Raw genomic sequence first — 72,089 nt, forward strand, 5'->3', positions numbered from 1 at the left:
AATCCAACCAGTCCATTCTAAAGGAGATCAATCCTGGGTGTTCATTGGAAGGACTGATGCTAAAGCTGAAACTTCAATACTTTGGCCACCTCATGTGACGAGTTGACTCACTGGAAAAGAGTCTGATGCTAGGAGGGATTGGGGGTAGGAGGAGACGGGGACGACAGAAAATGAGATGGCTGGATGGCATCACCAACTCGATGAACATGAGTTTGAGTGAACTCCAAGAGTTGGTGATGGACAGGGAGGCCTGGTGTGCTGTGATTCATGGGGTCGCAAAGAGTCGGACACAACTAAGCGACTGAACTGAACTGAACTTATGGCAAAACCAATACAATAATGTAAAGTTAAAAAAAAAAAAAAAAGCTAGAAAACAGTGCCAGAGAGTCCAAAGATGGTTATAATAAAATACTACTCTATGTATGTAAAAAAAATAAAATAAAATACATGGAGAGACAAGGGAGTAGAAACACCTTTTATTTTTCTTAAAGAAAGTCCAAACCTCATGGAATTTGGAGCAGAACCATGCAAATTCCTAGCTCCTCTGCGAGGTTAGTTCTTGGAACTTTGTGAAGTGGTGCCAAAGTGCCAAGGTCTGAGTTAACTAGAAACTAATGGTATTTTCTTTTTTCCTTTCTTCCAATCAACTATACAGTTTACCCATATTTCTAGTTTGCATTTTTAAAACAGGTAGGTTAGAGAGATAGAGAAAGAACGATAAGCTGAGTAATGTATGAACTTGATTGGGCAAGATAACAATAATCAATGTGAGAGCAAAATTTGTCACACAAAGTCACAATGACAATAACTAACCAGCACAAGAGCTTCCCTAATGGCTCAGATGGCAAAGAATCCACCTTCAGTGCATAAGTCACTCCCCTGGGCTGAGGCCAACAGGTTACAATATATGTGCATGAATATATGTGGTCAAATTATACCATCAGGAATGTGTTGGTATTCACTTCCCAATTCTGCTTTCACCTGCTTTGCCATCATTCTCTCAGGCTTATCCCATGTGGTGACAAAAAAGGCCACCAGAAGCAATACGCTTTCAGTTTAACAGGGAACAGATCAATGGGAAGAGATTGCTTCTTTTCCTTTAACTTCAGCAGAATTCCTATGCTTGCCTCTGACTCACTCAGCTTGATAAGTATGTTCTCACGCCAAAACTGATCAATGAAATGAAACTTGAGAAATGAAGTTATCATATGGCCAAATTGGGGTTGCATCAATGTGTTAGCCTCACGTAAGCCAGGTGAGTTCCAAGTTAGGAATTACAATTCATGAATACTGGACAGGGATAATCAACAGGAAGGAAACAGAGACACATTAAAGCAGAGTAAGGGAGCCATTTTTATTTTAGGCCCAAAGTAGTAAGAAATAAACAGTTTCTGAACCCAGAAGAGATCTGTATGAAGTGGGCTGCCTGCCTAACACAGTAGCCTTTAATAGAGGAACACAGCTAATTCATGGTGACCTGATAGAACCGGAAACGCTGAAACAAATACTTCAGCTCACACTCTCCTTACGCTTTTTTTTTCTGGGAATCTTGGATACCTCCTAGCTCTATTGCAAGTCAGAAGACCAGGATACTGATTGTAGGTTATATTTATTTTGTGCATAAAGTAAATCTCCCAGAGATTCTTATCCCTAAGAATTTTGTCCTCAAACATTCAAACTTCTTTGTTTCTGCTAAGTACATGCCTACAAACACACACTTATATATGTACCCCGTGTATATGTATGTCTGATAAATAAAAATGTGCATAGAGTACATATGTAAAATCATATATACAAATACATATGTATGTGTCTTACAAACTGAAGTCATTTCATATATATTGCTCTCTAGCTTGCTATTAGCATAATAAATTATGGGTTTTTTCCAGCCCAGATATTTATGTTTCTGTAACTTAAAAATTATATACATATAATGCATTGTATTATAATTACATATAAAAACTTAATAACCTCATCATAATTTATTAAGCCATTTTCTTACTGAGAAATTTTTATTTTCTTTCCGAGTTTCTGTCCCATACATAGCTATAATATATACCCATGTGCATATCTTTAGGAACACAGGGGCCAGTGGAGTCATGGCTATACAGATTTATACAGATTTTTATGATGATATCTTTCCTAATTATCTGCTGATATTCAATTTTGTACATTTAAACATGAAAGATAGTGCACTCCCTACTTCCTTGCAAAATCTAAATGTTACCCATCTGTTTTATTTTCCTTGATCACTGTTGATAAGTCACTACAAACTTGAGAGCTTAAAGAAATTTCTCACAATTCTGATGGACGGAAGCCTGAACTCAAAATGTTAGCTATGTTCGTTCTTTCCAGAAGTTCTGGAGAAGAATCTTCACGCTTCTCTCCCACCTCCTGGTGGCTGTGGACAACTCATGGCATTCCTTGGCTTGTAGCTATATCACTCTGGAATTTCCGTGTGCCTTCATATGATTTTCCTTCTATATCCCTGTGTCTTCTTTTTGTCTAATTTCTAAGGACTCTTGTCATTTGATTTAGTGTGGGTTCTAAATCAGTATGATCACATCTCAACATCTTCAGCTGAATTATACCTGCTGTGTGTAGACACTCCCTCCCCCAGGGGATCTTCTCGACCCAGGTATCAAAGCCATGTGTGCATATGTGTGTGCAGAGATGATTCTCTTTAAAAATATTTAATTGGTGATTCATGTGGTTCAAAATTCAGAAACGTAATAGGGCATATTTTGCAAATTTTAACTTTCACTTTTTAAACTAGCCACTCTGTACCTTTTCTCAATTGCAATCATTAATACATACAATTTTGTTTTTTCACACTAATGATAGAAAATGCAGGCATACAGTTCTTGCCGTTGCTTTTTAAAAATATACATGTACCAAATTATTTGTTTGACAAATATATTTCGAGCTACTATTAATGCCACATTCTATTCAAAGTTCTGAGGTTACAGTCATGAACAAGCCAAGCCCCCGTTCTGTTGAAGTGCCAGATTCTTTACTATCTGAGCCACCAGAGAAAACCCAATTATACCTGCAAAGACCCTATTTCCAAATAAGGTCATACTCACAGGGTTACTGGGGTTAAAATTTGGGCACATCTTATTGGAAACACAATATAACTTCCTACACAGTCTTTCATGTTTTCTTTGCTAACCTTTCCTTTCACGCAACACACATAAATTCAGACAAATGTGGTTGCGGGGGAAACATGATGTCAAGAAAATTAGTGATAACCCACAGCTTCCAGATCAATTGTATATGACAGAAATATATATATGTATATATCTATTTTGCTGACAAAGACAATAATAATAATACCTAATATAGCTAATAGTCATTTCATTAATTAATAACCAATGAAGTAACAGACCATTGTCTGTTACTAACCATTGTACAAGGGTTTTTAGATTGAATCCTCATAGTATTCCCAAGAAAGAGAGATTAATGTCCTTTCCACAGGTGAAAAATTAAAGTTTACAAGGAGTAAGGAATTGCCCATGGCCTTCTAGGTAATATTAATAAATGTCTGTCCCAGAATCAGAACCAAAGTCTACCTCTGACTTCTGAGATCATATGGCCAAACACAAGGCTATAATGTTTTATCTTCATTAGCTAAATAATCTAAAACAGTGCCAAATTAGAGTGGTGTAGTAGTGACAGCCAGCATTCCTGTTTAATCTTAAATTTAGTGGAATGTATCAATATACTTTTGAAGGCATTTGTTGTTGTCAAACATATTATTTTTCAACTTTTTAACAATGTTTTATTCTATTTCTAGTGATTTAATTATTTAAAAATGATAATAAATGTGGAATGGAGTTAATTTGCTTACCAACTGGTACAATCATACCTCAAAACACTCGAGTATACTAAGTAGTCTCCAGGGGTTTATTACCTTGCATTCCTGAAATAAACTCTACTTTTGCATGGTACAATGTATTAGTAATTCCCTCAAAGCTATCTGCTTATTTACATCATAGTTTTCTTTATTTATATTTGAAGTATTACTCTTCCATAGTTTAATTTTTCAGTGCCATTTTTAACACATTTTAATATGAAATTATGCAAGCTTAGCAAGATATCCATATTGTCTGTGTTCTGAAATAATTTTATAACAAATTTATTCCCAAAACATTTGATAAAATGTACCTATAAATTCACCTTAGTTGGTAGATATTATAGGGCTAGACCTTAAAACTTTTCATAATTTTTCTTTAAATTTTTATTTTTTCTTGTTACCTAACAATTTATTTTGTAAATTTATAGTATCATAAAATATTCTTCTCTTCATTATATTATTTGTATATCCATCTTATGTATAAATTTTTATGATATTTATCTTATTAGAATTTTTATTTTTCTTTGGTTATTTATATAGTTGGAAGTATTTGTTTTTTCAAAATAATAATTATCACCTTGATTTGATCAGCTTTTAATTTGAATTCTTTTTGTTCACAAAATTTTCTACTTAAATTTCCCTATTAATTCTTCTTCTCATTTTTAAAATTTCTTAAGTTTAATATTAACCCATTCTTTTAGCTTTCTTTTTTTATTAATTAAATTCATATTCAAAGCTTTAATTTTTCTTCTGTGTATCATTTCAGATGCATTCCCAGTGCTTTCAATGAAGTGGTCTAATTTTGGTTAATGTGTAAATTATTTGGAATTATAGTTTTATTTCACATATATTTTATTCACTTAAATTAACTTTTATTATAGACAATTTTAAATGTGGTCAATTTTTTTTTTACAAGACTTTGTGCTTTTTGGCATCTAGCCAAAAAATGTGGCCTCTAAATTTTCCACACTTGGAAGTTTATTTAGATTTATTTTATGGATAGTTTTATGCTATTTATTTATTATTTACCTATTTATTCTTGGTCACAGGAGAAAAGCATGCATTTTATAGAGTATAAAATCCCATGAATAGGAATTAAGTCACCCTTGGCGATTTTATAATGTAACCTTTAGATCCTTATGGCTTTAAAAATCTCCCTGATCTGTCAAATTTTGACTCAATATGAGTTTTATTTTACTCATTCCTTTTGCCTTGGTATTACATGTTAAATGGTTCACACATTGCTTATATTCTTGAATTATCCCCTTTTCATGAAAAAGGGGGATAGTCCTGGGCTGTTTAAGACTTTACTCTTTAAATTTAATATAATTTAATGTTGCTATTACTTCTGGCATTTAATTTTTGTGCTTCCATTTTCCTAACATTTCATCTTTTAGGTTTGAGTATGTGTGTACTTATATATATACACACATACTGTATATATATTGATTTTTTTTTACTTGCAAGTACTATATGGTGTCTTATTTTATATGTGTCTGTATAGCTAGATTTTTATCCTAGTCAAGTGAATTTATGATTTTAGTATTACATCCTCAGTTCTGGAATTTTTCCCTTATAATTTAATTCTAACCAAAGCATGAAGCATAAGGAGTCCTTCTAGATATCATATAAAAACTCTTTTTAAAGATATTTTAAAGTATTTTTCATTATTTTTATATTTTGATTACTTTTGGCAAGCTTGCATCAAATATAAACTAAGGCAGTAAAGACACCTCTATGATCTTTTTCTTATGTCATCACAGTTTATCTCCACAGAGATATTTGTTTTCTGGTAGGGAAAATAAACAGTATAGTATTTGGATATCTTCCTATAAAGACCACTTAAATATATCACCTTCAAAAATGCACTAGAATTACAAATGTTAAAAAAGACTTTTCATGTGGAAAAAGAAATCCTACACCATTTTCATTCTTTCCCATCAGTTTTATTTTCTGGAGATGTGAAATGTCCTTCAGGAAAGTTTTCATTTTCTCTAGTTTTGTTGAGATCAGATAGAGAGAGGAAAGCAAAAATGATTTGAATGGGGGAAAAACAAAACACAAAAGTGTCCATATAGCAAGTAAAGAAAACTGTTCAGGGCTCAGAGGAAGCCTTGGCAACATAAATGGTAACTCTGTAGTTTTACTGATGTAGAAATGAAGTCTGTGAGAGGTTCAACAGCTTGCCTGAAGTTATATTGTTTCAGTAAGATTTCTAAGGCCATAAATCAAGAATTTCCTTTTAAGAGAGAAAAGCACTACATAGAAAAAAAGATTCACAGGTTTCTAATCAGTCGGGCTGGTTTTATAAACATAGAAGACAGACATAAGGGGTATCAATATCACACTTCATTTATTAGCAGTGAAAATTTGGTAAATGTACCTAGCTTCTAAGCCTGAAGTTTCTTCTCTACAACTTGAGTAGAATATGCTCTGTTTCCAGGTACAAATATTGATGTTAGGAGCAGATTAGGTTGCATGTACAAAGTGTCTAGCTCTGTGTACTTCACTTAATCATTCCCCAAGAGAGTGAAAAAGTTGGCTTAAAACTCAACATTCAGAAAACTAAGATTATGGCATCCAGTGCCATCACTTCATGGCAAATAGATGGAGAGACAATGGAAACAGGACCGACTTTATAATCTTGGGCTCCAAAATCACTGCAAATGGTGACTGCAACCATGAAATTAAAAGACACTTATTCCTTGGAAGAAAAGATGTGACCAACCTAGAGAGCGTGTTACAAAGAAGAGACATTACTTTGCCAACAAAGGTCCATCTAATCAAAGCTATGGTTTTTCCAGTAGTCACATATGGATGCGAGAGTAGGACTATAAAGAAAACTGAGCACCGAAGAATTGATGCTTTTGAACTATGCAGTTGAAGAAAGCTCTTGAGAATCCCTTGGACTGCAAAAAGATCCAACCAGTCCATCCTAAAGGAAATCAGGCCTGAATATTCATTGGAAGGACTGATGCTGAAGCTGAAACTCCAACACTTTGGCCACCCGATGCGAACTGACTCACTTGAAAGGACCCTGATGCTGGGAAAGATTGAGGTGGGAGGAGAAGGGACGACAGAGGATGAGATGATTGGATGGCGTCACCAACTTGATGGACATAAGTTTGAATAAACTCCGGGAATTGGTGATGGACAGGGAATCCCGGAGTGCTGCAGTCCATGGGGTCGCAAAGAGTTGGACGCGACTGAGACTGAACTGAACAAATATTATCTTCCTTCCCTCTCCTTCTCAGTGATTAAAATGTGTCCACCCTGTTCTTCTAGGGGTAAGATTAATCATAGGAACGATACTTCTGTTCCACTGGTGGAATCCGAAGCACTGCTAGTTGAGAGAGCGGAAACTCCACCCAGCCGATACCATGTGTCCTCGACATACAAACAGGTTCTGCTCCGAGAGCACATTCCTAAGTCCATTTCTTTCATTAAGCCCAACAAAGTTAACCTACTAACAAAATCTGCCATTTGGTGCTGTACTGTAATAGGTTTATAATACTGTACTTTTCATACAAATAATATATAAAAGCAAACAGAAAAAAGAAAACATTTAATCTATAGTACCTTGAAAGTACAGTAGTACCAGTTACATCACCACTGCTTTTATGCTTGTTTCTGGACATCCTAGGCTTGAAATAGAGATGCTGTACTCTATACAGTACAGTGTACAAAAGCACAACCATTTATAAAGGATGCATGCAGCTGACACTCTGGACACCTGAATTAACTTACGTGATTAGACATGTGAACTCATGCTCATATCTTTGAAAGTCTGCACCTTGAAGAGTCGTATGTAGGGGACTTACTGGATAGTCTGGAGAGTGGACTGACCACAATAAAGAGAGCAAAAGAAAGTTAGGAAACTCTATAATCTTTCTTAACTAATATCTAGAAAATGATCTGTTCTCTTCCTCAGGCATATAGCTCGAACATGACTTTTCGTTTTTCATAATTCCCAGAAAAGCCTAGTGAGTCCAGTGGGAACCATCAAGTGGAATTAAATTGTTTTGTTTCCCAGGATTAGAAAAAAATGAAGGAAAAAGTACATAGAAACATCTATTTCATGTAATTCTGCCATTACACTATTTTCAAACAATCACTTAAGCTCTCATTAGTATAGCCTGGGAATAGATTTCTTTCATTCTGACATTGCCTGAGCCTAACCCTCAGGTTAGACACCATTGATTTTAACTTCCATTGCTCTGTAAAACACATCTGGGTCCTTAATTAATAATTCGCTATGTTGGAGACAAATTTGCTATTGCATGAACATGCCTGATTGAAAACACAGACATAATGCTCATAAAATGTTGAAAAAAAAAAGTAATTGCAAGTGCAATTATAAATTACTCTTGGCTAAAAGCAAAAAGCAATTATTTATCTTTGGAGATGGAATTAGCCTTTTTTGTTGTTGTTGTTATCTGATCAATGCTTATTCATCTTCCCAGCCTTACTCTGTAGTTGGTTAGGGAGGTTAAAAGGAGACCCTACTTTGTTCACACAATCTGTTCCACATTTCTACCTTTCTTTTCTGTTTGAAATTCTTCTAAGTATGACTATTGTTTAACACACTAAGGTTTGAATCTATCCAGCAAACCAGTTCAACATGTGTAATTAGTGACTATACTTAAATCTCTGTCACAGATGAGAACTGATTTTATTAACTTTCCTGTTTCATTAAATGGCTGCAGAATATGAAGCATTTGCTTTAAGTGTTTTAAAATGTATTCTGAAAGTTCAGCCAGGTGTAGAAGCAACGGCCTTAGCACACGTGCAGCTGACATCCCGTCTTTTGTGTTTTACAGTCATGTTTGAGGTTCTACTTCTGTGGCATAGACACACGTTTCTTTTGTGGAAGCTGTTTAGTTTTCTGTAATTCACTGGGATACTAGCAGCATAGATACAACAGTGCCAATTCAGAAAGCATTTCATTTCAAATGCAAGGTTAGGTTGTATTCATTTTCTGCCCTGATTCAGGTAGTTTAGTAAATCAGGATCCTCTCCTCTCATTACCCGGAGTAGTCCAACTATCTAGGCCCAGAAATGGGAAATAAAACTTTGCCTCTTTGTGCCCTTTTTGTATATATCTCTCTGTCCTTTCAGGCCATCTGCAACCCAGAAGCTGAGCTTTAGTCAAAGATGGCTTCTGATGAACCATGTGACCCAACACAAGTCACTGAGCTTCCTGGGCTTCAACTCCTCATCTTTGAAAGGAAGAGGTGAACGAGGCCTAACAGAGGGTGTCCACTCTGAACCTCCAAGTACCTGCGCTGTCTGCTAGTCTCACTGCCTTGTAATGAAAGAAGCTTTTCTCTGTCTCCCTCAGTACACTGAGGATTGGGGGTTAACAGGTACATATTCTGCCAGGTATTGTTTTATCCTGTAAACATCTAGCTCACATTTCTTTCTACTCCATCATTTTCCTGCCCAAGGGCCCCTCACTGATACATACTAGGAAATATTGAGTTGACCAAAAAGTTTGTTCAGACTTTTTTCCATAATGTCCTATGGAAAAACCCAAACGAACTTCTTGGCCAACCAAATATAATGTATACATACTAAATGCTTTTTAAATGATTGCCTTAGATGATTCTTCCTTCCAGAGACAGTCCCTACCCTTGAGGTGTCCCTGTGAGGGAGATTCCCCCCCCCCATGTCAGAAAACCAAGGGAGGCACTAGGGCAATAGGACAAAGTAGAGAGGAAGGCTGGATTTTTTTTTGTTTATTTTGTATGTTCACGTTACAAATGTCTTCACTGCTCCCTTCACTCTTTTCCCACTTGTGACCACATCACATGTCCTCACAAGCTGTGCATCTTATGCCTGTGACAGATCAATACAGAGCTGTTTATTTCTTCCCAAGAGAAAGCTTATCCTTTCTCATATGGTAAGACACAGAGGACAGTCAATCTTGTTACAGGCCTCTCTTCACCCATAGGCCAGTTTCCACGCCTCAGTTTGTTTTCATTCTAATAAGCATTTCATCATTTCATGAACGCAAAAAGTACATATTAAACGGAGAAGGCAATGGCAAGCCACTCCAGTACTCTTGCCTAGAAAATCCCACGGATGGAGGAGCCTGGTAGGCTGCAGTCCGTGGTGTCGCTAAGAGTCGGACACGACTGAGTGACTTCACTTTCACTTTTCACTTTCACACATTGGAGAAGGAAATGGCAACCCACTCTGGTATTCTTGCCTGGAGAATCCCAGGGACAGGGGAGCCTGGTGGGCTGCCAACTATGGGGTCGCACAGAGTTGGACACGACTGAAGCGACTTAGCAGCAGCAGCAGTGCCAAACTCCTCAGATTCCCTCATTAGGTTTCAAAAAATGTGTGTGAGAGAGTTTGATCCTTGTCCTGTCCCACTTGTTCTCTCACTCTCATATCTGCATGGACATGAGTGGAAAAACTCCAAGAGATGGTGAAGGACAGGGAAGCCTGCTGTGCTGCGGTCCATGGGGCCACAAAGAGTCAGACATGACTGAGTGACTAATTAACAACAACAACAACATATCTGCTGCCACAGAGGCTCTTCCCGCTGTCTGGGTAGCGTCAGGAAGATGCCTCTGTACAGATCATGCACTGCCCCTGCTGTACCTCCATGTAGGTGAAGCTACTCTGTATATAGACTCCATGGCATTGGGAGGGGAGCTAAGGAATAGGCAGAAGACAGTGGGAGTGTGAAGGACTCAATAAATTGCACCTTTTTTCTTTTTCTTGTGTCAATTGCAAAATCGAGAAATAGATAAAGAAGTTATATATCAGAATCTTGGGTTTGCACCTAGTAGGCTTGCTGATAACAATGAACCCTTGAACTGAAGTCATCAGGGCTTCCCAGTTGGCTTTGGTGGTAAATAACCCACTTGCCAGTGCAGAAGACTTAGAGATGAGGGTTTGATATGTGGGTTGGGAAGATCCCCTGGAGGAGGGCATGGCAACACACTTTAATACTCTTACCTAGAGAATCTCATGGACAGAGGGGCCTGGAGGGGCCTTGAAGGCTACAATTCATACGGACACAAAGAGTCAGACATGACTGAAAAGGCCTAACACACACACAAAAACTGAAGTTCTGCCTGGCTTTAGCTTCCTGGCTAGATTCCATCAGCCTCTTCTCACTGGGGCCTGATCCTGTGCAACCTAATGTGGATGAACAGAGAAAGAGTGCTCCCTGGAGCAGGCAGTAGTATTCATGCTTGCTGGTTGTTGGAACCCTGTGGCAGGAAGCAGAATCTACTCCAAGAGCCTCAAACATACTTTAATGAAGGGACTATTTGTATCAGTGAGGTCAGCATTTAGGAAATAAAGGATGGAAAAGCACCAGCAACAGGAGGAAACTGTTACCACCACTGAAGCTTAAAGAACAGAGGAGTAGATCATTTAGACATTAGGAACCCAGTGAAAACTAGGCCCTTGGAGAAAGAACAACTGATAACTATCGCTGTAGAAAAACAAGGCTACATTCAGAGAAATGGGACTAACGCAGGTAGAAACTTGGAACAAGGAAAGAAATACTCTGACCTTTCTCTCTTCTTGCCCTCCAATTTCCTGCTGGTGGTTTTCATTGGCCAAACTTAACAAGAAGCCAGAGAGGGATGCAAATAATAGGAGTCACCCTCCACCACAGCACTACTCACCTTGGTGCACAGCAGCCAGAAGAGGGAGGAGAAAGGATCTACAGGGAAAAGTAATGGCTAATCAGAACCTTGATCAGCAGCGAATAATGCAGCCTTCCCCAGGAACGAATAAGTAGAAGGAGAAAGACTAGACGTGGGGGTGCTTATGTTTGCATGCAGGCTCAATCGCTTGGTTCTTTGTGACTCTTCGCAACTCCATGGACTGTAGCTGGCCAGGCTCCACTGTCCATGGGATTGTTCAGGCAAGAATATAGTAGTGGGTTGCAACTTCCTCATTCAGGGGATCTTCCCAACCCAGGGCTGTAACCCACATCTCTCCTGTCTTCTGCATTGCAGGCTGATTCTTTACCACTGCACCAGCTGGGACAGGTATTCAAATGGATTTTTGTTTGTTTGTTTTTTCATTTACAAAAACAAGAATGCAAGCAACTGTGAGTCACAGGTGAATCTTATCTCCTGTGCTTCAATCTTCTCCAGGCAACCCAAGTGAAAGTGTTAGTCACTCCATCGTGTAGACTGTTTGGGACCCCATGGACTGTAGTTCATCAGGCTTCTCTGTCCATAGAATTTCCCTGGCAAGAATACTGGACTGGGTTACCTTTCCCTTCTCCAGGGGATTTTCCCAATCCAGGGATTGTATCTGGGTCTCCCACACTGCACGCAGTTTCTTAACCATCTGAGCCACCAGGGAAGCCCAGGGATTGAACCTGCATCTCTTTTATCTCCTGCATTGGCAAGCAGGTTCTTCGCGCTAGCACCACCTAAGAAGCCCAGCCAACCCAACTCACACAGTTAATCATACCTCCTACTAGGGCTTCACCCATCAAAGCTGTTCTGTAGAGCTTTTTCTGTGTCTCTAGATCAGGTTCTTGAACTACTCGTCGTCTCCTCAAATCATTTCACGTATCCCTAACTTCTGAATGTCACCAGTAGCCTTACATTTTCTTGCTGGCTCAGATAAGACTGTTTCCTCCAGAACTGTTTCTTTTAAGCTGACTTCAAAATTTACTGCTTCTATGATTAAGTAGCATAATGCAGTGGGAAGTAGAAAGGAAAAAGAAGTTGGATGTAGATGCACTCTGTAAATGTGCCTATAGGGTCTACTAGAAAAGAAAATGGCCACCCACTCCAATATTCTTGTCTGGGAAATTCCATGGACAGAGGAGCCTTGTCCGCTACAGTCCTAGGGGTCTCAAAGAGTTGACCCAACTTAGCCACTAAACAACAAGAACCCAGTAGAGTCTACAGTCATCTAATCCTTCTGAAACATTGATCTATCGTTCTTCTTATGGTTGTTACATGGACTAAATGAGATAATTATGCAATAATGTATTATATTCCTAACATGGAACTTGTCACAGAGTAAGCCCTCAATAATTAGTAGTTACTGTTTCTCACCAAATTTTGCATGTGGTGTGCCCTTTCTCCTACAGCCAAACTTCTTCTCTCCATTGTCAAATCATCATTTGAGGAGTAAATGCAGGTTTAGAGGTTCACTGCATTAACTGTGGGTCAGTTAAATGCTTTATATTTTAAAATCACTATTAATTTTTATTGAATGCATTTTCACACATAACATTGTATAAGTTTAAGGTATGCAATGTATTACTTTGACACATATTTATATTGTAATGCCATTGCCCTTTGGGGGACATTTATCACGCTACATTATTTTAGTATAATATTAGTGCCTATGTTCACTACATTGTACATTAGATTTCTATGGCTTATTTACTATTTGTTACAAGTTTGTACTGTTAAACCCCATCCATCCTGTCCTCTCCCCCCATCCTATTTTAACCACCATCTTACTTAGTTTTTCCCACAGGTTTGACTTTTTTAGATCCCACATATAAGTGATATCATGCTCTGCTGTTGTTTTTTTTTTTATAGAGATGGAAGTACAGAAGCATGATGCTAGTATTTGGATCTTTACATAGGAAACCAGCTTAAAGTTTAAACCAAACTCACTTTCCTTGCTTCTCCATTAACCTTTGACAAATTGCAAACCCCACAGTTTCTATGGGCACGAATGTGGCCAGCCAGGCCATTACCCAGTCTTGTTAAAATATGGCCTTAGAGGCAGCTTCCTGTGTGCACTCACCCCAGCCAGAAATTCTTTTGATAGAATTTATCATGCATTATTTATGTTATGCTGAACCTCTAATGCAAATTTATGGAATGGAATGGAGACATCCTGTACATCACAGTGTTCCCCTATCATTCTGTGTCTGCCACAAGAGGCTTACAAAACTCCTTCTGTGGACTAATCCTACATACACAATTATAGCTCAGCTGTAATTCCTGGGAACATTTCAGTCCTTGGTTTCTCTTTCATCGTGCAGATTTTATTTCTTCTTTCACTGCCCATCTAATCACAGCACACTTATAAAAGCATGACTCCCTTGAAGCAGGAAGAGTATTGTGCATTGTTGTTGCTGTTCAGTCACTCAGTCGTGTCAAACTCTTTGCGACCCCATGGATTGCAGCATGCCAGGCTTCCCTGTCCTTCACCATCTCCCAGAGTTTGCCCAAACTCATGTCCACTGAGTTGGTGATGCCATCCAACCCTCCCAACCTCTGTCCTCCCCTTCTCCTGCCTTCAGTCTTTCCCAGTATCAGGGTCTTTTCCAATGAGTATTGTGCATTACTCAGTTCAGTTCAGTTGCTCAGTCGTGTCCGACTCTTTGCGACCCCATGAATCGCAGCACACCAGGCCTCACTGTCCATCACCAGCTCCCGGAATTCACCCAAACTCATGTCCATCGAGTCGGTGATGCCATCCAGCCATCTCATTCTCTGGCGTCCCCTTCTCCTCCCACCCCCAATCCCTCCCAGCATCAGAGTTTTTTCCAGTGAGTCAACTCGTCGCATGAGGTGGCCAAAGTATTGGAGTTTCAGCTTTAGCATCAGTCCTTCCAATGTGCATTACTAGTTTCATTTAGTGAAGGTTATTTTTAGGGGGTTGGGATGGGGTTTCAGTGAATTTTGCCTATATGCTATAGAGATCTGTACATTTTCTTGAACTTTATGTAGGTTGAGAATCTTTTCATTCTAACCACTATCACTCTATGACAAGAAGGAAGAACTAGGGAAAGAGATGACTGAAAGCATAGTCAATCCAGTTGTGTTACTATTTTGATTCAGCAATACCAAGCTCATTCAATCCAGTTTTAGGCTTATTTCAATATACATTTATAATTAAGAAAAGAATTTAGATAGGAGATAATGCTAGTACCACATTATCAGTTAATCTTTCTCCTACATACTATTTATCATTTGATCATCAGCCTTGCTTTTATTGAAACCAACAAATGGTGTAACATTTGTCAGAAAATGGGATATTTTATCCATTAAAGACATAAGTAGGAAAAGAGTCAAAGGAACCCATGAGGAGCAGTTTGTCAGTTCTGTACCAAGGTATATAAATCAGTTTGTACAATGAAGCAATCTGTTCTTTCTACACAGTGCTTGTGAATTATTAATGACCCTTTCGACATTTCATTTCTTGTAGCAGTCAAGTAGGTCTTCCTTGTCACATGCTTTTGTTCGCTATAAAATGAAATGCATTTCTCCTACTGAGGACACATAAGAGAAAATAAGAAGTTAAAATGTTTTTATTTTTTAATTTATTTTATTGGAGGCAAATTACCTTACATTAATATATTGGTTGGTTTTACCATACACTGACAGGAATCCGCCCCGGGTGTACATGTGTTCTCTTTCTTGAACCCCCCTCCCACCTCCCTCCTCCCCATATCCTCCCTCCAGGTCATCCCCGTGCACCAGCCCCAAGCATCCTGTATCATGCATCGAACCTGGACTGGTCACTTATGATAATATACATGCTACAATGCCGTTCTCCCCAATCATCCCACCTTCACCCTCTCCCACAGAGTCCGAAAGACTGTTCTATATGCCTATGTCTCTTTAAAGTATATAGCAAGGTACCATATATTTCAAGCAAAAGTCAGACAGCAAATCTTACCTATAGTAATCATCTGTGGGCACAATTGGAAAGATTCTTCACAGTAAAACTCAACAGTGTATGAAAGATAAAAGTCTAATTTTCTGACATTTGTTTCCTTTTTCCTACACATTTCAGCGATTTTTTTCTTCTCTCCACATTTTTTAATGTAACTTTATTGTTCTTTGTTTCTTCAAGATTTCTTAACTATCAGTGGTCATAAAGGTAAATTGCATTGTTGGGGAAATTAAGCAAGGTGCCTCCTACCTCTCTCAGCCTTATTTCTGATGCTTGGGTAGCTTTTCTTCTGTGTATACAAACTGTCAGTTCTCTTGTGTCCTGTGCCTGCTCCTGTCTGCTTGGAAAATACATAAGAAAATAGATGGTGTTGATTTATTCTAATAATTTATTCAAAGTCCTTAAACATTGAAGTACAAACTGGAGACTTACAGAAGACTGAAGCTATTGATGCCTAGTGTCGAAACTATGCTCACAAAGAGATAGGAAAAAAATGGTTACATTCCAGACTTAAAAATTCTTCCCATTTCCTCTTCATCTACTCCAAAAGCAGTCTTCAAGCTAATTCATCAAAATATAATGATACAAATCACATTCAGAACAAGTTGAATTTTAGCCAGAATGCTTTTACTATATTTTGTAAAAAGTCTTTGAAGTGACCTGTCAGTCCAACTCATTTTTAACACAGGTTTATTGGGCACATGTTAAATGCTGGGTCTTATTTTAACCACTAAGGATGGTAAAGGTGGTTAAATGGTGGCCCTGTCCTAGAAGATAACACTGAGGAGATGGTGATGATAGAGAGTGACTGACCTTTGAACTAAATTGCTGAGACAGAGGAGGACCTCACTGGTGAAGGCTGGGGATATGGTGCTTTGGGGGAGAATATCAACGAAAAGACCTGTGCAAAACATGTGAAGCAGAAAACAGTATGATAGTTTCCAGGAACTGAATCAACTAATTCAGTGCAGAAGAAGTGTAAAGTTCAGAACAGAAAGGACTGGAGAAGTGACCAGGGTTCACAGCGTGCTTGGATGGACTGAACTAGGTGAAAGGGTAGTGGGAAGGCAAGAACAAGACTAAAGATAATAAAACAGAATAAGATGCAAATTTGCCGAAGGTGGGGCGGGGTGAGGGGTGAGCAGTCAATGTTCATGCTTTGTTTTCATGATAGCAACATACTGTTCCTTTTCCTTTGTCAACTCAATCTTTGTCAGCTAATTTATCCCAAGACCATGTATCTTTTGTGATTCCATAGAATGTTTTAACAGTCAATGCTCAATAGCTTGTCCTGCATGACAATCAACAACAAATATTTGTTACTCACAGTATACATTTGGCTGTTCATTTGAGTCTCAGCTTCAAGCTGGCAGTTTAGTTTGGGTCTGCTCACACATCTTGATTCTTGGATCCAGGCTGAAGTTGCAGCTTTGATCTGAAACAAACAAGCAGGCTTCTGTGGCAGAGGGAAGAGTGAGGACATCAAGCTTCTGTTCAGAGGTAGCATTTGCCAAATATGCTCAGATTGCATTGAATATAATAATGACAATAAACCCAACAATGGGGAAGGGATAGAAAATCACTTTATGATGAAGAGGAAAGGACCACATTTACTTTATTGCTACCATCACTGAACACTTATGCACCTACTGTCACTGTGCAGTGTGATTTACTGGTTTTGTACTTAATAATGATAATTCTTATAGAAAATTATTTAATACTAGTTTACAAGTGGAAAAACTGAGGGCTTAGAAAAACCCGAGACCACTTAGCTAGTAATTGGGAAATTTACTTCTTTATTTACTCACTCTTCATTTGTAATGTGTTCTGAACTATTCCAGATCCTAGGATACCATCATCGGAGAAGGCAATGGCAAGCCACTCCAGTGTTCTTGCCTGGAGAATCCCAGGGACGGGGGAGCCTGGTGGGCTTCCGTCTATGGGGTCACACAGAGTCAGACACGACTGAAGTGACTTAGCAGCAGTAGCAGCAGCAGCAGGATACCATCATGAAAAATACAGCTTTATTCTCATGCAGATTTGCATTAGTAGAAAAGAAGCCATAAATTCATTTTTAAAAATCAGATTGCTATAGTTACTGTACAGAGAATTAGAGTAATATTCTAGACAATGGTCATGAAAAAGAAAGTTTAAGAATTAATTACACCCCATCTGTTTGGTGCCACAGTCCACATAGTTTTAAATGTGATGCTGCCAGTTCTGCCTTGTAACATCTTCAAAGTGACTTTTCAGAATTGTTATTTTTATCAATTAGTATTATTTAATATTTCATGTTTTGCTTCTACATTTGGATTATAATAAAAATACAAAAAGATATTATTTAATTTAACTATTTGTTCAGTTCAGTTCAGTCGCTCAGTCGTGTCCGACTCTTTGTGACTCTATGGACTGCAGCATGCCAGGCCTCCCTGTCCATCACCAACTGCCAGAATCTACCCAAACCCATGTCCATTGAGTAGGTGATGCCATCCAACCATGTCATCCTCTGTCGTCCCCTTCTCCTCCTGCCCTCAATCTTTCCCAGCAGCAGGGTCTTTTCAAATGAGTCAGCTCTTCACATCAGGTGGTCAAAGTATTGGAGTTTCAGCTTCAGCATCAGTCCTTCCAATGAACACCCAGGACTGATCTGCTTTAGGATGGACTGGTTGGATTTCTTTGCAGTCCAAAGGACTCTCAAGAGTCTTCTCCAATACCACAGTTCAAAAGCATCAGTTCTTCTGTGCTCAGCTTTCTTTATAGTCCAAGTCTCACACCCATACTTGACTACTAGGAAAACCATAGCCTTGACTATTTTGTTTAATATATTGCATTCCCCTGATTTGTTATTAATAAAAGGTAATTTCCTGGATAATCCTAAAATAAGCCCATTATCTCATAAGTAATTAAGATATTAAAATGAGACAGTGTGTTTTTAACTCGCTTTCATTTGCTGGCAACAGTTAATGTATTAACTGTGATGATGATGCAAAAAAGCTGTCAAAATTTAGCTTGTGCCTCCCTATGTCTAGAATTCTGATCTCACTTCTTTGAGGAGAGAACATCTTTGAAAGTGAGAAGATATTGTATGTGTTTTTAATTCATTTCACAATTTTTGCACTTGTATTAAAAGATGCAAATGATCCAGTGTCTAATCTATGCATTGAAAAGCTTTTCAAATGCAGAGGAGGAGTACCAACACCTTTTTCCATATTCTAGGTATCTCTGCATAAGCCTGAGAAGGAAAATACTAAACTGCTTTGGCCACCTGATGCAAAGAGCCAACTCATTGGAAAAGACACTGATGCTGGGGAAGATTGAAGGCAAAAGGAGAATGGGGTGGCAGAGAATGAGATGGTTAGATAGTATCACCGACTCAATGGACATGCATTTGAGCAAACTCCAGGAGATAGTGGTGGACAGAGGAGCCTGGCATGCTACAGTCCATGGGGTCACAAACAGTCAGACATGACTTAGTGACTGAACAACAACAACAATCTAACTGCAGTTTCATTTTTTGAGTTAAAAGGCATAGCTTCTGATCATGAATCCCATTTCTGATGCTGCTTATTTATTTGACAGAGGATAAATTACTTCATCTCCCTGGGTCTTTGTTTCTATCTATAAAATAGCACAATAGACAAGGCATTCAAAACTTAAAGGGCTGCTGAGTTAAAAGGGTTTGAAACAGGATTATATATATTGCGCTTGTGAAAAAGTTTGGGTTTTTCTGTAGCATCTTACATCTTATGTATGCTCATTAAATAATTATAGTAATAGCAGCAGCAGCAGTAGCAAGAGTGTTAACAGCAGTAATCCAGGTTCATATAATAAAAATATTATTGCTGAGGCTCTGAGCAAAGTGCCCATCTGAAGAATGAAAATATACTTTGCCCTCTTTACCACAGGATGGTGATTCTTTCAGAATAGATAAGTATAAACACTAGATGTCCCTCTGGGGATCATATATAAAATAAATCTTTGTGACCCCCATAGGCTATAGAGTCAATGGAATTCTCCAGGCCAGAATACTGGCGTGGGTAGCTATTCCCTTCTCCAGGGGTTCTTCCCAACACAGGGATCAAACCAGGTCTCCCACATTGCAGGTGGATTTTTTACCAGGTAAACCACCAGGAAAGCCCTGGGGATCATATATAACACATGAATCACATGAAGATAGGCTTTTTTTTTTTTTTTTTTGCCAAAACACAACTTCCTTCTTTCTCATATTCTGAGTAAAACCCTTTCTTCCTGGAGGGTATGCCCACTGCCTAGGTAGAGAATTGCTGTCAGAGGAAATATTGCTTTTGATGAAGAATGATATCTCTAGTTAAAGAGAACTATTCTAGAGGATGCCTTTCCATGGGGAATGTAGACTTGGCACAAGATGTTCATTTATTTATTGTTTATCTAAAAATTCAAATTTAACTGAGCATCTTCTATTTTATTTGCTAAATTGGACCACTCTAGAATTATCAAGGGGAAGGAGATGAATATTATTCTAGCAGACTTATCCTATTAGTCTTGGTTTCCCTCAGATCTTTGTAATGTATCTTAACATCACTGAATAGATAATGAAGCTATTACTTATTACCAGGAACAGCTGGAAGGAATTGCGTATATAATCACAGGGCTTCATGTATGTCACAAGTTCCTCTCTCCCATTGGAACACTGAAAAATCCTCTTTTGGGTTCAGTTCAGTTCAGATGCTCAGTCATGTCCGACTCTTTGCCACCCCATTAATCTCAGTACACCAGGCCTCCTGTCCATCACCAACTCCCGGAGTTCACTCAAACTCATGTCCATCGAGTCGGTGATGCCATCCAGCCATCTCATTCTCTTCATCCCCTTCTCCTCCTGCCCCCAATCCCTCCCAGCATCAGAGTCTTTTCCAGTGAGTAAACTCATCGCATGAGGTGGCCAAAGTATTGGAGTTTCAGCTTTAGCATCAGTCCTTCCAATGAACACCCAGGACTGCTCTCCTTTAGAATGGACTGGTTGGATCTCCTTGCAGTCCAAGGGACTCTCAAGAGGCTTCTCCAGCACCACAGTTCAAAACAATCAATTCTTCAGCGCTCAGCTTTCTTCACAGTCCAACTCTCACATCCATACATGACCGCTGGAAAAACCATAGTCTTGACTAGACTGATCTTTATTGGCAAAGTAATGTCTCTGTTTTTGAATATGCTGTCTAGGTTGGTCATAAATTTCCCTCTAAGGAGTAAGCGTCTTTTAATTTCCTGGCTGCAATCAGCATCTGCAGTGATTTTGGAGCCCAAAAAAATAAAGTCTGACACTGTTTCCACTGTTTCCCCATCTATCTGCCATGAAGTGATGGGCCCAGATGCCATGATCTTAGTTTTCTGAATGTTCAGGTTAAGCCAACTTTTTCACTCTCCTCTTTCACTTTCATTAAGAGGCTTTTTAGTTCTCCTTCACTTTCTGCCATAAGAGCGGTGTCATCTCCATATCTGAGGTTATTGATATTTCTCCTGGCAATCTTGATTCCAGCTTGTGCTTCCTCCAGTCCAGCGTTCCTCATGAGGTACTCTGCATATAAGTTAAATAAGCAGGGTGACAAAATACAACCTTGACGTACTCCTTTTCCTATTTGGAACCAGTCTGTTGTTCCATGTCCAGTTCTAACTTTGGGGTTAGTCCTACTGTTATCATCATAACACATATTACCCCATTATAAGCAACACTTCCAATGCAAATAAGATTTTCATCCTTAATTTAGAAATGTATATTCACTCATTCCCTAGGACATACTTAGTACATCTGATATCAGACATTAATACTACCTTATTTGGCCCACAATTCTTTCCTTGCTGCCTGCTGAGCATATAGGGCAAATATGTGGTAAATAAGTGAGTGTGTGAGTGAATGATTGATTAAACAATATGCCTTTAGAATATCAACAAAGAAAATGGTGAAAGCAGAATATTTTAAAGCAAAAGGGACACAGGTTAACACCAGTTACCTTTGTTCTGTCACAAAACAACTCACAGTTATTTTTAGTAATTTAGATTCCTGTGAGTCCAAAAGACTGTTCTATACATCTGTGTCTCTTTTGCTGTCTCGTGTACAGGGTTATCATTACCATCTTTCTAAATTCCATATATATGCATTAGTATACTGTATTGACTCTGTGGGAGAGGGCAAGGGTGGGATGATTTGGGAGAATGGCATTGAAGCATGTATATTATCATATGTGAAACGAATCGCAAGTCCAGGTTCTATGCATGATACAGGATGCTCGGGGCTGGTGTACTGGGATGAACCAGATGGATGTTACGGGGAGGGAGGTGGGAGGGGGGTTCAAGATGGGGAACACATGTACACCCGGGGCAAAACCATGTTCAGTCAGTTCAGTACAGTCGCTCAGTCGTGTTCGACTCTCCACGACCCCATGAATAAGAGCACACCAGGCCTCCCTGTCCATCACCAACTCTCGGAGTTCACTCAAACTCATGTCCACAGAGTCGGTGATGCCATCCAGCCATCTCATTCTCTGTCGTCCTCTTCTCCTCCCGCCCCCAACCTTACCCAGCATCAGACTCTTTTCCAGTGAGTCAACTCGTCACATGAGGTGGCTAAAGTATTGCAGTTTCAGCTTTAGCATCAGTCCTTCCAATGAACACCCAGGATTGATCTCCTTTAGAATGGACTGGTTGGATCTCTTTGCAGTATAAGGGACTCTCAAGAGTCTTCTCCAACATCACAGTTCAAAAGCATCAATTCTTCGGCGATCAGCTGTCTTCACAGTCCAACTCTCACATCCATACATGACCACGGGAAAAACCATTGCCTTGACTAGACGGACCTTGGTTGGCAAAGTAATGTCTCTGCTTTGTAACATACTATAAAGGTTGGTCATAACTTTCCTTCCAAGGAGTAAGCGTCTTTTAATTTCATGGCTGCAATCAGCATCTGCAGTGAATTTGGAGCCCAAAAAAATAAAGTCTGACACTGTTTCCACTGTTTCCCCACCTATTTCCCATGAAGTGATGGGACCAGATGCCATGATCTTTGTTTTCTGAATGTCGAGCTTCAAGCCAACCTTTTCACTCTCCTCTTTCACTTTCATCAAGAGGCTTTTGAGTTCCTCTTCACTTTCTGCCATAAGGGTAGTGCCATCTGCATATCTGAGGTTATTGATATTTCTCCCAGCAATATTGATTCCAGCTTGTGCTTCTTCCAGCCCAGTGTTCCTCATGATGTACTCTGCATGTAAGTTAAATAAGCAAGGTGACAATATACAGCCTTGACGTACTCCTTTTCCTATTTGGAACCAGTCTGTTGTTCCATGTACAGTGCTGACTGTTGCTTCCTGACCTGCATACAGGTTTCTCAAGAGGCAGGTCAGGTGGTCTGGGATTCACATCTCTTTCAGAATTTTCCACATTTTATTGTGATCGACACAGTCAAAGGCTTTGGCATAGTCAATGAAGCAGAAATAGATCTTTTTCTGGAACTCTCTTGCTTTCTCCATGATCCAGCAGATGTTGGCAATTGGATCTCTGGTGCCTCTGCCTTTTCTAAAACCTGCTTGAACATCTGGAAGTTCACGGTTCACATATTGCTGAAGCCTGGCTTGGAGAATTTTGAGCATGACTTTACTAGTGTGTGAGATGAGTGCAATTGTGTGGTAGTTTGAGCATTCTTTGGCATTGCCTTTCTTTGGGATTGGAATGAAGACTGACCTTTTCCAGTCCTGTCGCCACTGCTGAGTTTTCCAAATTTGCTGGCATATTGAGTGCAGCCCTTTCACAGCATCATCTTTCAAGATTTGAAATAACTCAACTGGAATTCCATCACCTCCACTAGCTTTGTTTGTAGTGACGCTTTCTAAGGCCCACTTGACTTCACATTCCGAGATGTCTGGCTCTAGGTCAGTGAGCACGTTATCATGACTATCTTGGTCATGAAGATCTTTTTCGTACAGTTCTGTGTATTCTTGCCACCTCTTCTTAATATCTTCTGCTTCTGTTAGGTCCATACCATTTCTGTCCTTTATCGAGCCCATCTTTGCATGAAATCTTCCCTTGGAATCTCTAATTTTCTTGAAGAGATCTCTTGTTTTTCCTATTCTATTGTTTTCCTCTATTTCTTTGCACTGATCACTGAGGAGGGCTTTCTTATCTCTCCTTGCTATTCTTTGGAACTCTGCATTCAGATGCTTATATCTTTCCTTTTCTCCTTTGTTTTTCGCTTCTCTTCTTTTCACAGCTATTTGTAAGGCCTCCTCAGACAGCCATTTTGCTTTTTTGCATTTCTTTTCCATGGAGATGGTCTTGGTCCCTGTCTCCTGTACAATGTCATGAACCTCCGTCCAGAGTTCATCAGGCACTCTATCAATCAGATCTAGTCCCTTAAATCTATTTCTCACTTCTGCTGTATAATCATAAGGGATTTGATTGAGGTCATATCTGAATGGTCTAGTGGTTTTCCCTACTTTCTTCAATTTCAGTCTGAATTTGTCAATAAGGATTTCATGATCTGAGCCACAGTCAGCTCCTGGTCTTGTTTTTACTGACTGTATACAGCTTCTCCATCTTTGGCTGCAAAGAATATAATCAATCTGATTTCAGTGTTGACCATCTGGTGATTTCCATGTATAGAGTCTTCTCTTGTGTTGTTGGAGGAGGGTGTTTGCTATGACCAGTGCGTTCTCTTGGTAAAACTCTATTAGCTTTTGCCCTGCTTCATTTCATGCTCCAAGGCCAAATTTGCCTGTTACTCCAGGTGTTTCTTGACTTCCTATTTTGCATTCCAGTCCCCTATAATGAAAAGGACATCTTTTTTGGGTGTTAGTTCTAAAAGGTCTTGTAGGTCTTCATAGAACCATTCAACTTCGGCTTCTTCAGCGTTACTGGTTGGGGCATAGGCCTGGATTACTGTAATATTGAATTGTTTGCCTTGGAAACAAACAGTAATCATTCTGTCGTTTATAAGATTGCATCCAAGTACTGCATTTCGGACTCTTTCGTTGACCATGATGGCTACTCCATTCCTTCTAAGGGAGTCCTGCCCACAGTAGTAGATATAATGGTCATCTGAGTTAAATTCACCCATTCCAGTTCAGTTCAGTTCAGTTCAGTCGCTCAGTCGTGTCCGACTCTCCGCGACCCCATGAATCACAGCACGCCAGGCCTCCCTGTCCATCACCAACTCCCGGAGTACACTCAAACTCATGTCCACAGAGTTGGTGATGCCATCCAGCCATCTCATTCTCCGTCGTCCCCTTCTCCTCCCGCCCCCAACCTTTCCCAGCATCAGAGTCTTTTCCAGTGAGTCAACTCGTCTCATGAGGTGGCCAAAGTATTGGAGTTTCAGCTTTAGCATCAGTCCCTCCAATGAACATCCAGGATTGATCTCATTTAGAATGGACTGGTTGGATCTCCTTGCAGTATAAGGGACTCTCAAGAGTCTTCTCCAACACCACAGTTCAAAAGCATCGATTCAGTCCATTTTAATTCACTTGCCTACCAACTTAAAAAGAAAGAAAGAGAAAACCCTATTCCTTGACCTCATGTTCCGCTTTAGCTACAGATCCATTACTCTGCTCCACTTACCTACCGTCTTATTTGCATTTCTCTTACCTTGGGCGTAGGATATCTCTTTACAGCTGCTCCAAGAGAGCATAGCTGCTGCACCTTACCTTGAACGAAGGGTATCTCCTCAAGGCCTCCCCTCCTGACCTTGAACGTGGAGTAGCTCCTCTCGGCCCTCCTGCGCCCGCGCAGCCACCACCTATTGGACGTGGGGCAGCTCCTCTTGGCCGCTGGCCCTGGCCTCAGGCTTGGGGTAGCTCCTCTCGGCCCGGCCTCTTTTCGAGGTCGGTTGCGCCGGGCGGGCTTCTGCGCCGCCGGCGGCCGGCGTGGCAAAACCAATACAATATTGTAAAGTAATTAGCCTCCAATTAAAATAAATTAATTAAAAAAATATTCCTGTGAGCAATAAAAGTATACTTTTCTAAGAGTTTACTAATTCAGAATAGAATGGACTCACAGGTTTTTAATGGTATACTAAATATAATATCCATTAAATAGATTCTCCATCTTGAATCTCAAACTATTTGTATAGCAATAACTCAAGGTTTAGTTTTCACAAATCCTCCTTTCCCTTAAAATCTAAACTGACTTCCCTGTACCTCCACCTTGTTGTGGGACCCTCTCCCAGGCAGATGGAACATCTATAACTCGTCAAGAGCTTGTTACACCCAACTTACCAGGTCAAACCTCCCTGGCAGAACACAGATCCAGAAAGTCTACATTAATCTCACATGAGGGAACCCTCCAATCTCCAAAGCTTTATTCACTCTCAAAGGTAAAAAGTGAACAACCCAAGTACTTGTGAAATCTGTTTTTTTGCAAACTAGAAGAAAATGTGCAGATTATAGCAGCCCAGAGAATTTGGGGTCAAAATATTAAAACCATTGTAATTAAATGTTGGTGGTGGTTTAGTCGCTAAGTGGGGTCCAACCTTTGCGATCCTGTGGACTGTAGCCTGTCAGGCTCTTCTGTCCATGGGATTTTCCAGGCAAGAATACTGGAATAGGTTGCCATTTCCTTCTCCAGGGGATCTTCCCAACCCTGGAATCAAACCCAGGTCTCCTGCATTGTAGGGAGACGGTTTTACCAACTGGGCTAGTACTTAGGGAAAAAACTACAAAATAATTTTTTTATAAAAAAAAAGAATATAGATTATTATTAGGTACATTTGTTTAGTAGCAGTTCAGCTCATCACAGTAAATGTTATCTGTTGCATGCATATTCAAAAGTGCAAAATAAATAAGTGCAATACTTATATACATCTGGACTAAAAAGCAGATCCAGCTCTGTAAAAAATTGTGACACATACAATGACATGTTATACTCATTATGAGAATGTCAGTTGCTTTTTTGATGTAGTCTAACAATATCTTTTCAGTGTGTCTGCCCTCTGGTGCCCCCTAGCAATACCTACCGTCTTATTTGGGTTTCTCTTACCTTGGTCGTGGAAAATCTCTTCACAGCCGCTCCAGCAAAGTGCAGCCGCTGTACCTTACCTTGGACGAGGGGTATCTCCTCAAGGCCACCCCTCCTGACCTTGAACGCGGAGTAGCTCCTCTCGGCCCTCCTGCGCCCGCGCAGCCACCGCCTGTTGGACGTGGGGTAGCTCCTCTCGGTCCCCTGGAGAAGGGAATGGCAAACCACTTCAGTATACTTGCCTTGAGAACCCCATGAACAGTAACAAAGGGCAAAATGATAGGATACTGAATGAGGAATTCCCCAGGTCGGTAGGTGCCCAGTATGCTACTGGAGCTCAGTGGAGAAATAACTCTAGAAGGAATAAAGGGATGGAGCAAAAGCAAAACCAATACCCAGTTGTGGATGTGACCAATGATGGAAACAAGGTCCGGTGCTGTAAAGAGCAATATTGCATAGGAACCTGGAATGTTAGGTCCATGAATCAAGGCAAATTGGATGTGGTCAAACAGGAGATGGCAAGAGTGAACGTCGACATTCTAGGAATCAGTGAATTAAAATGGACTGGAATGGGTGAATTTAACTCGGATGACCATTATATCTACTACTGTGGGCAGGAATCCCTTAGAAGAAATGGAGTAGCCATCATGGTCAACAAAAGAGTCCGAAATGCAGTACTTGGATGCAATCTTAAAAATGACAGGATGATTTCTGTTCGTTTCCAAGGCAAACCATTCAATATTACAGTAATCCAGGCTTATGCCCCAACCAGTACTGCTGAAGAAGCCGAAGTTAATCGGTTCTATGAAGACCTACAAGACCTTTTAGAACTAACACCCAAAAAAGATGTCCTTTTCATTCTAGGGGACTGGAATGCAAAAGTAGGAAGTCAAGAAACACCTGGAGTAACTGGCAAATTTGGCCTTGGAGCACGGAATGAAGCAGGGCAAAGGCTAATAGAGTTTTGTCAAGAGAATGCACTGGTCATAGCAAACACCCTCTTCCAACAACACAAGAGAAGACTCTACACATGGACATCACCAGATGGTCAACACCGAAATCAGATTGATTATATTCTTTGCAACCAAAGATGGAGAAGCTGTATACAGTTAGCGAAAACAAGACCAGGAGCTGACTGTGGCTCAGATCATGAACTCCTTATTGCGAAGTTCAGACTTAAATTGAAGAAAGTAGGGAAAACCACTAGACCATTCAGATATGACCTCAATCAAATCCCTTATGATTATGCAGTGGAAGTGAGAAATAGATTTAAGGGACTAGATCTGATTGATAGAGTGCCTGATGAACTCTGGACGGAGGTTCGTGACATTGTACAGGAGACAGGGACCAAGACCATCCCCATGGAAAAGAAATGCAAAAGAGCGAAATGGCTGTCTGAGGAGGCCTTACAAATAGCTGTGAAAAGAAGAGAGGCGAAAAGCAAAGGAGAAAAGGAAAGATATAAGCATCTGAATGCAGAGTTCCAAAGAATAGCAAGGAGAGATAAGAAAGCCTTCCTCAGTGATCAATGCAAAGAAATAGAGGAAAACAACAGAATAGGAAAAACAAGAGACCTCTTCAAGAAGATTAGAGATTCCAAGGGAACTTTTCATGCAAAGATGGGCTTGATAAAGGACAGAAATGGTATGGACCTAACAGAAGCAGAAGATATTAAGAAGAGGTGGCAGGAATACACAGAAGAACTGTACAAAAAAGATCTTCCCGACCAAGATAGTCACGATAATGTGATCACTGACCTAGAGCCAGACATCTTGGAATGTGAAGTCAAGTGGGCCTTAGAAAGCATCACTACGAACAAAGCTAGTGGAGGTGATGGAATTCCAGTTGAGCTATTTCAAGTCTTGAAAGATGATGCTGTGAAAGTGCTGCACTCAATATGCCAGCAGATTTGGAAGACTCAGCAGTGGCCACAGGACTGGAAGAGGTCAGTCTTCATTCCAATCCCAAAGAAAGGCAATGCCAAAGAATGCTCAAACTACCGCACAATTGCACTCATCTCACACGCTAGTAAAGTCATGCTCAAAATTCTCCAAGCCAGGCTTCAGCAGTATGTAAACCGTGAACTCCCAGATGTTCAAGCAGGTTTTAGAAAAGGCAGAGGCACCAGAGATCAAATTGCCAACATCCGCTGGATCATGGAGAAAGCAAGAGAGTTCCAGAAAAACATCTATTTCTGCTTCATTGACTATGCCAAAGCCTTTGACTGTGTGGATCACAATAAACTGTGGAACATTCTGAAAGAGATGGGAATCCCAGACCACCTGACCTGCCTCTTGAGAAACCTGTATGCAGGTCAGGAAGCAACAGTTAGAACCGGTCATGGAACAACAGACTGGTTCCAAATAGGAAAAGGTGTACGTCAAGGTTGTATATTGTCACCTTGCTTATTTAACTTATATGCAGAGTACATCATGAGGAACGCTGGGCTGGAAGAAGCACAAGCTGGAATCAAGATTGCTGGGAGAAATATCAATAACCTTAGATATGCAGATGACACTACCCTTATGGCAGAAAGTGAAGAGGAACTCAAAAGCCTCTTGATGAAAGTGAAAGAGGAGAGTGAAAAGGTTGGCTTGAAGCTCAACATTCAGAAAACAAAGATCATGGCATCTGGTCCCATCACTTCATGGGAAATAGATGGAAAAACAATGGAAACAGTGTCAGACTTTGTTTTTTTGGGCTCCAAAATCACTGCAGATGCTGATTGCAGCCATGAAATTAAAAGACGCTTGCTCCTTGGCAGGAAAGTTATGACCAACCTTGATAGTATATTAAAAAGCAGAGACATTACTTTGCCGACCAAGGTCCGTCTAGTCAAGGCAATGGTTTTTCCCGTGGTCATGTATGGATGTGAGAGTTGGACTGTGAAGAAAGCTGATCGCCGAAGAATCGATGCTTTTGAACTGTGGTGTTGGAGAAGACTCTTGAGAGTCCCTTATACTGCAAGGAGATCCAACCAGTCCATTCTAAAGGAGATCAATCCTGGATGTTCATTGGAGGGACTGATGCTAAAGCTGAAACTCCAATACTTTGGCCACCTCATGAGACGAGTTGACTCACTGGAAAAGACTCTGATGCTGGGAAAGGTTGGGGGCGGGAGGAGAAGGGGACGACGGAGAATGAGATGGCTGGATGGCATCACCGACTCTGTGGACATGAGTTTGAGTGTACTCCGGGAGTTGGTGATGGACAGGGAGGCCTGGCGTGCTGTGATTCATGGGGTCGCGGAGAGTCGGACACGACTGAGCGACTGAACTGAACTGAACTGAACAATATCTTTACAGTTTCTAATAGCAGTACTGCTGTGAAGGTATCAAAAGGGTTGCCTAAAAATGTTTTCCAATTCGAATAGATGGCTGATTTACTTCAAGAAATCCATTTGTTAGAAGCTACCTCCTTTTTCTTCAGAAGTTATAAATATGATTCTTTCAAGCTGTAATCTATAAGCATGGACTGAGTTTTCATTGTTCTTTTTACCCCCTTAGGCCACTGTTACAGGGCCCTGCACATAGTAGGCATTTAATTACTTGCTGAATTGATAACGTTGAAACTGTTTTCATAGCTTAATCATGGATTGTGGAAGAGTTCTGTGGTTGTCTCACAGTTCTATGGCTAGAAGTCTATAATCTAGATGTCAACAGGGTTGGTTCTTCGTGAGGGTGTGAGGGAAGGACCTGCTCTAAGTGTCTCTCCTTGGCTCATAGATGGTCATCTTTCCCTCTGTCTCTTCTCATCATCTACCTTCTCATGTGTGTTTGTCCTCAATTTCCCCTCCATATAAGGACAATGATCCTAATAGATCAAGACTTATCATAACAGCCCCCCTTTACTTTGATTACCTCTATATAGACTCTGTTTTCAAATACAGTCACATTCAGAACCTTGAGGGGTTAGGACTTCAATATTTGATTTGAGGGGAACACAGTTAAACCCATAACAATATGACTTCTAATTGCTCCCCAAATGTATGTTCTTCACACATGCAAAGTACATTCACTTTGTCCTAACATCTCCAAAATCTTTACCCATTTCAGCATCATCGCTAAGTCCTAAAGCCTATCTAAGGCATTTCCCTGTGGCTCAGTGGTAAAGAATTCACTGCAATGCAAGAGACACAGGAGATGTGAGTTCGATCCCTGGGTCAGGATGATCCCCTGGAGGAGGAAATAGCAACCCACTCCAGCATTCTAGCCTGAAGAGTCCCATGGATGGGCTACAGTCCATGGGGTCATAAATGTTTACCTATTTCAGCATAATCTCTTAGTCCAAAATCTTATCTAAACATCTGTTTCAACCATGTTTGAAATTTAGGATGTGATTCATTCTAGGGCAAAATTCCTCTCCATGAGAAACCTGTAAAATGAACTGAGTTATATGTTTTTAAAATATAATGGCATAGGACAGACTTTGAAAAATCAGAGGGGAAAAAGGGGCCAGTGTAAGCAAATCTGACTGAGCAAATTCCATTAGCTTTTAAGATTTAAAAGTAGTTCTTTTGAGATCATTGTTCTATCCTCTAGGCCCACTGGCATGACAACCCCACCTCTTTCATGGAAGGCAACTCCACCCTCTGAAACCACAGAGATACTCTGCCTTCCAGAATTCAGGAGAAGGCCCTGAGCCCCTGGCCCTATGCCCTCTGGGTCCATAGTAGTCCACCAGCTTCCATATCTGTGGCTTTGCCCTCAAAATCAATTTTCCTTCCTACCTTACTAGCTCAGTCCCCTTGACTCCAGGCTAAGTCCCTTTGACTCTAGGCTAAGTTTCTGTTGGCATAAATTTCTAAAAATTCTTGCTGACCCTTATGTATAATTCACCATCAGAAAAGGGGATCCTTTACAAATATCTCCTGAATATATGCATCTCTATTCCTGGTTTCTCTTGAGATGGTTTATTGGATTAGTGAGTCATACACACACCTAGTCTCTTTAGCAAACAGTTGTCCAAACATACCTATGGCACTTGCTCTTTTGCTAAAGTATACTATCTGAATAGGCTGAGAATCTTCCAAATCATCAAGTACAGGCTCCTCTTTCCTTTGATAACCCTTCTTCAATTTCTCTGTCTTCTTCTAGTGTTTTGCTACAAGCAGCTAGAAGAAACACAGCTGTCACGTCAACTTTGTTTAGAAATCTCAGCTAAATATCCAAGTTCATCACTTACAAGTTCCACTTTCCACAGAATACTATAACACTATCAGGTCAAGTTGTCTGCCAATATTCTTTCTCATGAAGTCTTTTGAATTTTTTTGAAGTGTGTTTCAGTCTTTTCTTTTCCTTTGAGGCTCTGTGAAGTCAATGGACTCTTCTACTTTGAGAGTCTAAGGATAAGAGTCAGAAAAGAGAGCTTTCTCAGATTGCATAAGGGTAAGAGGAATCCACTGTCAAATTTCCATGTAGATCTATGGGGGATAGAGAGGGGGTTCCCTTTGCCAGCCAGACTCAGTCTAAAGGCACAAGGGAATCGACAGGAGTAAAGTTCAGTTCAATGCGGCTCAACTCAAGTTAAAGCAGCCCAGAGACATAATCTCTACTTTTCTCAGAATAACCCCTACTTTGACCTTAGAGTACACAATCAAAACTAGCAGTGACTGTTTTTTGTTTTTTTTTTACTACAATGCACAGTTGATGTGCAGTTCTGTGGAAAGCACATGGCATAGCCCAGGTTTCTTTGCATTCTTCAGTTGACCTGTGGAGCAGCCTTGTTAGGGAAAAACCTAGAGCAAAAATGAGCTTCTCAGTGGGTCCTCTTAATCTGTTTTCAGTAGAGCATTAGGGTCTCTTAATTTTCTGAAATTTCTGCTTTATGTGCCATGGAGTTTCTTGAGAAGAACACCTGGAAACTGTTTAACACACTTGGTCTTTATTCCTGTCTTCAAATTGCTAGATGACATTTTCATCTGCATTAATCAAACGTGGACAGGTTAAGCATTAGGCTTTCTCTAGCAGTTGTTTAAAAATTAATTTGACTTATTAAAACAGCTCATCATTCTTGTATTCAGCCAAAATAATATACTTTGTTGAATATTCAGAAACTTGTCTAGCATATTGGAATACCTGCATAAGTATTGAGCTAGGAGATGGAGAAGTTGAGGGTGTGGGTGGCAAATGTCCTTAAGTTCAGTGTGTTTTCCTCATCAACCATTGGAATGAAACATCCATCTTTAAACTCTCATATGCATTTTATGAGCTAAGTGGGGGGAAAAGTAATAGGAAATTCAAGAATATAATATTTATACTAGCTGCATTAATCTAGAAACACACATTCTGTATGTTACATAAACTATAGGCTTAACACTTAACTATGGTGGTTCAGTGGTAAAGAATCCTCCTACAATGTGGGAGATGCAGGTTTGATCCCTGAGTCAGGAATATCCCCTGGAGAAGGAAATGGCAACCCACTCCAATAATCTTGCCTGGGAAATCCCATGGACTGAGAATCCTAGGAAGCTACAGTTCACGGGGTTGAAAAAGAGTAAAACATAACTTAGTGACTAAACAACAAACAACATAAGTATAAAAGTCAAATTATTGTCAAATAGAAAAACAAAAACAAAAAATATATGAGTCATTATTTTGAGACATAAGAGTCATCATGAAACGTAAGAGATGCGGGTTCAATCCCTGGGTAGGGAAAATCCCCTGGAGAAAGAAATGGCAATTTGCTCCAGTATTCTTTCCTGAAAAATCCCATGGACAGAGGAGGCTGGTGGGCTACAGTCCACGGGGCTCACCAAGAGTCGGACACGACTGAGTCACTGAACACACACATGATATTACTTTAAAAAAATCTCTTTTTCAAGTATTCTATTTCTTTGCTCTTTACTGGCCATCTATGGATATCAAATATTGTATATTTTTGTTTAGAAGATGGCTTTCCTGGTGGTTCAGCAGTAAAGAATCCACCTGCACTTCAGGAGCCACAGGAGATGAGGGTTTGATCCCTGAAGAAGGGAATACAACCCATTCCAGTATTCTTGTCTAGAGAATCCAATGGACAGAGGAACCTTGATGGGTATAGTCCACAGGGTTGCAAAGTCAGATGTGACAGATATGACTTAGCACACATGCACATATTTAGAAGAAATTATTTAATATGGAGCTACTTTAGTGTCTGTTTTGATCTTTATTGCAATTCATATAAATAAAATAACAGCTATCAGTATGCAAAACATTATCTTTTTGAATAAAGCAGAACATTTTTGTAGCTATTACTTTATAAAATAGTGACTAAATTGCAAGTCTTTTCACCTCTTTACATTCATTTAACTTATATTTCCTGAAAAGAAAACACATGGCAAATAGGAAATAAAGACTGATTAGACTGCCTCTTGAGAAACCTGTATGCAGGTCAGGAAGCAACAGTTAGAACTGTACATGGAACAACAGACCAGTTCCAAATAGGAAAAGGAGTACATCAAGGTTGTATTTTGTCACCCTGCTTATTTAACTTATATGCAGAGTACATCATGAGGAACGCTGGGCTGGAAAAAGTACAAGCTGGAATCAAGATTGCCAGGAGAAATATCAATAACCTCAGATATGCAGATGACACCAACCTTATGGCAGAAAGTGAAGAGGAACTCAAAAAGACCTCTTGATGAAAGTGAAAGAGGAGAGTGAAAAGGTTGGCTTAAAGCTCAACATTCAGAAAACAAAGATCATGGCATCTGGTCCCATCACTTGATGGGATATAGATGGGGAAACAGTGGAAACAGTGTCAGACTTTATTTTTGGGGGCTCCAAATTCACTGCAGATGCTGACTGCAGCCAGGAAATTAAAAGACGCTTACTCCTTGGAAGGAAAGTTATGACCAGCCTAGATAGCATATTAAAAAGCAGAGACATTACTTTGCCACCAAAGGTCCGTCTAGTCAAGGCTATGGTTTTTCCGGTGGTCATGTATGGATGTGAGAGTTGGACTGTGAAGAAAGCTGATCGCCGAAGAACTGATGCTTTTGAACTGTGGTGCTGGAAAAGACTCTTCAGAGTCCCTTGGACTGCAAGGAGATCCAGCCAGTCCATTCTAGAGGAGATCAATCCTGGGTGTTCATTGGAAGGACTGATGCTAAAGCTGAAACTCCAATACTTTGGCCACCTCATGCGACGAGTTGACTCACTGGAAAAGACTGATGCTGGGAGGGATTGGGAGCAGGAGGAGAAGGGGACGACAGAGAATGAGACGGCTGAATGGCATCACCAACTCGATGGACATGAGTTTGAGTGAACTCCAGGAGTTGGTGATGGACAGGGAGGCCTGGCATGCTATGGTTCATGGGGTCGCAAAGAGTCGGTCACGACTGAGCGACTGAACTGAACTGAACCGAACTGAGAGTGCAAGACCGGAGAAGGCAATGGCAACCGACTCCCGTGTTCTTGCCTGGAGAATCCCAGGGGATTCTCCTGGGGAGCCTCGTGGGCTGCCGTCTATGGGGTCACACAGAGTCGGACACGGCTGAAGTGACTTAGCAGCAGAATGCAAGACATAAAGATTTTGACTTCAGTATCAAAAGTGCAATGAAAAGTTTCTATAGGGGGACCAAGTCTACCTCAAAGGTGACAGCCTGAAATGGACCCCATCACCCACTCTACAATTGTGATTGCTTAAACATGGAAATAACATCTATTCCACTGGCAGTCCTAATAAAGAGTAATGATATACCCTCCCTGGGGAAGTTATGCAGTCTTAACAGTTAAACACAATTTCCACAAAAACGTTGTACTTGTTTGTCCTTCTGCCTCGAGTGCTCTGTTAATGTCCAACTCGTTTTGGTGATTCAGCCTCAGCTTAACTACTATTACTTGCAAGACACTTTGTCTGTACAGTTCTAGAAGCTTATGATGCTTTTGCTGCAGAATCGTTTTTGTATCCAATCCGATTCCAAAAAAAATAGCAATAAATAAAGAGAAAGGAAAGAAACACCTAAGACATCCAATAGTAGTTTGTTAAAAAGAGTTATGGCATAGTCACATGGTAGTATATTATGCATTTATGAAAGTCATATTTTATAAAAATATTTAATAATTTGTATAAAGGGGCTTTTGTGAAAAAAAAACAAATTGCAAATAATACACAGCATGATCTAAATTTTTAAACACTGATGTTAGTGATCAGTCTGTATATCTATTATCTATGTAAATATATTTATAAGCAAAGAAAAACATTGGAAGGACACATAACAAATGGTAATAGTTTTCATAGCTCTCTGTATTTAAAACATTTTTTAATATTTAAAAATATTTTTTGTAAAATATTTTTGCATCTAATATTTCTTGATCAGAAAGAAAAGAACATGGAAGAAATATCAATATTAGAGCTTTCTGGCTGTTAAAGTATCATGTACATCAATCTTAACAATACTTATTTTTTTTAATCATTGCTTTTCAGTTAGCTGTTCTGTTGTCACAGAGATGCCCTTCAGTTGCTGTGGTAACAAATGAATAATAACGCACACTTGTGTAGCACTTCACAGCTCACACATTCTTTTCTCCTACAGCACCTCGTTTATGATCAACAAAACCTCAGAGGAGGTTCCAAAGGAGACAGACCTTGTAGTCTCCTCAGTGTACAGATGAGAAATTAGAGACTGAAAGAGGTTAACTAAATTGTCTATGGTCACACTGTTAATGACTTAAAGAGCTGGTAGAAAATCTAAGCTCTCCTTTATCTTAATGCATCTTAAAGTAGGTTTTACTCACCTGTCCATGTACATGTCTTCCTATTTACCTGTATGTTTGTATATGGCAATTAAAGTCCTTTATGAAATCCAGTGTATCATAGAGTTGATCAGGTTTCATCAGCGATGAGGGATCCAAGGTCCCGTAGGCACATCCACTTCTTTTCTACTTGCAGTTTTTCTAAAGCCTGGTGTATTTTGTAAACCAGTGTCCCATCTTTGAATACCTATATTTATCGCCCCTCTCACAAAGCCCCAGAGAGAAATACCTTCATCAGTTACATATTCACACACTATTCTTCTAAACTGAATTAAGATACATGTATGTGTGTTTCTCTTTGTGATCAAATGCCTGAGAAATATGAACCCTAAGAGTCAGAGTAATTGTCTCACATATCCCATAATCCACAGAAATTTATAGCGGGTAGACAGGTGAGGCAGGCTAAAACATGTTGTCCAATATACCAATCACTAGCTTGCTAGTAGTTATTTAAGTCTAAATTAATTTAAAATGGATACAAGTAAAAATTGACTGTCTCAGAAATAGTAGCCACATTTTGAGTATTAAGTAGCCACATGTACCTTTGTGTCTTCAAAGACAGGCTCAGTGAAGGGGGTAATCTTAGAAGAAAAGAACACCTATCTCACATGCAGGTGTCACTATCTTATTCCTCCCCTCCCCTTGGCCATAATTCCTTTACAGAAGCCTTCCAAATCCTGGTCCTATTATGGTGTTCAAAGCCATCACATGGTTCAGGGAGTCCCTTGTGAAGCCCTTCACCTTCCTTCAGGTTCTGTGTTCTGGCCACTATAGGATGTTCCTGGCAGTTGTCTGTCTTCAAAATCATATAGGTGAAAAGCAATAGTTGTATGTGTTCTCGAACTTCAGAGATCATATGCCAAGTTTTCCCAAGAACCTCTTGTCACATTTTCTCTTGTCCCTTTACAGAATGAGGTTCTTGATTTTCATAACTCCATAATCATTCAACTAGCACCCACCAAGTCTACAGGAACATACCTCTCATAACCCTCCAATCCTGAGTGAAATAAGTGGGAATGACATTTTCTTTCTCCATGAGCAGATATGAAAGGGAAACCCCAAATCCTTATCTCCTAGGTCAGAAATGTCTTACCCCTCTGACTATCTACATCTAATTTCAAGTTTCTAAACTTCTCTTGTAAAGCCTGGCAGTGAGTAACAGAAGCTGATAACGTCTGGACAGTTTTACTATCACAGAAAATGCACAGATGCGTTTACAACTTCTTGATCAGCCTTTGTCTTCAATCAGGAAGCTTTAGTGAAAATTTAGACAACTAAGAATTTGTCATTCCACATCAAGAATGAGACTTTCTAAACACTGCAGTTGAACCATAGTTACACTTTGAACATGGTAAATATTAGTACTAACAAATCTGTCAGCAATTGTTTTGTTAGTATTAATAGCATCATTGATAAACAAGCATCTGGTCTAAGAGGGACATACGAGATTACTGTGGTGTAAAATCTATATAGTTAGATGTTATTTCCAAAAATTTTGGTTACATGTTCATAAAAGGACACTACCATTCTTCAACTTCTGAAGCATTTCTTGATTGCTTAAAATTGAATCAACTTTAAAGAAGATGAGAGTCTGAAATGTAGCACTAAACATCATTGCCTTTTCAATAATCTGACTGAAAATCTTGCTGTGAAATTGTGCAGTGGAGAGTCCCTGGTGCCGCAGCTATGTGACCTCATACAAATCTCTTACCTTCCTTGGCCTCTGAGAAAATGACAGACGAGCAAGATCTGCTCTCTGACAAAATCATCATTCAAATTATCGAGCTTAACACATATGTAATTTGCTCAAATATAAGGGGCTATTGGCAAAGAAGAGAAAACAGTCACAAAAATTACTTGTTTCATGTATGTAAGATCTAATATTTTAGCCAGCATCCACCTAAATGCAACCAGTTTTGCCCAGCTATGATAGATAGTCATTTAATATTTCCACATCAAATATAGCTATTTTCTTTGTCATGTAAACATAAAGCTTCCATTAATATTCATGGAATTATTAATAATAGACATGTCTAGGTAAGAAATATTGCCAGATACAACTCTTTCGCAAAAGTCAGCTTTTCCTGGTTGATCTTGCTAACTTATATACGTATTTCTTTAGGTATATTTGAGTATCTGCACTTCTAATATGTCCTTTGTTTTCTAAAATCTTTGATCCAGAGTTGCCATTATTCCCAGCCTTCTTAAAATATGTGATAACATTCAAAGAAAATACAAAACACATTCAGTCTTGGCACAGAATGACTTATTTGGGTGGCAGAAGAAGAATCCCCAGAGAAAATCGCTATTAATAATTGCAATTAATTTTGGTGTGGCAATATCCACAAAGATATGCAACACTGAGCTCACTAATTTCTTTCCAGATAATTCTTTCTGACAAATATTTCATTTGGGTTTCTAAGGTATGTTAATGAGCTCAGTAAACTAACCCAGATAGATTTCCCGACCAGTGTAGAAAATTAAAAATGGCTGTCCCTAACTGATCTCTGAATTCATACTCACAAACTTTTAATCACTAATCAGTTATCCTATGATACTTAGTCATTATTGTTCTTTTCTAATTTTTTTCTTGTCTTTGATCTAAAGAATTGCGTAAAACACTGGCTTCTTACTTGATACACTGTTTATTTAATACCTCTCTGCCTCCAGTCTTATTCTTCCTTTTGCATTTGGCTATAACATGATGGGTGATATATTGCAAATATGCCTAAGATATTGATGATAACTGAGAAAGGTCTAATGTTCTCTTCTCAGAGGAGGGATATTTTGTGCTGCATCTTAAAGGATGGATTTCATGAAAGAAATTAGAAAATCTGTGTTTAAGTTTAACCTTGTCCACTAACTGGAGACAGGGTTTGGGGTAAACTAGTGTGATCTCAGAAAGCCGGGTATAACTTCTATAAAATAGAAATAGTTATCTTTGTCTAACAATTTACAAAATTTCTGTGAGGACAGAATGTGTTTACAGATATAAAATAGTATAAAAAACCTTTTAAAAGTGTTTCTGAGTTAAATTCACCCATTCCAGTCCATTTTAGTTCACTGATGCCTAGAATGTCGACGTTCACTCTTGCCATCTCCTGTTTGACCACTTCCAATTTGCCTTGATTCATGGACCTAACATTCCAGGTTCCTATACAATATTGCTCTTTACAGCATTGGACCTTACTTCTATCACCAGTCACATCCACAACTGGGTATTGTTTTTGCTTTGGCTCCATCCCTTCATTCTTTCTGGATTTATTTCTCCACTGATCTTCAGTAGCATATTGGGCACCTACCGACCTGGGGATTTCATCTTTCAGTATCCTATCATTTTGCCTTTTGATACTGTTCATGGGGTTCTCAAGGCAAGAATACTGAAGTGGTTTGCCATTCCCTTCTCCAGTGGACCACATTCTGTCAGACCTCTCCACCATGACCCGCCCATCTTGGGTGTCCCCACACGGCATGGCCTAGTTTCATTGAGTTAGGCAAAGGTGATCAGATTGACTAGATTTCTGTGATTGTGATTTCACTGTGTCTGCCCTCTGATGCCCTCTCGTAATACAAACTTACTTGGGTTTCTCTTACCTTGGTCGTGGGGTATCTCTTTAAACTGCTCCAACAAAGCACAGACGCTGCTCCTTACCTTTTGCGAGGGATATCTCCTCACTGCTGCACCTCCTGACCTTGAACTTGGAGTAGCTCCTATATCTACTACTGTGGGCAGGACTCCCTTAGAAGAAATGGAGTAGCCATCATGGTCAACAGAAGAGTCCAAAATGCAGTACTTGGATGCAATCTCTAAAACAACAGAATGATTTCTGTTCAATTCCAAGGCAAACCATTCAATATCACAATAATCCAAGCCTATGCCCCAACCAGTAATGCTGAAGAAGCCGAAGTTGAACAGTTCTATGAAGACCTACAAGACCTTTTAGAACTAACACCCAAAGAAGATGTCCTTTTCATTATAGGGGACTGGAATGCAAAAGTAGGAAGTCAAGAAACACCTGGAGTAACAGGCAATTTTGGCCTTGGAGCACTGAATGAAGCAGGGCAAAGGCTAATAGAGTTTTGTCAAGAGAAAGCACTGGTCATAGCAAACACCCTCTTCCAACAACAAAAGAGAAGACTCTACACATGGACATCACCAAATGGTCAACACTGAAATCAGATTGATTATATTCTTTGCAGCCAAAGATGGAGAAGCTGTATACAGTTAGCAAAAACAAGACCAGGAGCTGACTGTGGCTCAGATCATGAACTCCTTATCACCAAATTCAGACTTAAATTGAAGAAAGTAGGGAAAACCACTAGGCCATCCAGATATGACCTAAATCAAATGCCTTATGATTATACAGCAGAAGTGAGAAATAGATTTAAGGGACTAGATCTGATAGACAGAGTGCCTGATGAACTCTGGACGGAGGTTCGTGACATTGTACCGGAGACAGGGACCAAGACCATCCCCATGGAAAAGAAATGCAAAAGAGTGAAATGGCTGTCTGAGGAGGCCTTACAAATAGCTGTGAAGAGAAGAGAAGTGAAAAGCAAAGGAGAAAAAGAAAGATATAAGCATCTGAATGCAGAGTTCCAAAGAATAGCAAGGAGAAATAAGAAAGCCTCCCTCAGTGATCAGTTAAAAGAAATAGAGGAAAACAACAGAATGGGAAAGGCTAGAGATCTCTTCAAGAAAATTAGAGATTCCAAGGGAAATTTTCATGCAAAGATGGGCTCGATAAAGGACAGAAATGGTATGGACCTAACAGAAGCAGAAGATAATAAGAAGAGGTGGTAAGAATACACAGAGGAACTGTACAAAAAAGATCTTCACAACTAAGATAACCACGATGGTTTGATCACTCACCTAGAGCCAGACATCCTGGAATGTGAAGTCAAGTGGGCCTTAGAAAGCATCACTACGAACAAAGCTAGAGGAGGTGATGGAATTCCAGTTGAGCTATTTCAAATCTTGAAAGATGATGCTGTGAAAGTGCTGAACTCAATATGCCACAAAATTTGGAAAACGCAGCAGTGGCCACATGACTGGAAAAGGTCAGTTTTCATTCCAATCCCAAAAAAGGCAATGCCAAAGAATGTTCAAACTACCACACAATTGCACTCATCTCACATGCTAGTAAAGACATGCTCAAAATTCTCCAAGCCAGGCTTCAGCAATACGTGAACCATGAACTTCCAGATGTTCAAGCTGGTTTTAGAAAAGGCAGAGGAACCAGAGATCAAATTGCCAACATCCGCTGGATCATGGAAAAAACGAGAGTTCCATAAAAACATCTATTTCTGCTTTATTGACTATGCCAAAGCCTTTGACTGTGGATCACAATAAACTGTGGAAAATTCTGAAAGAGATGGGAATACCACACCACCTAACCTGCCTCTTGAGAAACCTGTATACAGGTCAGGAAGCAACAGTTAGAACTGGACATGGAACAACAGACTGGTTACAAATAGGAAAAGGAGTACATCAAGGCTGTATATTGTCACCGTGCTCATTTAACTTATACATAGAGTACATCATGAGGAACACTGGGCTGGAAGAAGCACAAGCTGGAATCAAGATTGCTGGGAGAAATATCAATCACCTCAGATATGCAGATGACACCACCCTTATGGCAGAAAGTGAAGAAGAACTAAAAAGCCTCTTGATGAAAGTGAAAGAGGAGAGAGAAAAAGTTGGCTTAAAGTTCAACATTCAGAAAACTAAGATCATGGCATCTGGTCCCATCACTTCATGGCAGATAGATGGGGAAACAGTGGAAACAGTGTCAGACTTTATTTTTTGCGGCTCCAAAATCACTGCAGAGCAGCCATAAAATTAAAATACGCTTACTCCTCGGAAGGAAAGTTATGACCAACCTAGATATCATATTAAAAAGCAGAGACATTACTTTTCCAACAAAGGTCCATCTAGTCAAGGCTATGGTTTTTTCCAGTGGTCATGTATGGATGTGAGAGATGGACTATGTAGAAAGCTGATCGCCCAAGAATTGATGCTTTTGAACTGTGGTGTTGGAGAAGACTCTTGAGAGTCCCTTGTACTGCAAGGAGATCCAACCAGTCCATTCTGAGGTAGATCAGTCCTGGGTGTTCATTTGAAGGACTGATGCTAAACCTGAAATTCCAATATTTTGGCCACCTCATGCACAGAGTTGACTCACTGGAAAAGACTGATGCTGGGAGGGATTTGGGGCAGGAGGAGAAAGGGATGACAGAGAATGAGAAGGCTGGATGGCATTACCGACTTGATGGACATGAGTTTGAGTGAACTCTGGGAGTTGGTGATGGACAGGGAGGCCTGGTGTGCTGTGATTCATGGGGTCGCAAAGATTTTGACACGACTGAGCGACTGAACTGACTGATACTGACTTTGTCTAATATAGAACCTAGAAAGGCATCATGCTTTAAAAAATAAGTTTTTATTCCATGTGTAAAAAGTTGGCAGTAGGTTCACCCATTGTTGAACATTCTGGGCAGAACAAACAGTGATTAATGTTTTATAATGAATGAAGTTCACCAGTTTTACAAAATCGGTAACATTAGTGTCGGTTGACACAAGAGTATATTTATATGCATTGTGTGCTTTTGAAGACGCTTGCTAAATAATTTCCTTATCTGAGTTTCTTTAATAGTATATATTAGCTATACTTTGACTCAGGAAAACCACTATTTCAATGTTATTAGAATTCGAGAAATACAAAAACATACTAAGTGTGCAACATTATTCTTCCATCTCAGCACTAAAGTCAGTTGTACTTATGTAGATTTTTTATTCTATCTTTTAAAACTGGTTATAATTATTTCTCCTTCGAGATTATTTTCAGTGTTTCACTAGAATGTTTTAGCAAACTATGGAATCTGAAGGCCAGCAGGAAGTGGAAATATCTGCTTAGAATTAAGGACCTTGGAACTATTTCATTCTCCATTGGCAGCTAGATAATAGATTTAAATGCCTCACTTCATTTTTGAGAATTACCTGCATCCTGTATTTCAAAGTACCCTTCACAGTATCTAACATATGGCTATCACTCAGTTTATTTATTTTTTTCTATTTGTTTTTTTTTATTTTTTCCAATTTTATTTATTTATTTTTTTCAAGTTGAACAGACTAAATTTCTTTAAACAAACTTACTTATACTCCAGAGTCCTTTAAAAACTTAATAGCATTTATACAGTGAAGGTATTTGATTTTCTTGTAACTAGCACTTCAAATGCAACAAGCATTTGAAGCAACAAGCATTTGACCCAACAAGTAAAACTTTCTACAGTTCATAACTTTTATAAATAAAATAAATTAAATGTACAGTGAATAAGTTCTCTGAAATATTTCAATATTTCTGCAGGTTTAGTAACATCGTAAAATACATTTCAACTAAAATTCACAAATCTAAAAACCTGTTAGGCATTTTTAGGTGTTTTAAGATGGAAATGAAGACCAATGTTACATCGTAATATGCCAGTTACAAATAGTACTTCAAATAGCAAATACTACAGTTTGTCCCAAACTTAAAAACTATTCATGAACTCAACACTGAACTATTGATGGCTATGAGAATTGTTTCCTAGCCTTTTTGAATATTGGAGTATAGTTGCTTTATAACATTGTGTCAATTTCTTTCTGTAAAGGAAAGTATACACTTTTTTTAAGATTTTCTTCTCAATTAGGTCACCAAAGAGCTCTGAGTATGGTTCCTTGTGCTATACAGCAGGTAATCTGTTTTATACACAGTAGTGTATATATGTCATTCCCAATCTCCCAATTCATCCCCTTCCTTTGGTAACCAAATTTGTTCTCTATATCTGTGACTCGATTTCTACTTAGCAAGAAGTACTTTTCTTACCATTTTTCTAGATTCCACATATAAGTAACACTATATGATATTTGTTTTTATCTGACTTATTTCACTCTGTATGACAACCTCTAGGTCAATCCACGTCTCTGTAAATGGTACCATTTCAACCCTTTTAATGACTGAATAATATTCCATTATGTATATGTACCACAGCTTCTTTACCCATTCCTCTGTCAGTGGACATTTAGGTTGTTTCCATGTCCTGGCTATTGCAAATAGTGCTGCAATGAACATCAAGGTACATGCACCCTTTTGAATTATGGTTTTTTCTGGATATGTCTAAGAATGGGATTTTGGGGTCATATGGTATTTCCTTTTTTAGGTTTTTTAAGACACCTTTATGCTGCTCTCCATAGTGGCTGTACCAATCTACATTCCCACCAACAGTTCAGAAGAGTTCCTTTTTTTCCACAACCTCTTCAGTATTTATTGTTTGTAGATTCTTTGATGATGGCCATTCTGATCAGTGTGAGGTGATATGTTATTGTAATTTTAATTTGCATTTCTCTAATAGTTAGTGATGTTGAGTATCTTTTCATGTGTTTGTTGGACATCTGTATATCTTCTTTGAAGAAATGTCTATTTAGGCCTTATATTTTGATTGATATACTCAATAGTAAAAAGGTGAAAGCTTTTCCTCTAACATCAGGATTAACACAAGGATGTCCACTCTCACCACTTTCATTCAACATAGTTTTGGAAGCCTTAGCCATGGCTATCAGAGAAGGAAAAATATAAAATAAAATAAAACGAATTCAAATTGGAAAAGAAGATGTAAAACTGTCAGTTTGCATATGACATGATACTATACACAGAAAATCCTAAAGATGCTATCAGAAAACTAATAGAGATCATCAATGAATTTGGTAAAGTTACAGGATGCAAAATTAATACACAGAAATCTCCTGTATTCCTATATTCTAACAATAAAAGATCAGAAAGAGATATTAAGGAAACATTCCCATTTACCATTGCATCAAAAAGCATAAAAAACTTAGGAATAAACCTACATAATGAGGCAAAAGACCCATATCCAGAAAACAATAACATACAGAAAAAATTAAAGATGATACAAGCAGAAGGAGATATATATCATGTTTTTGGATTAGAAGAATCAATATTGTGAAAATGACTATACTACCCAAAGCAATCTACAGATTAAGTATTGCTGCTGCAGCTGCTAAATCAATTGAGTCATGTCTGACTCTGCAACCCCATAGACGGCAGCCCAACCAGGCTCCCCCGTCAGCTAGGGTTCTCCAGGCAAGAACACTGGAGTGGGTTGCCATTTCCTTCTCCAATGCATGAAAGTGAAAAGTGAAGTTGCTCAGTCGTGTCTGACTCCTCATGACCCCAAACTGCAGCCTACCAGGTTCCTCTGCCCATGAGATTTTCCAGGCAAGAGTACTGGAATGGGTTGCCATTGCCTTCTCTGACAGATTAACTGCAGTCTCTCTCAAATTACCACAGTCATTTTTCACAGAACTAGAACAAAAAATTTCACACTTTGTATGAAAACACAAAACACCCTGAATAGTGAAAGCAATCTTGAAAAATAAGTACTGAGCTGGAAGAATCAAATACCCTGACTTCAGACTATACTGCTGCTGCTGCTAAATCACTTCAGTCGTGTCCGACTCTGTGTGACCCCATAGACGGAAGCCCACCAGGCTCTCCCATCCCTGGGATTCTCCAGGCAAGAACACTGGAGTGGGTTGCCATTTCCTTCTCCAATGTGTGAAAGTGAAAAGTGAAAGTGAAGTCGCTCAGTCGTGTCCGACACTACTAAGCTGTAATAATCAAACCAGTATGGTACTGGCACAAAAAGAAATATAGATCAATGGAACAGGATAGAAAGACCAGAGATAAGTTCACACACTTATTGTTATCTAATCTATGACAAAGAAGGCAAGAATATAAAATGGAGAGAAGACCGTTTCTTCAATAAGTGGTGCTGCAAAAACTGGACAACTTGATGCAAAACAACAAATTTAGAGCACTCCCTAACACCATACACGAAAATAAACTCAAAATGTATTAAAGACCTAAATGTAAGGCTGGATACTATAAAACTCTTAGAGGAAAATATAAACAGGACACTGTGACATAAATCACAGCAAGATCTTTTTTGACCCACTGCCTAGGTAATGAGAATGAAAACAAAAATTAATACATGGGACATGACTAAACTTAAAAGCTTTTACCCAGCGAAGGAAATCATAAAGAAAACAAAAAACAATCCTCAGATTGGGAAAAAAATCTTTACAAATGAAGCACCTGAGAAGCAATTAGTCTCCAAAATATACAAACAGCTCAGGCAGCTCAATATTACTCAGTTCTGATGGTGCTCTTTCATTTGAACTTACAAAATCTTTATTAGTCTGTTTCTGCTTATTTTATTTGGAAATAGCTCTTTGCCTTGTGTTCCTTTTCCTAACTCTTCAGGATTTTTTTTTAATATTGCAAAATTAAATTCATTCCGAAAGCATCTACTTTGCTGGAAACATGGTTTATTTCAACATTCAAAGTCAGAGGATAAGATTAGGGTATCATAACTCATATACAGACTGAACATGAATCCTCTTGAAATCTATACATTTTTCTCATTTTTCTTTCCCTTGATGACACCTCTAAAGTTTCAGTCATCTCTAAAATTTCAACTTCCTTTTATGCTCTAGTTTCATGTTCTTATTTTATTTGTAAATATAAACACAGCATTTTTAATGTTTCACATAAAGTTTTATTCATTCTTTCAGAGAACTGTATTTGACAGTCATCATGCACTTGAAGTTTTCTATGTTGTCATTATACTGGATAGAAAATTGACCTTGTAAAAATATATCTGGTAATAAAGTGAAAGATAATTCTTGATAAATTCTCAACTTCACTAGTCAAAATAATTTTCTGCTTGGGCATTGACATTTCTAATGCTATCCATTATTTTCTAAGACTATTTGAGTGTCTGAGTGATTATAGTCATTTGGACATGGATTTCATAATTTGTCATGAGATAATTTATAAATAAGTAAATAAGATATCATATGGATTGCAAGTGTCAGATTAACTCAAACAGTGGAATTACAATTAATGTGAAGATATTCACTAAAGAAGAAATGCCAGTCAATATCAGAAAGAAACCAAGTGAAACAAAATAATCTCTATTATACAAATGAACATAGTTCCAATAATAATCAACCTGTCAAAAAATAGTGAAGTGACTATTCATACATGTAGCCCAGAATTCTACTCTATTCTACTCTAATCCATTCTGTTCTATATTTGTATCCAAACTATATTCTCAAACCATGAAATAACCATAATGAGATAGCAGTTTGTGGTTGATGGGCCTCCCAGGTGGTGCTAGTGGTAAAAAATCCACCTGCCAATGCAGGAGACACAAGAGACTTGGGTTCAATCCTTGGGTCAAGAAGATACCCTGGAGAAGGGAATGGCAACCCACTCCATTGTTCTTACTTGGGAAATCTCATGGACATAGAAGCCTGATAGGACTACAGTCCATGGGGTCACAAAGAGTCAGACACAACTGAGCACTGAGCCTATGCTTGCTGGCAGTGTTTGAGGAAAGCTACCAATTTACCTCTGATTTTTCTAAAACTAAGGATCTGCTACATCTTAATGGCCAATTTTTTGTTATTCTCCTACCCATGTCTTAAATTGAGTCTGGATGATATAACCAATCTTTCTTTTTCACACCTTCATGACTCTTAAGAAATCACCTCTAGCACTCTAACAATAACTCTAGATGTCCACTGCTACTCTATTTTTTTTCACCAGAAGTCACGCGAAACTAATTTTAAAACTGTACTATAATTTTAAGAATATGAAGCAAGTTTGTTTGTCTGGCTGGTGGTCAGGAAAACTACCAATTAAAATAGTAAACTTAGCACTTTTATATACTCATTCTGTCGTAAATACAAGGTTCAGTTCAGTTCAGTTCAGTCGCTCAGTCGTGTCCGACCCCATGAATCACAGCACGGAGTCTTTTCCAGTGAGTTAACTCGTCACATGAGGTGGCCAAAGTATTGGAGTTTCAGCTTTAGCATCAGTCCTTCCAATGAACACCCAGGATTGATCTCCTTGGATCTCCTCGCAGTCCAAGGGACTCTCAAGAGTCTTCTCTAACACTGATATGTAAAAAAAAAAAAAAATGCATATTTAGTCATATATTGAATCAAAGCAAAAGTCACATTTACCAGAATCAGAACACAAAACATTGCATGGGACTAAAGCATACATTTTATGGACTCTATACCTGTAAGTCAGAGAAGGAAATGGCAACTCACTCCAGTACTCTTGCCTGGAAACTCCCATGGATGGAGGAACCTGGTAGGCTGCAGTCCATGGGGTCGCTAAGGGTCGGACATGACTGAGCAACTTCACTTTCACTTTTCACTTTCATGCATTGGAGAAGGAAATGGCAACCCACTAGTGTTCTTGCCTGGAGAATCCCAGAGACGGGGGAGCCTGGTGGGCTGCCATCTATGGGGCTGCACAGAGTTGGACACAACTGAAGCGACTTAGCAGCAGCAGCAGCATACCTGTAAGTAGAAAGGTGGGTTACTTGACAGTGTTCCGTGTGAGCAGAGGACCTTTTTTAACTTCATTGCTAGAAACCAGAAGCTGGAGTAAGGTTCATAAAATGTGACTGATGTAGACAGTAAGCTGAATTTGTAAAAGTGAGAAAAAAATTAGACATACCTACCCCTTGCCTCCAATATCACTTCAAGGCAAGGTCTTTGACTCAATATTAAAAACCTTGTAAAACCATTAGACAATTGCAGCAGCCAGTCCCCAAGGGGGCTCTCAATCCTTAGCTCCTAGTAGTTATGCCCTTGCTTACTCCTCATATATTAAATAGGACTGGCTTCTGTAACCTATAAGATATCATGGAAATGAGAGCAGATGATTTCCTGAGCTAGGTCACACAAAACACATGACTTCTGTCTTGCTTTCTTACATCACTCACTCTGGGATAGCTAGATTCTCCAGTGGCCCTCTGGAGAGATCCATGTGTAGAGAAATGGGGGCCTTCTCCCACTAGCCATATGAGTACATTATCTCAGAAAGGATACAAACTTTCAGATGACTATAGCCTTGGTCAATACCTAAAGTTGACATAAAGTTTTAGAACATAATATGAATATTATTTATATAAATAATTGATATAAAGTTTTGGAACATAATGAAATCACTTGCTTTGTGAATATAGTTATGAATGATAAAGGTATAGCAACAAGGAAGAAATAAATACCAAATGCAAGAAGAAGGGATGAGGTATATGCCATTATGAAAGAATTCACAGAGAATAAATTGCTATACTTAAACTAAAAGGTAAAGTAAAATAAAAATCAGTTCAGTTCAGTCACTCAGTCGTGTCCAACTCTGTGACCCCATGAATCGCAGCACACCAGTCCTCCCTGTCCATCACCAGCTCCCGGAGTTCACCCAAACTCATGTGCATCGAGTCGGTGATGCCATCCAACCATCTCATCCTCTGTCATCCCCTTCTCCTCCTGCCCTCAATCTCTTCCAGCATCAGGGTCTTTTCAAATGAGTCAGTTTTTCTTATCAGGTGACCAAAATATTGGAGTTTCAGCCTCAGCATCAGTCCTTCCAATGAACACCCAGGACTGATCTCTTTTAGGATGGACTGGTTGGATCTCCTTGCAGTCCAAGGGACTCTCAAGAGTCTTCTCCAACACCACAGTTCAAAAGCAGCAATTCTTCAGCACTTAGCTTTCTTCACAGTTCAACTCTCACATCCATACATGACCACTGGAAAAACCATAGCCTTGACTAGACAGACCTTTGTTGGGTAAATTTTGAAAAATTGTAATAGTTATATAATTTCATTTTATATAGCTTCATATAATTATCGTTTTTAAAATTTCCATTATTTAGAGTGTTTCATAACAAGGCAAAATATGTTATAGAAAGAAATACTAATATAAAATAATGTGTTCAAGAAAAAAGCACACCGAAGTGGGGGGGAAATGTCACTTATCTTCTGTGTCTGATGATTAAGTATTCCATCACTCAGACTTACCCTGTTTCTCGAACCTCTAACTTACTTATCCTTTAAAGTCAGTGCTAGATATATTTGAGCTCTTCCTAAAACTATACGTTAGTGATAAAAATGTGAAGAAGATGGATAGTCCTTTTCCCTTGGAGAGCTTACTTAATAACCAGAGCTTGTGCTTATGAATGTGCTCAGTGGCTTTGTTGTGTCTGACTCCTACTCCAGGGGATCTTCTGGACCCAGGGATTGAGCACAGTTTTCTGGGTCTCCTGCATCTCCTATACTGGCAGGCAGATTCTTTATCTCTGAACCACCTGGGAAGCCCATAAAGAAAACAGTCAATAGTGTGATAAATGCATTTTTAGAAGAAAATACAATGTGTGATTAAGATTTTCAAAAGGTAAATGGTGTAGGAATGTGAGGATGGGGGAAGGGTTTGGGAAGGAGCTACCTGAGCCAAAATCTGTAACATCAGGTGTTGCCCAGGCAAAGAGAAGCTCTTGCTAAGGGACACAACTGAAACAGAAAACGAATCAGTAAATAAAAGGTATAAAGGCAAAGGAGCACTCAAGGCACACACTAAGTGGAGAAGAGAAGATCCAGGGAAACACAGCATTTAGCGAAAAACTGAGGCAGTGATAGGATTACTTGAAGAGAACAAAGTTCAGACCACTATAGGAATAAGCATTTCATGGGTGAGCATTGGTGGCGTGAAACGCTGAAAGTTTGAGTTGTCATCAGAGTAAGAGGGATGTAGAGAAAAATGGGTTTAGAAAACTTTCCTGGTGGATGACTAGTGTGGAATTGACCTCACTGCAACCAATAGGAGATGATCTTAACTCAGAGAGGAGTTGTGATCTCTAATGATAGATGCTCAAATTCTTACCACCATGGAAGAGATCAGCTGTACTCTGGATTGACCAGCATCACAGCAGATGTGTCTCATCCATCCATCCAGTATTCAACTGTGTCCGATTCTTTAAGATTCTATGGACTGTAGCCCACAAAGCTCCTCTGTCCTTGGTATTCTCCAGGTAAAAGTACTGTAGCAGGTTGTCATTTCCTCCTACAGAGGGTCTTCCCAACCCAGGGATCGAACCCATATCTCCTCCATTGGTAAATGGGCAAGTGGATTCTTTACCATGGAGCCACAGTGGAAGCCCAGATGTGCCTACCATTCAGCAATTGTTACACTCACATTTCCATTTTTATGTTAATATTCAAATCTGACAGTGGAGGTCAATGCATGTAAAACTTTGATGTCAATGGGCATAATTCTACCTATACTTAAATATGCATACATTGGATAGATTCACAGGTTATAAATTATTGGTTCATAGATTTTAAATACTTTTAAGGCACATACTGTTTGAGGTTTATGAGGAATCATCAGTTCAGTTCAGTCGCTCAGTCGTGTCCGACTCTCCGCGACCCCATGAATCACAGCACGCCAGGCCTCCCTGTCCATCACCAACTCCCGGAGTTCACTCAAACTCATGTCCACAGAGTCGGTGATGCCATCCAGCCATCTCATTCTCCGTCGTCCCCTTCTCCTCCCGCCCCCAACCTTTCCCAGCATCAGAGTCTTTTCCAGTGAGTCAACTCGTCGCATGAGGTGGCCAAAGTATTGCAGTTTCAGCTTTAGCATCAGTCCCTCCAATGAACACCCAGGATTGATCTCCTTTAGAATGGACTGGTTGGATCTCCTTGCAGTATAAGGGACTCTCAAGAGTCTTCTCCAACACCACAGTTCAAAAGCATCGATTCTTCGGCGATCAGCCTTCTTCACAGTCCAACTCTCACATCCATACATGACCACGGGAAAAACCATTGCCTTGACTAGACCGACCTTGGTTGGCAAAGTAATGTCTCTGCTTTTTAATATACTATCAAGGTTGGTCATAACTTTCCTTCAAAGGAGCAAGCGTCTTTTAATTTCATGGCTGCAATCAGCATCTGCAGTGATTTTGGAGCCCCCAAAAATAAAGTCTGACACTGTTTCCACTGTTTTTCCATCTATTTCCCATGAAGTGATGGGACCAGATGCCATGATCTTTGTTTTCTGAATGTTGAGCTTCAAGCCAACCTTTTCACTCTCCTCTTTCACTTTCATCTAGAGGCTTTTGAGTTCCTCTTCACTTTCTGCCATAAGGGTGGTGTCATCTGCATATCTGAGGTTATTGATATTTCTCCCGGCAATCTTGATTCCAGCTTGTGCTTCTTCCAGCCCAGCATTCCTCATGATGTACTCTGCATATAAGTTAAATAAGCAGGGTGACAATATACAACCTTGATGTACACCTTTTCCTATTTGGAACCAGTCTGTTGTTCCATGTCCAGTTCTAATTGTTGCTTCCTGACCTGCATACAGGTTTCTCAAGAGGCAGGTCAGGTGGTCTGGGATTCCCATCTCTTTCAGAATGTTCCACAGTTTATTGTGATCGACACAGTCAAAGGCTTTGGCATAGTCAATAAAGCAGGAATAGATGTTTTTCTGAAACTCTCTTGCTTTCTCCATGATCCAGCGGATGTTGGCAATTTGATCTCTGGTGCCTCTGCCTTTTCTAAAACCTGCTTGAACATCTGGGAGTTCACGGTTTACATACTGCTGAAGCCTGGCTTGGAGAATTTTGAGCATGACTTTACTAGCGTGTGAGATGAGTGCAATTGTGCGGTAGTTTGAGCATTCTTTGGCATTCCCTTTCTTTGGGGTTGGAATGAAGACTGACCTCTTCCAGTCCTGTGGCCAGCGCTGAGTTTTCCAAATCTGCTGGCATATTGAGTGCAGCACTTTCACAGCATCATCTTTCAAGACTTGAAATAGCTCAACTGGAATTCCATCACCTTCACTAGCTTTGTTTGTAGTGATGCTTTCTAAGGCCCACTTGACTTCACATTCCAAGATGTCTGGCTCTAGGTCAGTGATCACATTATCGTGACTATCTTGGTCGTGAAGATCTTTTTTGTACAGTTCTTCTGTGTATTCCTGCCACCTCTTCTTAATATCTTCTGCTTCTGTTAGGTCCATACCATTTCTGTCCTTTATCGAGCCCATCTTTGCATGAAATGTCCCCTTGGAATCTCTAATTTTCTTCAAGAGCTCTCTTGTTTTTCCTATTCTGTTGTTTTCCTCTATTTCTTTGCATTGATCACTGAGGAAGGTTTCTTATCTCTCCTTGCTATTCTTTGGAACTCTGCATTCAGATGCTTATATCTTTCCTTTTCTCCTTTGCTTTTCGCCTCTCTTCTTTTCACAGCTATTTGTAAGGCCTCCTCAGACAGCCATTTCACTCTTTTGCATTTCTTTTCCATGGGGATGGTCTTGGTCCCTTTCTCCTGTACAATGTCACGAACCTCTGTCCAGAGTTCATCAGGCACTCTATCAATCAGATCTAGTCCCTTAAATCTATTTCTCACTTCCACTGTATAATCATAAGGGATTTGATTGAGGTCATATCTGAATGGTCTAGTGGTTTTCCCTACTTTCTTCAATTTAAGCCTGAACTTCGCAATAAGGGGTTCATGATCTGAGCCACAGTCAGCTCCTGGTCTTGTTTTCGCTAACTGTATACAGCTTCTCCATCTTTGGTTGCAAATAATATAATCAATCTGATTTCGGTGTTGACCATCTGGTGATGTCCATGTGTAGAGTCTTCTCTTGTGTTGTTGGAAAAGGGTGTTTGCTATGACCAGTGCATACTCTTGACAAAACTCTATTAGCCTTTGCCCTGCTTCATTCCGTGCTCCAAGGCCAAATTTGCCAGTTACTCCAGGTGTTTCCTGACTTCCTACTTTTGCATTCCAGTCCCCTAGAATGAAAAGGACATCTTTTTTGGGTGTTAGTTCTAAAAGGTCTTGTAGGTCTTCATAGAACCGATTAACTTCAGCTTCTTCAGTGTTACCGGTTGGGGCATAGGCCTGGATTACTGTAATACTGAATGGTTTGCCTTGGAAACAAACAGAAATCATCCTGTCATTTTTAAGATTGCATCCAAGTACTGCATTTCGGACTCTTTTGTTGACCATGATGGCTACTCCATTTCTTCTAAGGGATTCCTGCCCACAGGAGTAGATAGAATGGTCATCTGAGTTAAATTCACCCATTCCAGTCCATTTTAATTCACTGATTCCTAGAATGTCAACGTTCACTCTTGCCATCTCCTGTTTGACCACTTCCAATTTGCCTTGATTCATGGACCTAACATTCCAGGTTCCTATGCAATACTGCTCTTTACAGCACCGGACCTTGCTTCTATCACTGGTCACATCCACAACTGGGTATTGGTTTTGCTTTTGCTCCATCCCTTTATTCCTTCTATAGTTATTTCTCCACTGAGCTCCAGTAGCATACTGGTCACCTACTGACCTGGGGAATTCCTCATTCAGTATCCTATCATTTTGCCCTTTGTTACTGTTCATGGGGTTCTCAAGGCAAGTATACTGAAGTGGTTTTCCATTCCCTTCTCCAGTGGACCACATTCGGCTGTGGTCCATGTGATCGGATCGGCTAGTTTCCTGTGATTATGATTTCAGTGTGTCTGCCCTCTGGTGCCCCCTAGCAATACCTACCGTCATATTTGGGTTTCTCTTACCTTGGTCGTGGAAAATCTCTTCACAGCCGCTCCAGCAAAGTGCAGCCGCTGTACCTTACCTTGGGGGAGGGGTATCTCCTCAAGGCCGCCCCTCCTGACCTTGAACGCGGAGTAGCTCCTCTCGGCCCTCCTGCGCCCGCGCAGCCACCACCTGTTGGACGTGGGGTAGCTCCTCTCGGCCGCCGGCCCTGGCCTCAGGCGTGGGGTAGCTCCTCATGGCCGCGCCTCTTTTCGTGGTTCGTTGCGCCGGGGCCGGCGTCTCTTGCATCGCGTCTGCGCTGCCGGCCCTGGCCTCAGGCGTGGGGTAGCTCCTCATGGCCGCGCCTCTTTTCGTGGTTCGTTGCGCCGGGGCCGGCGTCTCTTGCATCGCGTCTGCGCTGCCGGGGCCGGCGACTCTCGCGTCGCGTCTGCGCCGCCGGAAAACTTTAAAGGTAAAAGAAATCTACAAACAATAAGCATTTTATTTCCAGAGCCAAAGTTTAACCTTGATGCCAGGAAAAATTTTAGGATAAATTACTTAGCATATGGGACTTCCCCCATGGCTCAGCAGTGTAAAATCCGTCTGCAAAGCAGGACTCACGGGTTCAATCCCTGGGTCAGGAAGATCCCCTGTAGGAAGGCATGATAACCAACTCCAGTATTCTTGCCTGGTGAATCCCATGGACAGAGGAGCCTGGCAGGCTGCAGTCCATAGGGTAGCAGAGTCAAACACACCTGAAGCAGCTTAGCATGCACTTAGCATACAGCTGGTCCTGAAACATTAAGAAAAATAAAAGTGATTATTGGGGTCAAGCATGCCATTATGAAAAGGATGTTGTGATTGCTGTCAGGATTGTGTAATAAAAACACACAGAAGTAAAAATCTGATTCTATCACTTACTATTCTTGTGTTACCAAGTCCAGGAAGGAGAAGTATCAGGAGATGGGAACATGGAAGTGATGGGATCTGATATCTGATCATAAAGAGTTTTGTAAGCCATAAAAAGGATTTGGTTTTTGTTTTTAATTAAATACCAAACCATTGGCAGACTTTGAGCAAAAGAATAACATAAGTTGTCACTTACAAGTATCAATATGTATTTCATATAAAAAATAGAATTTAGGGGGCTAAATTTAGACATGAAGAAACTCACAAGCCACTACAATAGTTACAAAGAGAGAGATGATGCTATAATGAATGGTGTGGTGGTAGCAGAGGTGAGGAGAAATTGGATTCTCAACATATTTTGAAGGCAAAACCAATAATAAAACAATCTGAAGCAAAGGCATATTATAAATGATGCTCTCTCCTGATATTCCATCGTTTCACAACTCATTAACAAACATAGATTAGTCTCACATTTGTTTTACACTTTAATATATTATTTCAAACCTCCATTTTGTTGATTTCATTTGAAAGTTCTAATAAAATCATCTCACTGAATATTTAAAATCATAGGTCAATATGCCTTTTGTAAAAATTTAATCTAGGCAATATCTAGCTGGCGGAGATAATTCAAAATTCTGCCAAATGTAAACTTCTGTTCTGAAGCCTTTTATTTGTTCTTTTCTGCTTCATAACTTTCTGTCTTTGATCTCCAAACTAGGTTTTTAAGCTTAAGAGTTTAGTGAAAAATTGAAAGAGTCAGTCAGTTCTCTGTCAAGGGTTCAACTACAGGATTCAGACAATAGGTTTCCATGTTCCACCAGCACTAACATTTAACTGTAGACACACTGGACTAGGAAGGGTCTCCTCTGGGATCCAGCTGCATTTATTGCCTGCATGTAAAGGAGTGGTCTTCTTTTCTCTCAGACACCGTACTCATTTATAGACTTCATCCCTGATTTGCAACCAAGATTGGCTATAGAGATTTCTACAACCAAGACCTCAGTTCCCTTTCAGAGAATCTTGCCTCTTATACATCATCCATCTTCAGGCATTTGCTTTCCAGTAGTGGTTCCTGTTCAACCTTATTCAATAAGGCAAGAATATTTTCTTCAGACTGCATTCAAACTCATTTTTTTTTCCTTCTGCTGCTGTAAGAACTTTCAGCTCCATCAAGACTTCCAAAAGCAGATTTAAAATGTTCTTATCTGTCTAGGCTTAGCTGTTTGTTAATATACTAAGAAGTTATTTTATAGTGTATTTTTATCATAGTCTTTTGAAATGCTTTGCATAAAAGACCCTTTATAACTGTCTCTGCCATCCCCTCTTGTCTATAGAAGTGAGATTTGTCCCAATTTATTTCCCCTCCTTCTGTTATCACCAACTTCCCTCTCTTTGCCAATTCCCCATTGTTGGTAACAGGCACGTGATTTAAGAAGACTTGCCAACAGCAATCTCTTTTAACTCCTTCATCACTAACTTTTGACAGTTCTCTGGGTTTTAGGAAGAGCTAGCCAAGATGAATTTCCTACATGGTTGTAAAGAATTCATATTAGTGTACAGTCTTGGAGCACATAATTCTGTCTTCTGCCTATGTTAAGATAGATATCATTAAAAAGCCAGCATTGCTTTCAAAAAGGTGCTGACTTCCTTCAGAAAAAACAGATTCTAGAGTATTACTGAAATTGCTAATTCTGTCATAGTGAAACTCATACAGGGGATATTACATGATGGGAAAATAAAATAAGTTAAACAAAAATGCTTATTAAATGTCTATATGGTTTTGGGCTTTTTATGTATAACAGATGATTTAATCTTCAAAACAAGTTCTAAAGTTGATATCAATTTGCAAATGAGAAAACAAGCCTAATTAAGTTCAGCAATTTGCTTCTAAATTATAGTAACTGGCAAATCCAAGATGATGATATTCCATTTCTTCTAAGGAATTTTTGCCCATGGTAGAAGATATAATGGTCATCTGAATTAAATTCACCCATTCCCATCCATTTTAGTTCACTGATTCCTAAAATGTTGATGTTCACTCTTGTAGAAGATGACAAACCTATACAGCATATTAAAAAGCAGAGACATTACTTTGTAACAAAGATCCATATATTTGAACTTATAATTTTTCCAGTAGTCATGTACGGATGTTAGAGTTGGACCATAAAGAAGGTTGAGCGACAAAGAATTGATCCTTTTGAATTGTGGTGTTGGAGAAGACTCTTGAGAGTTCCTTGGACAGTAAGAAGATCATATCAGTCAATCCTAACGGAAATCAACCCTGAATATCCATTGGAAGGACTGATGCTGAAGTGCCAATGAACCTTGATGCTGGGAAAGATTGAGGTCAGGAGGATAAAGGGAGGACAGAGAATGAGGTGGCTGGATGGCATCACCAACTCGATGGACATGAGTTTGAGCAAACTCTGGGAGATAGTGAAGGACAGGGAAGCCTGGCGTGCTGTAATCCACGTGGTCACAAAGAGCGGGACACAACTGAACAACAACAACAATCATCATAACTTCCTTTTTACTCCAAAGCCATAGTCTTTATGCAACAATATTGCTTCCCTTAAATAAAAGTAGTAATCTTCCTTAAGGAGCTTCTGTTGTCTGATATAAAGATAGTAGAATACAATGGTTAGGAACGAGGACTTTGCACTAAAACTCTCTGAGCTCTATTTCTGGTTCCACCACTAGCTGTTTGATCTTTTGTCAAATAAATTCTTTTTTCTAAATGTCCTTATAGGCGGTTTTAGTTTTCCATTTTTTGTATAACAAATTGCTGCAAACATCATACCTTAAAACAATGAATACTTATTATCTCACAGTTTCTGCTGGGCAGGAGTCTGGGCATGGCTTAGCTAGGTCCTCTACATAATGTTTGAGAAAGTCGTGGTCATGGTGGACTGGTCTGTAGGCTCATCTGAGGCCTGACTGAGCTAGGATTTATACTCACTCAGATCGTTATAAAAATTCAGTTCATTATAGTTTTACAATCAAAGATTTCAGATTTTTGCTGATTGTTGGCCAGAGGCCACTCTCATCTCAACTCTTTGTCAGTTGGCATCCCCAATGTGGAGTTTGATCTCCACAAAGCCAGCAAGAAAGGAGATTCCAGTGACACAAGTACTACAGTCTAATGGGATATAATTGTGTGCCTGAAATTATGTGCATCCCAGTATCTTTGACATTATCAGCTGGTTTACTTCACACTCAAGAGGAGGAGATCACACAGGCCATGGACTCCATGAGGCAGGAGTCATAGGGGACCTTTTAAGAGACTACTATTCCTATAAGTAAAAAGAACTGATGATAATTCATTAGTTACTATGTCAGACTCATAGTTAAGTGCTCAGTAAATATGAGCTATCTTTCTATTAGAGCTAACAAAATTTTATAAAAAGTATAAGAAACAATAGAAGCTCCATAAGAAGTATAGATTCATTAAGGAGGTGTACTGTAAAAAACAAAATTTAAAAAGTCCTGCCTTCACCGTTGCCTCTACCACAAGCAATTGACTGATTTCTGTACAACCAAACTCATTAAAAGATTATCGTTTGTTCACCGACACCATTTTCTTCATATTTTACTCAATGAATTGCAATCATATTCATCCCTGTTCCCCACCTCAACCAGGGCCACCAATAAATTCTAAATGTCAAATCCAACAGCCTCCATTCTGTTCAATCATATTGACTAATGGCATGTCTTTGAATATTGTTACCAGTCACACTCTGTTCCATTGCCATGTCTTTTATTTTCTTCTCATTATGACTCTTGGATTTCTACCATCTATTTTCTATTCTTCCACATTGGAATTTATGCTCCACATGAACAAAGAGCTTGTCTATTTTATATACTGCTGTATTTTCAGAGTCAGAACAAGGCCTGGCATAGTGTAGGCATCCAATAATTGATTTTTTTGCTGAATGAATGAATAAAAGAATGAAAGAAAAATATCTACCTCACAAAACTATTAGTAAGTCTTGGGGGAGCAGATAATATCTGCTATCATGATTCATTCATCCAAACACAGATATGAAACCTTTGTTACCAAAGCATTATAGGATTTATGAGCAGTTGAAATTCTTATCTTTTTAGTATAAGCTCTTTTGTCCATTAGATGATGTATACGGAAGTCATTCATTTCCACTGAATCTATCAGCTAAGTTTCGGCTTACTAAAGGGAGGAAAAAGAAAGAGCCTTGCTTGAGGTTTGAATATTTTATCTAATAAAGTGATAATACAGAAAAGTTACTGTTTTTAGGATAGTGTCACCACATTTACAACATGGCATCTTATTTGTCACTCAGCAACTAGTATGAACCATGTTTAACACCATTAGCTAAAACTTTTATTTTGTATGCTGAAGAACTGGGAACTAAATTACTGGCAAATCTACATATGTCATGAAAATTAGTCTTTAGGCTCAAAGTTTTTTGTTTTTTTTTGGGGGGGTTATTTTTTATTTTTATTTCTTTATTTTATTTTTTATTGGAGGCGATTTACTTTACAATATTATATTGGTTGGTTTTGCCATACATTGACACGAATCCACCCCGGGTGTACATTTGTTCCCCTTCTTGAACCCCCCTCCCACCTCCCTCCTCCCCTTATCCTCCCTCCAGGTCATCCCTGTGCACCAGCCCCGAGCATCCTGTATCATGCGTCGAACATGGACTGGTGATTCGTTTCACATACGATAATATACATCTTCCAATGCCATTCTCCCAAATCATCCCACCCTCACCTCTCCCACAGAGTCCAAAAGACTGTTCTATACACCTGTGTCTCTTTTGCTGTCTCATGTACAGGGTTATCGTTACCATCTTTCTAAATTCCATGTATATGCGTTAGTATACTGCATTGGTGTTTTTCTCTCTGGCTTACTTCACTCTGTATAATAGGCTCCAGTTTCATCCACCTCATTAGAACTGATTCAAATTTTCTCTTTTTAATGGCTGAGTAATACTCCATTGTGTAAATGTACCAAAGCTTTCTTATCCATTTGTCTGCAGATGGACATCTAGGTTGCTTCCATGTCCTTGCTATTATAAACAGTGCTGCAATGAATATTGGAGTACATGTGTCTCTTTCAGTTCTGGTTTCCTCGGTGTATATGCCGAGGAGTACGATTGCTGGATCGTATGGCAGTTCTATTTCCAGTTTTTTAAGGAATCTCCACACTGTTCTCCATAGTGGCTGCTTTGATTGAGTTAATATACTTCAATATAAGCTTCAATGGTTGGATTAGCAAAGGCGGTTTTTGATCTATAGATATTTATTTGCTTCTTCATATTGCCTAACCTTCCTTGTGTTGCCATATGACTAATTTTAGCCAAAGATCCAAAGAAATGTGAGAAGAATCAACAAATGCAATTTTAAGGGTGAGGCTCTTAAGTGCTGGTGTACCAATGCCTTGCTGTTATCTCCTCATTTTCAGCAGGTCTAGAGCCCTAGTGTCCCAGCTGCAATGTTGTGCATCTTTTATTAGCTTTAGTATCTGAGTGATTAAGTCTAGCAGATTTCACTTTCTACCTCAACTCTCACTCAAAAATATGGCCCACATTTAGGTACATAACATAAACAAAGAATACACATTTTAATGCTGAAGACTCATCGGCTTAATTGTTCCTATAGCACTACTTTTCTTGACTAGTATTAATACTCATGAGAAGGTCTAATGTCAGAAGATATTTCTTCTCTATTCTGTGGCTGGAAAAGTTCTCAATATTTCAAGTCTAAATAATATATCTATTGCCAGAAAGCAAGCTTCAAAAACAAGACAGAAATGTTTTTCTTACCCTTATGCTTGCATTTCTGTCAAAATTTTAAGCAATAAAAATTTTAAAATACAAAAGTAAAGGAATCTTTGTTAATTGGGGAATTTAAAAGGAATACAGTGAATAGTTGAATAAACACACTTTTGAACTGTAAACATACAATTAGTATAGAGTCTAAAAAGTACATGATCATAGCAAAAAAAAAAAAAATAATGGGACAACACCATCCTTTTCAGCTTCTGTTGGTTGAATTTGGTGATCCCGTGAGTTTGAAAAGAATTCACATACAATGCCTTCCATTAGGGAGATACTGCACTGTCAATAGAAAACTTTTCACTTTCACACATTGGAGAAGGAAATGGCAACCCACTCCAGTGTTCTTGCCTGGAGAATCCCAGGGACAGGGGAGCCTGGTGGGCTTCGTCTATGGGGTCGCACAGAGTCGGACACGACTGAAGTGACTTAGCAGCAGCAGCAGCATCAAAAAGGTAATTATTTCTTGAACATATTAACTTAATTATTTCACAATTTATATGTATATTAAATTATATAGTTTAAATATATGTAATTTTATTTATCAATTATAGTATGGGGGAAAGAAAAAGAGATAAACAGTTTCTTGATTAAACTAGGGTTCTAATAATTTAATATAAATATAATTTCAAATATATATTTAATAAATGTAAATTTATTTATATAAATATAAAATAAATATAATCTAATTTCAAAATCTTGAAATTATAAAATGCATCCAGGACCTAAATGAAGGAGATAATTCATAGGTTTTATTTCTCTTGAGATTCTGGAAAAGGTAAAGTACAGAGATAAGCAGCAAACAGTTTTGGTATTGTTGTACAAAGCAGGATTGATTGACAACTGGAAAGAATCTCATGGAAAATGCACGTACTTAAAAACATAAAATTTTATTTTGAACTTTAGTTTTGTCATTATTTGTGATGCCCTGTGAAATTCATGTAAATGCTTTAAGAGAAACAGATGGAAAATATTCCTGCAGTGTTTGAAGTCAGACATTGACTGATTTCTTCCAAGCAGTGTCTAGGCACTGGGGATGTGTCACCAATAAGACCAGCAAAGTCCCTCAGGGAGAATATGTGCAAATGGAAGTTGTTTGCATAGGAATGTGAATTTAAATGTCCCAAAACTTTCACTTGAATGTATACACTTTCCTTGGAAGACCAAAATTAACAGCCCCACTCTGGGACAAAGGTAGAAACAATTAACAATGGACATGTCTTCTAGGGAATGTAATTTCCCTTATTTAGTATGATTGATCTTATTTACCTGCTCTGGACACTTTTACCTTATTCATTTCTTCAGTAAATATTTATTGAGAAAATGCTTAACAATAAGCACCGTGGTCAAAACTCGGGACTTATGCTACTTGTTTTTAGTCTAATGTGGACAAATGTATAGTACAATATTTTATATTATACTATACAATATAGTATAATCAGATAACTGTGTTAATAAAATTAATCATAAGATGTTATTGGAATACCAGAGGAAGTATATTTAAATGTTCTGATATTTAAGAAATGGGAAGGTTAGTCGTAGTGGAGGAAGATTTCCAAAACCATGTAATAAAACTAATTTGAAGAAGGTGTAGAAATTTCTCAGGTGGAAGTCGACTTCCTGTTGGCAAGTTTAGCATTGGGAGAGGGAAAGATCTTTCAGGAAGAGGAACATCATATGAAAATATACAGAGACTTATTTTTGGAGAATTGCATGTAGTTAGATTTTACTATTATTTTTATATGGAGTATGAAGTAGGGTGGGTAGATTATTTCTTGGAGACCAGTCATTCATTCGCTAGGGTTTAAAAATGTTCTTAAAATTGCTCACCTAAAAATGTTACCAAAGGAAGGAAGAGGTGTCTTTCCTTGCATATTCTCATTTAAAATTCAGTTTGAAAGTTGGTTTTCTGGGTTATATTTAGATATTATAGGGTAATGAAGAGGGAGGCCTTATCATCTCAGCACATCAGCATGCACCTTGGGTTTGTACTTTTAAAAGTAATTACAGGGAAATGTGTGTATTTATAGCTGACTTTGACTTTCTTACAATTATTTAATAAAGCAGGATTGCAATACTGCTCTCATGATCTAAGAGCTTGTAATCTCTCTGGGGTCTAATTATCTCCCGATAACCTTGCCCCTTGACGACATCTGTATTGCTATTATAAAACAAGTTTATTTTGGGAAAGAACATATATTTTGTAGTGTAATAGCATTAAACTGTCAGACCTGAGTGTTAACAGCAATTTGCCCAAAGAGCTTTCAGAAAAGATTAGCTCAAGCATTATACGTAGCTTATCAGACAATCTAAGAGGATCAAAGTCATTTTTATAACAACTAAATTTTTTTTCTTGAAAAATAGAAACTTATAGCACTAACACATGGCTTCAATACCCATGAACAGGGCTATCTACACTTTTACAGCAGGATGCAGACAATTAGTTCAGTTCAGTTCACTCGCTCAGTCAAGTCTGACCCTTTGCGACCCCATGGATTGCAGCATGCTAGGCTTCCCTGTCCATCACTAACTCCCAGAGCTTACTCAGACTCATGTCCATTAAGTTGGTGATGCCATGCAACCATCTCATCCTCTGTCATCCCCTTCTATACCTCCTTCAATCTTTCCCAGCATCAGGGTTTTTCCAATGAGTTAGTTCTTCCCATCAGGTGGCCAAAGCATTGGAGCTGCAGCATCAGCATCAGTCCTTCCAATGAATAGTCAGGACTGATTTCCTTTAGGATGGACTGGCTGCATCTCCTTGCTGTTCAAGGGACTTTCAAGAGTCTTCTCCAACACCACATTTCAAAAGCATCAATTCTTTGGTGCTCAGCTTTCTCTATGGTCCAAATCTCACATCCATACATGCCTACTGGAAAAACCATAGCTTTGACTAGACAGACTTTTGTCGGTAATATCTCTGCTTTCTAACACACTGCCTTGGTTTGTCATACCTTTTCTTTGAAGGAGTGAGTGTCTTTTAATTTCAAGGCTACAGTCACCATCTGCAGTGATTTTGGAGCCCAAGAAAATAAATTTGTCACTGTTTCCCCATCTATTTACCCAGGAGTGATGGGACTGACGTCATGGTCTTAGTTTTCTGAATGTTGTTTTAAGCCAACTTTTTCACTCTCCTCTTTCACTTTCATCAAGAGGCTCTTTAGGTCCTCTTCACTTTCTGCCATAACATGGTATCATCTGGATATCTGAGATTATTGATATTTCTCCAAGCAGTCTTGATTCCAGCTCGTGCTTCATTTAGTCTGGCATTTCTCATAATGTATTCTGCATAAAAGTTAAATAAGGAGGGAAACAATATGCAGTCTTGATGTACTCCTTTCCGATTTGGAAACACTCTGTTATTCCATGTCCAGTTCTAACTGTTGCTTCTTGACCTGAATACAGATTTCTTAAGAGGCAGGTCAGATGGTCTGGTATTCCTATCTTTTCAGAATTTGCCACAGTTTGTTGTGATCCACACATTCAAAAGCTTTGGCATAGTCAATAAAGCAGAAGTAGATGTTTCTCTGGAACTCTCTTACTTTTTTGATGACCCAACGGATATTGGTAATTTTATCTCTGGTTCTTCTGCCTTTCTAAATTCAGCTTGAACATCCGGAAGCTCATGGTTCACATATTGGTGAAGCCTGGATTGGAGAATTTTGAGCACTACTTTACTAGTGTGTGAGATGAGTGCAATTGTGTAGTAGTTTGAGCATTCTTTGGCATTTCCTTTCTTTGGGATTGGAATGAAAACTGACCTTTTCCTGTGGCCACTGCTGAGTTTTCCCAATTTGTTGGCTTATTGAGTGCAGCACTTTCACAGCATCACCTTTTAGGATTTGAAATAGCTCAACTGGAATTCCATCACCTCCACTAGCTTTGTTCATAGTGATGCTTCCTAAGGCCCACTTGACTTTGCACACTAGGATGTCTGGCTCTAGGTGAGTGATCACACCATCGTGTTTGTGTGGGTAATGAAGATATTTTTTGTACAGTTCTTCTGTGTATTCTTGCCACCTCTTCTTAATATATTCTGCTGCAGTTAGATCCATACAATTTCTGTCCCTTATTGTGCCCATCTTTGCATGAAATATTTCTTAGTATGTCTGCTTTTCTTGAAGAGATCTCTAATCCTTCCCATCCTATTGTTTTCCTCTATTTCTTTGCATTGATCCCTTAGGAAGGCTTTCTTATTTCTCCATGTTGTTCTTTGGAAGTGCATTCAGATGGATACATCTTTCCTTTTTTCCTTTGCCTTTCACTTCTTTTCTTTTCTCAGCTATTTGTAAGGCCTCCTCTGACAACCATTTTGCCTTTTTGCATTTCTTCTTCTTGGAGATTGTCTTGATCACTGCCTCCTGTACAATGTTACAAACCTCCATCCAAAATTCTCTAGGCACTCTATGTATCAGATCTAATCCCTTGAATCTATTTGTCACTTCCACTATATAATTGTAAGGGATTTGATTTATGTCTACCTGAATGGTCTAGTGGTTTTCTCTGCTTTCTTCAATTTAAGTCTGAGTTTTAGAATAAGGAGTTCATGATCTGCGCCACAGTCAGCTGATGGTCTCATTTTTGCTGATTGTGTAGAGCTTCTACATCTTTGGCTGCAAAGCATATAATCTATCTGATTTTTGTATTGACCATCTGGTTTTGTCCATGTGTAGAGTCATCTCTTGTGTTGCTGGGAGAGGGTGTGTGCTATGACCAATGTGTTGTCTTGGCAAAACTGTTAGTCTTCACCCTATTTCATTTTGTACTCTAAGGCCAAACTTGCCTGTTACTCCAGGCGTCTCTTGACTTCCTACTTTTGCATTCCAATCCCCTATGATGAAAAGGACATCTTTTTTTGTGTGTGTGTGTGTGTTAGTTTTGTAAGGTCTTGTAGGTCTTCATAGAACCTTTCAACTTCAGGTTCTTCAGTATTAGTGGCTGGGACATAGACTTGGATTACTGTGATATTGAATGGTTTGCCTTGGAAATGGACAGAGATCATTCTGTCATTTTTGAGATTGCTCCCAAGTACTGAATTTCAAACTCTTTCATTGACTATAAGGGCTACTCCATTTCTTCTAAGGGATTCTTGACCACAGTAGTAAATATAATGATCATCTGAATTAAATTCTCCCATTCTGGTCCATTTTAGTTACTGATTCCTAAAATGTTGATGTTTACTCTTGCCATCTCCTGTTTGACCACTTCCAATTTACCTTGATTCATGGAACTGACGTTCCAGGTTCCTATACTCTATTGTTCTTTACAGCCTTGGACTTCACTTCTATCCCAAGTCACATCCACAGCTAGGCATTGTTGTCATTTTGGCTCAGCCTCTTCATTTTTTTCTGAAGCTTTTTCTCTGCTCTTCTTCAGTAGCGTATTGGGCACCTAGTGACTGGGAGTTCATCTTTCAGTGTCATATCTTTTTGCCTTTTCATACTATTCATGGGGTTCTCAAGGGAAGAATACTGAAGTAGTGTGCCATTCCCTTCTCCAGTGGACCACATTTTGTTAGAACTCTCCACCATGACCCTTCCATTTTTGGTGACCCTTTTGGGCATGACTAACAGTTTCACTGAGTTAGACGAGGCTGTTTGTGATCAGTGATGAGTTTGGTTAATTTTCTATAAGTGTGATCCCTATTCTGTGTGCCCTCTGATGGACAAGGATAAGAGGCTCTTGGAAGCTTCCTGATGGGAGGGACTGGCTGTGCGGGCATCCAGGTCTTGCTCTGATGGGTGGAGCCATTCTTAGTCAATCCTTAACCCAATTTTCTGTTTATGAGTGGGGCTGTGATCCCTCCCTGTAGTTTCAACTGAGGCCAAACTATGGTAGGGTTAAAGGTAATGGGGACCTCCTTCAAAAGGGCTTATTCCAGGACTGCTCTGTTCAGTGCCCTGATGCCACAGCAGGCCACTGTCAACCCACACCTCTGTCAGAGACCCCTGGCATGAGTCTCTGTCAGAGACTCAGAGGCGATTCTGGCTCAGTCTCTGGTGGGGTCACTGCTCCTTTACCCTGGGTGCTGGTGAGCACAAGGTTCTGCTTGTGTTCTCCAAGAATCTGTTTCCCCAGTCCTGTGGAAGTTCTGTAATCAAATCCCAATGGCCTTCAAAGTCTCAAATTCCCTGGGGGTTCTCAGACAATTAGGATGATACTCAAAACAAATATTCCAAGCATGGAAGAGGAGTAGAGGTCATATACAAAGTAATGCTATTGAAATTTAAGAGTGTAGTTCTAGAATCAGACACCTCTGGGTCCAAATCCCAGCTCTCTGCTTATTACCTGTGTCAGTTGATGAAAACGATGTCTCTCATCCTCGGCTTTCTCGGGCGTAAATTGCAATAACAACAGAGGAGTTGGGTAATAACAGTATTCAACTTACATTGTTACAGAAGGAGCTGAAATAGGTGTTAATTAAAATGTTTTTCAGACTTATAAGAACACAATAATGTCTTAAGAAAGGTATTATTTTTATTTTATCATCAATATTCATTCATTATTCATTAAAATAAGTATTTTCCAGCTTTGTGCTAATCACTACTATGAAATAGGCATACAACAGTGAATATAAGCAATATATTTCCTGCCATCATAGGGCTAGTAATACATATGATCATAATTCATGAGTACTTTAAAGAGCTATATTATTTTGGATAGCAGCCATTCTGACTGGTGTGTAATGGTATCTCATCGTGGTTTTGATTTACATTTCTCTGATTATGAGGGATGTTGGGCAATTTTTCATGTGTTTGTTAGCCATCTGTATGTCTTCTTTGGAGAAATGTCTGTTTAGTTCTTTGGCCCATTTTTTGATTGGGTCGTTTATTTTTCTGGAATTGAGCTGCAGGAGCTGCTTGTATATTTTGGAGATTAATTCTTTGTCTGTTGTTTCATTTGCTATTACTTTCTCCCATTTTGAAGGCTGTCTTTTCACCTTGCTTATGGTTTCCTTTGCTGTGCAGAAGCTTTTAATTTTAATTAGGTCCCATTTGTTTAATTTTGCTTTTATTTCCAATATTCTGGGAGGTGGGTCTTGGAGGATCCTGCTGTGATTTATGTCAGAGAATGTTTTGCCTATGTTCTCCTCTAGGAGTTTTATAGTTTCTGGTCTTAAATTTAGATCTTTAATCCATTTTGAGTTTATTTTGTGTATGGTGTTAGGAAGTTTTCTAGTTTCATTCTTTTACAAGTGGCTGACCAACCACTATGGAGAACAGTGTGGAGATTCCTTAAAAAACTGGAAATAGAACTGCCATATGATCCAGCAGTTGCATTCCTGGGCATACACACCGAGGAAACCAGAATTGAAAGAGACACATGTACTCCAATGTTCATCGCAGCACTGTTTATAATAGCCAGGACATGGAAGCAACCTAGATGTCCATCTGCAGACGAATGGATAAGAAAGCTTTGGTTCATATGCACAATGGAGTATTACTCAGCCATTAAAAAGAATGCATTTGAATCAGTTCTAATGAGGTGGATGGAACTGGAGCCTATTATGCATAGTGAAGTAAGCCAGAAAGAAAAACACCAATACAGTATACTAACGCATATATATGGAATTTAGAAAGATTGAAATGATAACCGTGTATCAGTTCAGTTCAGTCGCTCAGTCGTGTCCGACTCTCCACGATCCCATGAATCACAGCACGCCAGGCCTCCCTGTCCATCACCAAATCCCGGAGTTCACTCAAACTCATGTTCACAGTGTTGGTGATGCCATCCAGCCATCTCATTCTCTGTCGTCCCCTTCTCCTCCCGCCCCCAACCTTTCCCAGCATCAGGGTCTTTTCCAGTGAGTCAACTCATCGCATGAGGTGGCCAAAGTATTGCAGTTTCAGTTTTAGCATCAGTCCTTCCAATGAACACCCAGGATTGATCTCCTTTAGAATGGACTGGTTGGATCTCCTTGCAGTACAGGGACTCTCAAGAGTCTTCTCCAGCACCACAGTTCAAAAGCATCAATTCTTCAGCGATCAGCATACGAGACAGCAAGAGACACAGATGTATAGAACAGTCTTTTGGACTCTGTGGGAGAGGGTGAGGGTGGGATGATTTAGGAGAATGACATTGAAACATGTATATTATCATATGTGAAATGAATCGCCAGTTCAGGGTCAATGCAAGATACAGGATGCTCGGTGCTGGTATGCGGGGATGACCCAAAGGGAGGATGAGGAGAGGAGGGAGGTGGGAGGAGGGTTCAGAGGGGGGAACTCATGTGAACCCGGGGCGGATTCATGTCAATGTATGGCAAAGCCAACCAATATAATATTGTAAAATAATTAGCCTCCAATAAAAAAAATAAAAAGAAAAAAAGAACTCTATTATCGAATTTTTAATAAAAATTATACTAAAAATGGCATTTACGGTTGGAATAGGGGCCCTCAATCTGGAGATCTTAACAAGGTAGACAAGAGGCAGACCCCAAGTCTTCTCCATAAGTAAAGGAGGAAAATAAAGAGAAACCAGTATAATGGGCAGCACCCCAGTCATTTCAAAATATGTCTTAGCTAGTACTATTTCTTGAAATTACTTTGAGGCAAATATTATTTAAATTTTATTTAAGCCTCTCCTTTGTGTCTTTGTTCTTTAATCACTAAGTCTTGCCCAACTCTCTTGCGACCCCATGGACTGTAGCCCACCAGGATCCCCTGTCCGTGGGACTTCCTGGGCTAGAATACTGAAGTGGGTTGTCATTTCCTTCTCCAGGGGATTGTCCTGACCCAGGGATAGAAGCCATGTGTCCTGCATTGGCAAGTGTGTTCTTTACCACTGCGCCAACAAGGACACACAAGCATCTACTTGGTAGATGTTTAAAGCAGTGAACATAAAAGTATAAACCACTCTGGGCGTAAAGCAGTCAATATATAACTATAATGTACTGGAAGGATAAAAAATAAGCATCAAAAAAGTATATTCATTGTATCAGAAGGTGGTGAGTCTTACAGAGACAGATAAAGTGGGAAAGATGGATAGAATGTATAAGGTGAGTGCTATCTTTAAAGAACGATCAAGAAAACTCTCAATAAGCAGGGACATGCAAGGGAAGAGATGCCTCACTTGAAGAAGGGGAGGCTAAGGAAGATGGTATTGTCACAAAGGTAGATGACCCACTTGCCAATGCATGAAGCTCAAGAGACACGGGTTCAATTCCTGGATCAGGAAGATCCCTTGGAGTAGAAAATGGCAACCCACTCCAATATTCTTGCCTGGGAAATCCTATGGAGAGAGGAGCCTGGCAGACTACAGTGCATGAGGTGGCAAAGAGTTGGACACAACTGAGCACAAACATGCTATGAATACTTAAGTATCTATTTATGCCCTTTCTTTGTTTGATAATAGAGATTAGGTGGCTTTAAAACAGATGTCAAATACAGCCAGAGGAGATAAAAAGGGAGTAAGAAAACCCAGGCAAGAGTAAGTAATATAGGGAAAAGAAAACAAAAAAATGATTTGGGTTTATGTACAAAATTTAACTTTCCAAATTCAAAACATTGAGCTTTCTACTAGCATATGTAAAGAGAAACTACTCAATTATAGAATTGAAATAAATCTGTAACACAACAAACCAACCAATACTTCAGGAGGAGCCGAATTATTGCTTGTATTGAGATCTTAGAGGAAAATTTAAACAAGACAATCAACAATATCATTACAGTAAATATAGCAATGGATTTCCTAGGATCATTTATTATTATAATGTCCCTCTGATGTAAGCAAAAAGGCAAATGCTGAAGTGTAATTCCATTAATAGTTGCCAAAAGGCAAAAATTACACAGTTTAATTACTCATCTCTCTAAGATGCAACAGAGATTTCACATGATTTCAACAAACAGTGAAAGGAATTTTCCTCAAAAAACACTTAACTAAAGAGACTCTATCGTGTCTCATTAATGCTGTTATTCTAGGAGGAATATAATGATAAATTTTTACGAAGTCTGAAAAGAATAACAACGACATTTTCTAGAAGGATGACTACTACATTGAGACATGTTATTACATATTTAATCTAAAATAGATGTTTAATGTCTTGTCAGCATTTATGGAAATGGTTATATAATTTTTTAATTTTACTTATACCAGTGATTAATTTTTTACTAGACTTTCTCCTTGGTTCTTTACCAGTATAATATCAAACTCTTTCTTTTAAAAATTATGTATTGTTGCTACTTTAGGGATATGTTAATTCTTTATCTTCTTTTATAATTCTAAGGTATTTATTTTAAAATTTCTTTTAAGGTGCCCATTTATCTTTAATTCTGCAAACATAAATTCTCCCATTTAGAATGAGATGACAGTCTTTGGTTATGGAGTTCCTTGGATGCAGTTATTTTGTCTCATTGCATTCAATTGAAGTTTTTCTCATAAGAATTCTATTTTTCCCCCAGCTTCTGGATACATCTTTAAGACGAGCTTTCAAATTTGTCTCTGCAAAATTCCTACAGAAATTTCTTTTTGCAGGCCAGTTTTAGATCAGCTTCCATATTTGAGGTTTTCACACTGTACGGATTATTTGTGGTTCCACACACATGTGTGGCCATGCTGAGTGTTTCAATTTCTCCTCAGAATGGTTTCCATTAGTGGTTCAGGGTTAGGGGTCACTCCCAGACCAGAATTCTAAGCTTTCTAGGCTGGTGAGTGGAGACTTTTGTATTCCAAAGAAAGAAGAAGTGGCATCCT

The sequence above is a fragment of the Moschus berezovskii genome, chromosome 5 (assembly GCF_049115385.1).
Source record: "Moschus berezovskii isolate FMDL1 chromosome 5, NW_MosBer_1.0, whole genome shotgun sequence".
NCBI classification, from domain to species: domain Eukaryota; kingdom Metazoa; phylum Chordata; class Mammalia; order Artiodactyla; family Moschidae; genus Moschus; species Moschus berezovskii.